The sequence below is a fragment of the Zea mays genome, chromosome 4, assembly GCF_902167145.1.
Source record: "Zea mays cultivar B73 chromosome 4, Zm-B73-REFERENCE-NAM-5.0, whole genome shotgun sequence".
Lineage (NCBI taxonomy): Eukaryota > Viridiplantae > Streptophyta > Magnoliopsida > Poales > Poaceae > Zea > Zea mays.
The window spans coordinates 179,769,907-179,841,995 of NC_050099.1; the positions used below are offsets into that span (position 1 = coordinate 179,769,907).

General features: G+C 46.1%; 2 protein-coding genes across 2 annotated transcripts; both read right to left on the reverse strand.

Moving 5' to 3' along the window:
- Window positions 1-39,362: 39,362 nt before the first annotated feature.
- Window positions 39,363-41,166, reverse strand: LOC100276751 (uncharacterized). The gene has a single exon (NM_001150466.2). It carries the CDS (start codon window positions 39,971-39,973, stop codon window positions 39,641-39,643), a length of 333 nt encoding a protein of 110 aa, NP_001143938.2. The 5' UTR covers window positions 39,974-41,166; the 3' UTR covers window positions 39,363-39,640.
- Window positions 41,167-41,663: 497 nt separating this feature from the next.
- LOC103654183 (uncharacterized) lies at window positions 41,664-43,803 on the reverse strand. The gene is made up of 2 exons (XM_008681011.4): window positions 43,262-43,803; window positions 41,664-42,834 (listed from the first exon to the last, which is right to left on the reverse strand). The coding sequence occupies exons 1-2, from the start codon at window positions 43,346-43,348 to the stop codon at window positions 42,550-42,552; spliced, it is 372 nt and encodes a 123-aa protein (XP_008679233.1). The 5' UTR covers window positions 43,349-43,803; the 3' UTR covers window positions 41,664-42,549.
- Window positions 43,804-72,089: the final 28,286 nt, after the last annotated feature.

Here is a 72,089-nt window from a genome sequence, read left to right on the forward strand (position 1 = left end):
GAGCGCCACGGCCGCGCCGAGCTGGACGGGGTCGCGCGTCGTGCCGGGGTGGGCCACGCCTAGACGGGCGCGAGGGGGAGGGAGGGAGTCGTGCCAAGGCAAGGAAGGAGAAGGGGGAGGCGGGGGGATGGAGAGGACGAGAGGAGAGAGGGGCTGCGCAAGGGCGGTTGGGGAAGACGTGGGCGGCGTGAGGAAGATGCCCCTGGCACGCGGGCCCCGCGAGTGATGGCGGCAGCGGTTGGGCAGGGGGAGCGGCTTGCGCGCTGCGCGCGCTAGGGCGCAGGGGAGTGGGCTGGCGCGCGCGCTGGGCCAAACAGCCGTGATGGGCCAGGGCGGGGGGAAGCGGCTGCGCAGGGTGGGGTGCTGGGCTTTTTTCTATTTCTTTCTTATTTCTTTATATTTTGTTCGTTTCTGTTTTCTCCACCATTTCAAATCAAACTCCTTATTAAACGCACGCTCCACAAAATCACCCATTCAAGAAAATAAAAGTATGCTACGACATGATGCAAAGGATTAGAGCACCTCTAAGGTTTTACTTTACTATGCTGACACACTTACATATCAATACAGAACAAAATACTTCTCCACTATTTAGCCAAAAGAAAAGAAAAGCAAGGAAAAGAGAGGGTAACACCTGAATTTGGTGGATGTTAGAGAATAAATTTTATACCCCCAAATTCAGGGTGTTACAACTTCCCTGCGAACTTTTCATTCTTGTCGAAGACTTTCTTTCTGAGTGCTTCCAGTATCATTCCATTAGCCCTTTCCACCTGACCGTTGGCTCTTGGATGTGCTACTGACGCATATTTGATCTAGATGCTCCGTTGTTCGCAGAAATCAAAGAATTCAGAGCTAGTGAAATTGGATCCCAGGTCGGTTATGATGCTATTCGGTATCCCAAACATGAATATTATATCTTGTATGAATTCCACTGCCTTGGCTGAAGTTAGAGAAGCGATGTGTTTGTATTCTATCCATTTAGTGAATTTGTCAATAGCGACCAACACATGACTGTAGCCTCCCTGAGCTTTCTTGAAGGTCCAATCATGTCCAGTTCCCAGCACACAAATGGCCATGTTACGGGTATGGTCTGAAGTTGCTGTGCTGGCAAATGCTGCTGCTTTAATAAGAATTGGCAAGCTTCACATCTCTGGACTAATTCAGCTGCATCACTCTTTGCCTTCGGCCAGTAGAAACCAGACCTGAAGACCTTACCGACCAGAGTTTTGGATGTTGCGTGTATCCTGCACTGTCCGACGTGAATCTCATCTAGCAGTTGCTTCCCAGTAACCGAAGGAATGCACTTCATGAGGACTCCTGTTGCACCCCTTCTGTATAGTGCATCCCCTATGAGGGTGTAGTGGGCTGACTGCCTTGCGATGTGTTCTGTTGCGGCTTTATCATCCAGTTCCTCTTCATTCTTTATATACCCGATGATAGGCTCCCTCCAGTCATTAGAGTCTGACTCTGGCTGGCTCAAAACATTGCATTCTTATGCTTGATCTGAGGAAATGCTCGGGCGTGGCACCTCCTGGACGAAAAGTCCAGGTGGGACCTGAGTTCGACTGGATCCTAGTTTTAACAATGTGTTTGCTGCCGCGTTGTGATCCCTTTCCACATGATGAAATTCCAGCCCTTCAAATTTGTCTTCCAGTTTTCAGACGGCTGTATAGTACTTGCCCATAAAATCATTCGAGAAATCCCATTCTTTATTTATCTGACTTATGACCACCAGTGAATCTTCGTATACCATCAACCTCTTAATACCCAGTGATATGGCAATGTTCAATCCATGGATCAGAGCTTCATATTCTGCTGCATTGTTGGATGCTGAAAATAATAACTGAAGAGCATATTTGAGTTGTTCACCTCTAGGGGCAATGAAGAGGATCCCTGCGCCTGCTCCCTGCAGTTTCAGCGAACCATCGAAGTACATCCGTCACACTTTTGCAGCCTCCAGGTTATCTGGTACTTGTTGTTCGGTCCACTCTGATACGAAGTCAACTAGCGCTTGAGTCTTTATCGCAATGCGAGGCCAAAACTCAATGTCGTGAGCTCCCAGCTCGCAGGCCCACTTGGCTATTCTTCCAATGGCTTCTTTGTTGTGGAGAATATCCCCTATTGGAAATCTGGTGACTACTATGACTTTGTGGTCATCAAAGTACTGATGGAGCTTGCGAGCAGTTAGAAGTATTGCATACAATAGTTTTTGAACTTGGGGATACTTCTTTTTAGAGGGTCCCAGGACTTCACTGAAGAAATAAACGGGATGCTGTACTGGATATGTGAGAGCACCTAGAAGGGAGGTGAATAGGTGATCCTGTAAAATTCAACACTAATAGCCACAAAACTTCGTTATTAAAGTTAGAACGGCTAAATAGCTTGAAACGAGCTCTTGTGAACACAGACAATCAAAGAGAAAGCACACAAGAGACATGTGATTTTTATCCCGTGGTTCGGCCAAGTAACACTTGCCTACTTCCATGTTGTGGCGTCCCAATGGACGAGGGTTGCACTCAACCCCTTTCAAGTGATCCAATGATCAACTTGAATACCACGATTTTTCCTTTCTTAGTCTTTCTCCCGTTTGCGAGGAATCTCCACAACTTGGAGCCTCTCGCCCTTACAATGATGATCACAAAAGAAGCACAGAAGTAAGGGAGGGGAGAGCAACACACACAAGACTCAAATCACAGCACAATCACGCACACAAGTCACAACTTGAGCTCAAAACACAACCCACGGAGTTTATAACTCAAATGGAGCTCAAGTCACTATCTCAAAGAATCAAATGCGCGAAGTTGGAGTCTTAGAATGTTTCTTGTAAGCTTGGGTAGCTCCTCCATGCGCCTAGGGGTCCCTTTTATAGCCCCAAGTCAACTAGGAGTCGTTGGAGGCCAACAAGGAAGGCTATCCTTCCCTTCTGTCGGGTGGCACACTGGACAGTCACTGTAGACGGTCTGGTGCCGATCTCCTTCCTATTCTGGCGCAGATGATCGTTGCATCTCCGGGCCAGATGGCGCACCGGACGCTGTCTGGTGCACACCGGACAGTCCGGTGCCCCCTGCCGACCGTTGGCGCGGGCCACGCGTCGCCCGCGGATTGCGCGGCCGACCTTTGGCTCACCGGACAGTTCGGTGCACCATCGGACAGTCCGGTGAATTATAGCCGTACGCCACCGGTTTTTCCCGAGAGTGGCCTGTTCAGCGGAAGCCAGCCTGGCGCACCGGACACTGTCCGGTGCACCACCGGACAATCCGGTGTGCCAGACCGAGCTGGACTTTGGCTGCACCAAGCCAAGTCATTTGCAATTCTCTTCTTCTTTTCTTCTCACTGTTTCTAGCACTTAGATAAAACATATTAGTACTTAAAAACTATGTACTAAGTCTAGAAACATACCTTCTCTTTGATTTGCACTTCTCTCTTCATTTAGCACATAAGAACTTATTTAAATGTGTTGGGCACTTAATCACCAAAACATAATAGAAATTGCCCAAGGGCACATTTCCCTTTCAATCTCCCCTTTTTGGTGATTTATGCCAACACATCCAAAAGCAACTAAAAGAAGTGCAACATCACTGCAATTGAGAACAAAATTGTATTTGCACAAATTTTGAAATATTCGGATCATTCTTTGCCACCACTTGGTTTGTTTTTGCAAATCAAATTCATTTTCCTATCTCTAAGTCAAACACACTTGTTTAGGCTCAAAGAGAGATATTCCAATGGAAAAATTGATCAAGTGCCAAAAACTCCCCCCTTTTCCCATAATCATAAATTCTCCCCCACAAGAGACCAAATTTTGCAATAAGAGTATTTTGGACAAATCAAAAGTTCTAACTCTACTATTTTCAAAATTCTCAAGTGGTAGCTAATCCATTTGCTTTGGCCTTAATTTCTCCCCCTTTGGCATCAAGCACCAAAACGGGATCATTTTTGGCCCTTTTAACCCCATTGCCTCACCAAAAATGTCAATTAAGAGCAAAAGGCATTAAGAGCATAAGAATGAACATGGAGGTGAGTACACTAATGCCGGAGTGCAGTGGAAGTCTTTGCATGGTCCAAGTTCACCTTTCCCTTTCAATGCACCTTTGAGACTACATTAAGTAACTCAAACACAAGGGTTAGTCTCAAAGGGTCATGTTGTAGCACTTCTCCCCCTAAATATGTGCATCATTCACACATGGACTTGTGAGGTCCGGGGATCCCTTGCACAACTTGAGCACCATAAATAAGCAATAAATTTCATAAATGCATAAAGTAACATGATCAAAAGCATAAAACACATGTATGTTATAGATCAATCCAGGTTACGCGAATCTAAGACATTTAGCTCACTACGCAACCTGCAAAAGGTTTTCTCATATAATGGCTTGGTAAAGATATCGGCTAGCTGGTTCTCGGTGCTAATATGGAAAACCTCTATATCTCCCTTTTGTTGTGGTCTCTCAGAAAGTGATGTCGGATGTCTATGTGCTTAGTGCGGCTGTGTTCAACAGGATTATCCGCCATGCAGATTGCACTCTCATTGTCACATAGGAGTGGGACTTTGCTCAGATTGTAGCCGAAGTCCCAGAGGGTTTGTCTCATCCAAAGTAGTTGCGTGCAACACTGTCCTGCGGCAACATACTCGGCCTCAGCGATGGATAGGGCAACTGAGGTTTGTTTCTTTAAACTCCAAGACACCAGGGACCTTCCTAGGAATTGGCACGTCCCTGATGTACTCTTCCTATCAACCTTGCATCCAGCATAATCAGAGTCTGAATATCCAATCAAGTCAAAGGTAGACCCCCTTTGGATACTAGATCCCGAAGCAAGGCGTAGAAACTAAATATCTAAGAATTCGCTTAACGACCACAAGGTGACATTCCCTTGGGTCAGATTGATATCTAGCACACATACATACACTAAGCATAATATCCGGTCTACTAGCACATAAATAAAGTAATGACCCTATCATAGACCGGTATGCCTTTTGATCAATGGACTTACCTCCTTTGTTGAGGTCGACATGCCCGACCCGTCGGTTCCCATAGGTGTCTTCACGGGCTTGGCATCCTTCATCCCAAACCGTTTGAGAAGATCTTGAGTGTACTTTGTTTGAGAGAGGAAGGTGCCATCCTTGAGTTGCTTCAATTGGAACCCAAGGAAGTAGTTCAACTTGCTTATCATCGACATCTCAAACTTTTGAGTCATCACCCTGCTAAACTCCTCACAAGACTTTTGGTTAGTAGAACCAAATATTATGTCATCGACATAAATTTGGCACACAAAAAGATCACTGTCACAAGTCTTAGTGAAAAGAGTGGGATCGGCTTTCCCAACCTTGAAGGAATTAGCAATTAAGAAATCTCTAAGGCATTCATACCATGCTCTTGGGGCTTGTTAAGTCCATAGAGCACCTTAGAGAGCTTACACACATGGTTGGGGTACCTGTCATCCTCAAAGCCAGGGGGTTGTTCTACATACACCTCCTCCTTGATTGGCCCGTTGAGGAAAGCGCTCTTCACATCCATTTGAAACAACCTAAAAGAGTGGTGAGCGACATAGGCTAATAATATTCTAATAGACTCTAGCCTAGCCATAGGAGCAAAAGTCTCCTCTAAATCCAAACCTGCGACTTGGGCATAACCTTTTGCCACAAGTCGAGCCTTGTTTCTTGTCACCACCCCGTGCTCGTCTTGTTTGTTGCAGAACACCCACTTGGTTCCCACAACATTTTGCTTTGGACATGGCATCAGGCTCCAAACTTCATTCCTCTTGAAGTTGTTGAGCTCTTCCTGCATGGACAACACCCAGTCCGGATCTTGCAAGGCCTCTTCTACCCTGAAAGGCTCAATAGAGGAGACAAACGAGTAATGCTCACAAAAATTAGCTAAACATGAGTGAGTTGTTACTCCCTTGCTTATGCCACCCAGAACATGATCGACGGGGTGATTTCTTTGAATCGTCGCTCGGACTTGAGTTGGAGGGGCCAGTGGTGCTTCTTCCTCCAAAACATTTTCTCCTTGTGCTCCCCCTTGATCACGCGCCTCTTCTTGATGAACCTGTCCATCATCTTGAGTTGGGGGATGCACCATTGTTGAGGAAGAAGGTTGATCTTGCTCTTGTTGTTCCTGTGGTCGCACATCTCCAATCGCCATGGTGTGTATTGCTGCTGTTGGAACATCATCTTCATCTATGTCATCAAGATCAACTTGCTCTCTTGGAGAGCCATTAGTCTCATCAAATACAACGTCGCTAGAGACTTCAACCAAACCCGATGATTTGTTGAAGACTCTATACACCTTTGTATTTGAGTCATATCCTAGTAAAAACCCTTCTACAGCTTTGGGAGCAAATTTAGAATGTCTACCTTTCTTCACCAAAATGTAGCATTTGCTCCCAAATACGCGAAAGTAAGAGACATTGGGTTTGTTACCGGTAAGGAGTTCGTAGGAGGTCTTCTTGAGGAGACAATGCAGATAGAGCCGGTTTATGGCGTGGCAAGCTGTGTTCACAACTTTCGACCAAAACCGCTCAAGCGTCTTGAACTCTCCAAGCATTGTCCTCGCCATGTCGATAAGTGTCATGTTCTTCCTCTCTACCACACTGCTTTGCTGTGGTGTGTAGGGAGCGGAGAACTCATGCTTGACACCTTCCTCCTCAAGATACTCCTCAACTTGTAAGTTCTTGAACTCAGACCCGTTGTCGCTCCTTATCTTTTTCACCTTGAGCTCAAATTCGTTTTGAGCCCTCCTTAGAAAGTGCTTTAGGGTCCCTTGGGTTTCTGATTTATCCTACAAAAAGAACACCCAAGTGAAGCGGGAAAAGTCATCTACAACTACAAGACCATACTTACATCCCCCGATGCTAAGGTAGGCGACGGGTCCGAAGAGGTCCATGTGAAGAAGCTCCAGTGGTCTTGATGTTGTCATCACATTCTTGCTGTGATGAGTGCTTCCCACCTGTTTCCCTGCCTAACAAGCTGCACAAGGTCTATCTTTTTCGAAGCAGACATTGGTTAGTCCTAACACATGTTCTCCCTTTAGAAGTTTATGAAGGTTCTTCATCCCAACATGTGCTAGACGGCGATGCCACAACCAGCCCATACTAGTCTTAGCTATTAAGGATGCATCTAGATCGGCCTCCTCTTTCGAAAAATCAACTAAGTAGAGTTTGCCGTCTAATACACCCTTAAATGCTAATGAACCATCACTCCTTCTAAAGACAGAAACATCAACATTTGTAAACAAAAAATTGTAGCCCATGTGGCACAATTGACTTACAGACAGGAGGTTGTAACCAAGCGACTCTACTAGAAATACGTTTGAAATGGAGTGCTCGTTGGTGATGGCTATCTTGCCCAAGCCTTTGACCTTGCCTAGGTTCCCATCTTCAAAGATGATCGTATCCTGGGAATCCTTGTTCTTGATGTAGGAGGTGAATATCTTATTCTCCCCCGTCATGTGGTTTGTGCATCCGCTGTCGATAATCCAGCTTGAGCCCACGGATGCATAAACATGCAAGACAATTTACGCTTGGGTTTTAGGTACCCAACTCTTGTTGGGTCCTACAAGGTTAGTTACAATAGCCTTTGTAATCCAAATACAAGTCTTGTCTCCCTTGCATTTGGATCCCAACTTTCTAGCAACTACTTCTTCATTCTTACATACAAGCGCAAATGAAGTATTGCAAACATGGTAAATAGTGGAAGGTTCATTCCTAGGCACATGATGCACAACGTGATTTCTCCTAGGCCTACCATGCACAAAAGTAGAGCTAGAGGCAAACATAGCATGTGAATTAAAGGCATCATGATCATAACTCCTATTATAATGAGCATTCCTAGAAAATTTTCTATCATTATAAATGAAAGCATGATTCCTTTGAGCACTATTAGCCATAGGGGCCTTCTCTTTCTCCTTGTTGGAAATGGGAGCCCTTTGGCTTATTAAGTTCTTGGCTTCCTTTCGAAAGCCAAGTCCATCCTTAATTGAGGGTGTCTACCAATGGTGTAGGCATCCCTAGCAAATTTTAACTTATCAAAATCAACCTTGCAAGTCTTAAGTTGAGCATTAAGACTTGCCATCTCATCATTTAATTTAGTAATGGACGCAAGATGTTCATCACAAGCATCAATATCAAAATCCTTGCATCTATTGCAAATTACAACATGTTCTACACATGAACTAGATTTATTAGATACCTCTAGCTTAGCATTTAAATCATCATTCAAAGTCTTTAAACTAGAGATAGATTCATGGCAAGCAGATAACTCAGAAGATAGCATTTCATTTCTCTTAGTTTCTAAAGCAAGATATTTTTGCACACTAACAAATTTATCATGCTCCTCACATAAAATATCCTCTTGTTTTCTAACAATCTATCCTTTGCATTTAGAGCATCAATTAATTCATTGATCTTTTCTACCTTAGCTCTATCTAAACCTTTGAATAAGCTAGAGTAATCTGCTTCATCATCACTAGAATCATCATGGCTAAAAGTAGTGTATTTAGGGGTATCACGAACACTTACCTTCTTTTCCTTGGCCATGAGACAAGTGTGTCGTTTGTTGGGGAAGAGAGAGGACTTGTTGAAGGCCGAGGCTGCCAGTCCTTCATCGTCGGAGTCGGATGAAGAGCAGTCCGAATCCCATTCTTTGCTAAGGTGAGCCTCGCCTTTCGCCTTCCTATAGCTTTTCTTCTTCTCCTTCTTCCCATGTCTTTCTTCCCCCTGGTCATTTTCATTATCGGGACATTGAGCAATAAAATGACCAGTCTTACCGCATTTGAAGCAGGAGCGCTTTCCCCTTGTCTTATTCTTGTTGGGGGTACTCCTTGCGTCCTTTTAATGCGGTCTTGAAGCCCTTGATGATAAGCGCCATTTCATCTTCGTTGAGGCCAGCGGTCTCCACTTGTGCCACCTTGCTTGGTAGCGTCTCCCTGCTGCTGGTTGCTTTGAGGGCAACGGTTTGAGGCTCGTGGACGGGTAGTGGACCGTTTAGAGCATCGTCCACATATCGAGCCTCCTTCACCATCATGCGCCCGCTCACAAACTTCCCAAAAATCTCCTCGGGCGTCATCTTGGTGTACCTGGGATTCTCACGAATAAGGTTGACAAGATGGGCTCCCCTGATCATCGCGAACCTTCCCAGCTTGCCTTCCACCAACTCCATTTTGGTGATCATGGTGGCATCGTTTCCCTCATGTGATATCTTGAGGGTATCCCAAATTTGCTTGGCGTTGTCCAAGCCGCTCACCTTGTTGTATTCATCCCTGCATAAAGATGCTAGCAAAACAGTGGTAGCTTGTGCATTCTTATGAATTTGCTCATTAATAAACACAGGGTTATCCGTACTGTCGAAATGCATTCCATTTTCAACAATCTCCCAAATACTAGGATGGAGAGAAAATAAGTGACTACACATTTTGTGACTCCAAAAAGAGTAGTCTTCTCCATCAAAGTGTGGAGGTTTACCAAGAGGAATTGAAAGCAAATGAGCATTGGAATTGAACGAAATACGAGAATAATCAAATGAATAGTTTTGATTAACCGGTTTCTTTTTAGATGAGTCATCGCCGTCGTCCCTTGGTGAAGAAGAGGAGGCGTTGCTGTCATAGTAAATGATCTTCTTGATCTACCTCTTCTTCTTCCCGTCCCTCTTCTTGTGACTCGATCCTGAGTCAGTGGGCTTGTCGTTCCTTGGCTCATTGAAGAGGGACTCCTTCTCCTTGTTGTTGACCACCATCCCCTTTCCCTTAGGATCCATCTCTTCGGGCGATTAGTCCCTTAGATGAAGAGAACGACTCTGATACCAAATGAGAGCACCTAGAGGGGGGTGAATAGGTGATCCTGTAAAATTCAACACTAATAGCCACAAAACTTTGTTATTAAAGTTAGAACGGCTAAGTAGCTTAAAACGAGCTCTTGTGAACACATACAATCAAAGAGAAAGCACACAAGAGACACGTGATTTTTATCCCGTGGTTCGGCCAAGTAACACTTTCCTACTTCCACGTTGTGGCGTCCCAATGAACGAGGGTTGCACTCAACCCCTTTCAAGTGATCCGATGATCAACTTGAATACCACGGTTTTTCCTTTCTTAGTCTTTCTCCCATTTGCGAGGAATCTCCACAACTTGGAGCCTCTCGCCCTTACAATGACGATCACAAAAGAAGCACCGAAGTAAGGGAGGGGAGAGCAACACACACAAGACTCAAATCACAGCACAATCACGCACACAAGTCACAACTTGAGCTCAAAACACAACCCACGGAGTTTATAACTCAAATGGAGCTCAAGTCACTATCTCAAAGAATCAAATGCGCGAAGTTGGAGTCTTGGAGTCTTAGAATGTTTCTTGTAAGCTTGGGTAGCTCCTCCATGCGCCTAGGGGTCCCTTTTATAGCCCCAAGGCAGCTAGGAGCTGTTGGAGGCCAACAAGGAAGGCTATCCTTGCCTTCTGTCGGGTGGCGCACCAGACAGTCCGGTGCGCCATCGGACAGTCATTGTAGACGGTCCGGTGCCGATCTCCTTCCTATTCTGGCGCAGACGACCGTTGCATCTCCGGGCCAGATGGCACACCGAACACTGTCCGGTGCACACTGGACAGTCCGGTGCCCCCTACCGACCGTTGGCACGGGCCACGTGTCGCCCGCGGATTGCACGACCAACCGTTGCGCTGGCGACCATTGGCTCACCGGACAGTCCGGTGCACCACCGGACAGTCCGATGAATTATAGCCGTACGCCGCCGATTTTTCCTGAGAGTGGCCTGTTCACTGGAAGCCAGCCTGGCGCACCGGACACTGTCCGGTGCACCACCGGACAGTCCGGCGTGCTAGACCGAGCTGGACTTTGGCTGCACCAAGCCAAGTCATTTGCAATTCTCTTCTTCTTTTCTTCTCACTGTTTCTAGCACTTAGATAAAACATATTAGTACTTAAAAACTATGTACTAAGTCTAGAAACATACCTTCTCTTTGATTTGCACTTCTCTCTTTATTTAGCACATAAGAACTTATTTAAATGTGTTGGGCACTTAATCACCAAAACATAATAGAAATTGCCCAGGGGCACATTTCCCTTTCAATATGCCTGTCCTTCCTCTGCTCGCTCGACTACTAACGCGGTGCTCACCACGTGAGTCGTGCAGGAGATGTATAACAACAGATCTTCTGCTGGCTGGTCTAGCATGGCTTGGCGTGGCGGCTTTAGCACTGGCGGTGTAGTCAAGAACTTCTTCAGTGCATCAAGAGCTTCTTGAGCCTCTGAGGTCCACTGGAACTTGTCCACCTTCTTGAGCAATTTATATAATGGTAGGCCTTTTCTCCTAACCTTGATATGAACCTGCTTAAAGCTGTCATGCATCCTGTAAGCCTCTGCACTTTCTTTTGTGATCGTGGTGCTTCCATTCTCATAATAGCTTCGATTTTTTCCGGGTTAGCTTCAATTCCTCAGTGGCTAACAATGAATCTGAGCAATTTCCCAACTGGCACTCCAAAGACATATTTTTCTGGATTGAGCTTCCACCGGTATCGCCTCAGGCTATTGAAGACCAGCTGCAGATCCTCGATGAAGTTTTCTGAGTTTTCTGTTTTAATCACCACATCATCGACATAAGCCTCTACCTGCTTGCCCCAGTGATCGGCTAAACATGTTTGAATGGCTCTCTGGTAAGTTGCTCCAGCGTTCTTGAGGCCAAACGACATGGAGGTATAGCAGAAAGCTCCAAACGGGGTAATGAATGCAGTTTTTTTCTCGTCTTCTTTTGCCAAGCTGATTTGATGGTATCCAGAGTAGCAATCCAGGAATGCCAACATAGAGCATACGGCAGTCAAATCTACCACCTGATCTATTCTCGAAAGTCCGAAGGGATCCTTCGGACAGTGTTTGTTGATATCTGTATAGTCGACGCACATGCGCCAATCCACTTTATTCTTTTTGAGTACAAGAACAGGATTTGCTAACCACTCAGGATGCAATACTTCTCTAATGAAACCAGCTGTGACTAATCGAGCTAGCTCGACACGAATAGTTTCTCTCTTATCGGGCGTGAAACGACGTAACTTTTGTCGGATCGGCCTCGCTTGGGGATAGACTTTCAGTTTGTGCTCGGCCAGTTCTCTCGGGACTCCCAGCATATCCGCAGGCTGCCATGCGAATACGTCTCGGTTATCTTGCAGAAACTGGACGAGCACGCCTTCCTATTTGTCATCCAGGCTGGAGCTGATGATGGCAGTCTTGCGTTCGTCAGCGAACCCGAGGTTGATTCTCTTTGTTTCCTCAGTCGGCCGCATTGAGGTCACGGCTTGAGCTTCATTCACGGGTATCGCGAGGTCTTCCTCAGGCTTTGAGTTCGCCTGCGCGGAGGAAGTCGTCGGTGAATTGGTGGTGAGGGCCGCCTGAATGGCCACTCGGAAGCATTCTGCGGCGCCTTGGAAGTCAGGGCGCACGGTGATGATTCCTTGTGGTCCTGACATCTTCAATATCATGTATGAATAGTGCGGAATGGCCATGAATTTCACCAATCCTGGCCTGCCGATGATGGCATTGTATCCGCAGTCGAAGCTTGCTACCTCGAACCTTAGGAACTCGGTTCTGTAGTTTTCCGGAGTCCCGAAGGTAACCGGCATGTAGATGTGTCCGAGTGGGTATTCTCCTTCAGTCGGCACAATACCGAAGAAAGGAGTGTCTGACTCGTGGAGCTCTTTGAGTGCAACTCCCAAGCCTAAGAGTGTCCGAAGGAAGGTGACGTTGATGCTGCTTCCCCCGTCTACTAACACCTTCTTCACCCTGCTCTCTTGGATTACCGGATCAACGAGGAGCGGGTACTTGCCCGAATGATCGAAGTCGAACCATTGATTCGCTCGAGTGAAGGTGATCGGGTGTTCGGACCATCGATACGGGGCGGGAGCACTGGTGGCCGCCACCAGTATCTGGCGATCGTTGAGCTTCTGCTGCCTCTTGCTTCTTGCGATCCGTGTCCACCGAAGATGACATTGACCTCTCTATCGACGCGCGGGAATGCTCCGCCTCCTCCCACTTCCTGTTGTGGAGGTTATCGAGGTTCTCCGGGTCCTCCTCGTGGTGGGGGGAGGTGGTAGAGGTTGGAAGGGTCGGCCATTCCTGACGGAGTGCTTGAAATCTCTGCAGTTTCGAAGAGTATGACGCATGTCCTTGTGGTACGGGCATTGGGCGTCGAGGATGTCGTCCAATGTTCGTTCGCCTCTGCGGGGTGCCCCTCGAGCACGAGAGATGGGTGGTCCAGCGTCATGAACTTCTTCGCGAGGCCTCTTCTCCCAGCGCTTGTCGGTTTGCTGGTTCGTGTCGCGCCGTGGCGCGGACGGAGCCGGCTTCGTTTCTCCGATGAGGTCCTGGGCACGTTCATCGGCAGTGATGTAGAGGCCCGCCTCCCTGAATAGCCGTTCGGAGGTGGTCGACGCTTTTTGTAGTATAGCCCGGACGAAGGCAGAGTCATTAGATCCTCGGTAGAAGTCCTCGATCACTGCAACTTCTGCAACTTCAGGAATACGATTTCTCATGGTCTGAAATCTTTTGAGGTACGACCGAAGAGTCTCATCTCCTCAGCGCCTGATGGATTTGAGGTCCCATGGCTGCACCGGCTTGTCGGAGAGAGATTGTAAGTTGGCGATAAAACATCGACTGAAGTCACTCCAGTCGTCGATGCAGTGTCGGGGTAGGTGTCGTAGCTACTGCAGCGCATCTTGCTCGAGGACGATGGGCGAGTACGCAGTCATCACATCTTCAGTTGCCCCGGCGGCCCAGGCAGCGATGGTATAGACAGCCAACCAGCCTCCCGGGTCCTGCTTAGGCTCGTACTTGTCGACATTGGAGACTTTGAAGTTAGGGGGCACTGAATGGCCCTGAGACACGGAGTGAGTGCTGATACTCCACATGTGTCCTCCTGTCGACGATTGCGATGTCGGTCCTGGGGAGGGGAGTTACCGATGTGCTGCCTCGACCGTCCCCGGGTCGTGGCGCCAGTCGAAGCCGTTGCCGACTCAACCCTGGTGGCTTGACTTCATGCAGGGATGCCATGATCTCGGTCATACTCCTCTCGGCGCCGGATCTCGTTTTCGTGTCGTCGTTCACGCAAAGCATTGATGGAGCTCCACGCGTCCCATCGACTATTGATGGCGTGTCGTAGATCGCTCAGAGGATGAGCGAGAGGCAGGAGATGATTAGCTGCCCGAGTGAGCAGCCGCCGATAGCCCTCGGCATCTAGAGTCCAGGGGAGGCCATCGGCTATCTGAGCCAATACTCCACCGACCTCGCTTGGTGTGTTCATGGCTCGGGTGAAGTCGGGGTTCAGGTTTTGTCCGAAGAGAGGGTTCTCTCGACGCTGTCTTGCTTCCTGCTCGGCTTGCTCTTGAGCTTGCCGACGATCACGTCGGCGGGAGTTCCTCCTTTCCCTGAAGACTCATTCATCAGGAGTTTCTCCCACCTCCGAGATCTCGTCTCGCGATACAGGCTGCACAAGATCTCGTTCTCCGGCTTCATGATGTCGTCGGGCGTTACGGCGTTGGTTCCTTCGTCGGCGAGCTTCCCGCTGAGGTGGTTCTTCCCCAGGCATAGTTGATTCGTCGTCAGAGATGGGGGACGATTCCACTCTCCCCCCGATGAAGAGGACGTCGGGGTAGAATGGAGTTGTCATGACGACAAGCTTCTTTCTGTTCTCCTTTGAGGGTGGAGGTACCAGAAGGCCAGCTTGATGGGTCTTTGTTTCTTTTTTTCCTTGTAATCCGTGTCCATTTTTCCGTGGATGAGGTGGACAACGGGGTTCTCCGGGTGAATGAACTCTCTGCTCTTGGTTTGCAGGAGGCAGTCTTCGCTCGGAGCGCTGGAGATTGCGCTATTTCCTGCTTCGTTCCGGCTTTCCCAGAGATTTTCAAGGAAGGCTTTTTCTCTGGCGGATCTGAAAGTCGCCTAGAGGGGGGGTGAATAGGGCGAAACTGAAATTCTCAAGAATAATCACAACTATAAGCCGGGTTAGCGTTAGAAATATAATAGAGTCCACGAGAGAGGGTGCAAAACAAATCGCAAACGAATAATGAAGTGAGACACGCGGATTTGTTTTACCGAGGTTCGGTTCTCTCAAACCTACTCCCCGTTGAGGAGGCCACAAAGGCCGGGTCTCTTTCAACCCTTCCCTCTCTCAAACGATCCCTTGGACCGAATGAGCTTTCTCTTCTCAATCACTTGGAACACAAAGTTCCCACAAGGACCACCACAAGTTTGGTCTCTCTTGCCTCAATTACAAGTGAGTTTGATCACAATGAAAGAATCAAGAAGGAAGAAAGCAATCCAAGCGCAAGAGCTCGAAAGAAACACAAGCAAATCACTCTCTCTAATCACTAGGGCGTTGTGTGGAATTTGGAGAGGATTTGATCTCTTTGGTGTGTCTAGAATTGAATGCTAGAGCTCTTGTAAGTAGTTGGGAAGTGGAAAACTTGGATCCAATGAATGGTGGGGTGGTTGGGGTATTTATAGCCCCAACCACCAAAATTGACCGTTGGTGGAGGCTGTCTATTCGATGGCGCACCGGACAGTCCGGTGCACACCGGACATGTCCGGTGCGACAACCACGTCACCAAAAGCCGTTGGGTTCGACCGTTGGAGTTCTGACTTCTGGGCCCGCCTCGATGTCCGGTGGCGCACCGGACATGAACTGTTCAGTGTCCGGTGCGCCGGTATGGGCGCTCTTGCCTTCTGCGCGCGCATTTAATGCGTTGCAGGTAGCCGTTGGCGCGAAGTAGTCGTTGCTCCGAGGATGCACCGGACAGTCCGGTGCACACCGGACATGTCCGGTGAATTATAGCGGAGCAGCCTTCGTGAAATCCCGAGGCTGGCGAGTTCCGGAGCAGCGTCTTCGTTGGAGCACCGGACACTGTCCGGTGTACACCGGACAGTCCGGTGAATTATAGCGCGCCGGTTCTGGATTTTCCCGAAGGTGACGAGTTGGAGTTGGAGTCCTCTGGTGCACTGGACACTGTCCGGTGGTGCACCGGACACTGTCCGGTGGCACACCGGACAGTCCGGTGCGCCAGACCAGAGGAGCCTTTGGTTGCTCCTTTGCTCTTTTGTTGAACTCAATACTTGGTCTTTTTATTGGCTAAGTGTGAACCTTTTGCACCTGTATAACTTATACACTAGAATAAACTAGTTAGTCCAAAGATTTGTGTTGGACAATTCAACCACCAAAATTATATAGGAACTAGGTGTAAGCCTAATTCCCTTTCAATCTCCCCCTTTTTGGTGATGGATGCCAACACAAACCAAAGCAAATATAGAAGTGCATAATTGAACTAGTTTGCATAATATAAGTGCAAAGGTTGCTTGGAATTGAGCCAATATAAATACTTACAAGATATGCATAGATTGTTTCTTCATTTTTAACATTTTGGACCACGCTTGCACCATAAGTTTTGTTTTTGCAAATTCTTTTGTAAATTCTTTTCAAGGTCCTTTTGCAAGATAGTCAAAGGTAAATGAATAAGATTTTGAGAAGCATTTTCAAGATTTGAAATTCTCTCCCCTTGTTCCAAATGATTTTCCTTTGACTAAACAAAACTCCCCCTAAATGAGATCCTCCTCTTAGTGTTCAAGAGGTTTTTGATTTATCATTTTTGAAATACTACTTTCTCCCCCTTTAGAACATAATAAGATACCAATTTGAAATTGACCAATTGAAAATCTCCAAAAATTTTAAAATTAGGTGGTGGTGCGGTCCATTTGCTTTGGGCTCATATTTTCTCCCCCTTTGGCATGAATCGCCAAAAACGGAATCATTAGAGCCCAACGAAGTACTTTCTCCTCCTTTGGTCATAAAATAAATGAGTGAAGATTATACCAAAGTTGGAGAGATGCTTGGAGTGACGGCGAAGGATGAGTAGTAGAGTGGAGTGGAAGCCTTTGTCTTCGCCGAAGACTCCAATTTCCTTTCAATATACCTATGACTTGGTTTGAAATACACTTGAAAACACATTAGTCATAGCATATATAAAAGAGATATGATCAAAGGTATACTTGTGTGCTATGTGTGCAAATTAGCAAAAGAAATTCCTAGAATCAAGAATATTGAGCTCATGCCTAAGTCTGGTAAAAGATTGTTCATCAAGTGGCTTGGTAAAAATATCGGCTAATTGATCTTTAGTGTTAATGTATGAAATCTCGATATCCCCCTTTTGTTGGTGATCCCTAAGAAAATGATACCGAATGGCTATGTGTTTAGTGCGGCTATGCTCAACGGGATTATCCGCCATGCGGATTGCACTCTCATTATCACATAGAAGAGGAACTTTGGTTAGTTTGTAACCGTAGTCCCGCAGGGTTTGCCTCATCCAAAGCAATTGCGCGCAACAATGGCCTGCGGCAATATACTCGGCTTCGGCGGTAGAAAGAGCAACCGAATTTTGCTTCTTTGAAGCCCAAGACACCAAGGATCTTCCCAAGAACTGGCAAGTCCCCGATGTGCTCTTCCTATTAATCTTACACCCCGCCCAATCGGCATCCGAATAACCAATCAAATCAAATGTGGATCCCCGAGGGTACCAAAGCCCAAACTTAGGTGTATAAGCCAAATATCTCAAGATTCGTTTTACGGCCGTAAGGTGTGATTCCTTAGGGTCGGCCTGGAATCTTGCACACATGCATACGGAAAGCATAATATCCGGTCGAGATGCACATAAATAGAGTAAAGAACCTATCATCGACCGGTATACCTTTTGATCCACGGACTTACCTCCCGTGTCGAGGTCGAGATGCCCATTAGTTCCCATGGGTGTCTTGATGGGCTTGGCATCCTTCATTCCAAACTTGTTTAGAATGTCTTGAGTATACTTTGTTTGGCTAATGAAGGAGCCCTCTTGGAGTTGCTTCACTTGAAATCCTAAGAAGTACTTCAACTCCCCCATCATAGACATCTCGAACTTTTGTGTCATGATCCTACTAAACTCTTTACATGTAGATTCGTTAGTAGACCCAAATATAATATCATCAACATAAATTTGGCATACAAACAAATCATTCTCAAGTGTTTTGGTAAATAGCGTAGGATCGGCCTTTCCGACTTTGAAGCCATTAGCAATAAGGAAATCTCTAAGGCATTCATACCATGCTCTTGGGGCTTGCTTGAGCCCATAAAGCTCCTTAGAGAGCTTATAGACATGGTTAGGGTACTCACTATCTTCAAAGCCGGGAGGTTGCTCAACATAGACCTCTTCCTTGATTGGTCCATTGAGGAAGGCACTTTTCACGTCCATTTGATAAAGCTTAAAGCCATGGTAAGTAGCATAGGCCAATAATATGCGAATTGACTCAAGCCTAGCTACGGGTGAATAGGTTTCACCGAAATCCAAACCTTCGACTTGGGAGTATCCCTTGGCCACAAGTCGTGCTTTGTTCCTTGTCACCACACCATGCTCATCTTGCTTGTTGCGGAAAACCCATTTGGTTCCTACAACATTTTGATTAGGACGTGGAACTAAATGCCATACCTCATTCCTTGTGAAGTTGTTGAGCTCCTCTTGCATCGCCATCACCCAATCCGAATCTTGGAGTGCTTCCTCTACCCTGTGTGGCTCAATAGAGGAAACAAAAGAGTAATGCTCACAAAAATCTGCAACCCGAGATCGAGTGGTTACCCCCTTATGAATGTCGCCGAGGATGGTGTTGACGGGGTGATCTCGTTGGATTGCTTGGTGGACTCTTGGGTGTGGCGGCTTTGGTTCTTCATCCTCCTTGTCCTCAACATTTGTATCTCCCCCTTGATCATTGCCATCATCTTGAGGTAGCTCATCTCTTTGATCTTCTTCTTCATCAACTTGAGCCTCGTCCTCATTTTGAGTTGGTGGAGATGCTTGCGTGGAGGAGGATGGTTGATCTTGTGCATGTGGAGGCTCTTCGGATTCCTTAGGACACACATCCCCAATGGACATGTTCCTTAGCGTGATGCACGGAGCCTGTTCTTCACCTATCTCATCAAGATCAACTTGCTCTACTTGAGAGCCGTTAGTTTCATCAAACACAACGTCACAAGAAACTTCAACTAGTCCTGAGGACTTGTTAAAGACTCTATATGCCCTTGTGTTTGAGTCATATCCCAGTAAAAAGCCTTCTACAGTTTTAGGAGCAAATTTAGATTTTCTACCTCTCTTAACAAGAATAAAGCATTTGCTACCAAAAACTCTAAAATATGAAATATTGGGCTTTTTACCAGTAAGGAGTTCATAGGATGTCTTCTTGAGGATTTGGTGTAGATATAACCGGTTGATGGCATAGCAAGCGGTGTTGACCGCCTCGGCCCAAAACCGATCCGGTGTCTTGTACTCATCAAGCATGGTTCTTGCCATGTCCAATAGAGTTCGATTCTTCCTCTCCACTACACCATTTTGTTGTGGAGTGTAGGGAGAAGAGAACTCATGCTTGATGCCCTCCTCCTCAAGAAAGCCTTCTGAAAGGGAATTAGGCTTACACCTATTTCCTAATTGATTTTGGTGGTTGAATTGCACAACACAAATAATTGGACTAACTAGTTTGCTCTAGATTATATGTTCTACAGGTGTCAAAGGTTCATCTACAACTATACTAAATCGACTGTCCGGAATACCGTAGATTATTCCGGACAGGAGAAGCTTTTTGGAAAAACAGACCAAGCGCGGACCGTCCGGGCCCTTGCGGCGGACCGTCCGCGACACCAGGATACCCTTCGAACAGAACCAATGCAAAAATACAAGTGTCCATTACGGACCGTCCGGAGGAAAAGCAAGGACCGTTCGAGCCCTCGCGCGGACCGTCCGGCCTCAGGCGCGGACCGTCCGGTAGGTGAGAAACCGAAAAACCCGAAGGTGACGGGTTCAGAAAAATGAATTATAGCGGCCTCGCGGACCATCCGGGCCAGGCGGGCGGACCGTCCGCGACTGGCTTTCTCTGACATCTGACGTCGCATTAAATGCGATATAGCCGTTGATATAGCCGTTACTGCTGACCGTTGCGTTTTCAGCCGTTGATCTACAGGGGCGGACCGTCCGGACCAGGCGGGCGGACCGTCCGCGCTCAGCAGAATGGAGCAACGGCTAGGAAGTGGTTGGTGGCTATAAATACAACCCCAACCACCTCCATTCACGACACCCAAGCATTCCAACCTTCAACATTCAATACAAGAGCTAGCAATCCATTCCAAGACACATTTAAAGCCTCCATCTCTCCAAGTTTCACAATTGAGAGAAGAGATCATTAGTGATTAGTGACTTGAGAGAGAAAGTGATCTGTGTGTTATTTGTCGCTCTTGTCGCTTGGCTTTTGCAATCGTGCTTTCTTTCAATCTTCATTGCGATCAAACTCACTTGTAATTGAGGCAAGAGACACCAATCTTGTGGTGGTCCTTGTGGGAACTTTGTGTTCCAAGTGATTAAGAAGAGAAAGCTCACTCGGTCTGAGGGACCGTTTGAGAGAGGGAAAGGGTTGAAAGAGATCCGGCCTTTGTGGCCTCCTCAACGGGGAGTAGGTTTGAGAGAACCGAACCTCGGTAAAACAAATCCACGTGTCTCACTTCATTATTCGCTTGCGATTTGTTTTGCACCCTCTCTCGCGGACTTTATTATATTTCTAACGCTAACCCGGCTTGTAGTTGTGATTATTTTTGAGAATTTCAGTTTTGCCCTATTCACCCCCCCTCTAGGCGACTATCAATTGGTATCAGAGCCCGGTGCTTCATTAGAGCCTAACCGCTCGAAGTGATGTCGGGAGATCACGCCAAGAAGGAGATGGAGACCGGCGAAAAGCCCACTACAAGCCACGGGAGCACCTCATCGGAAGAGTCCCGCACCAAGAGGAAGGAGAAGAAGAAGAGCTCCTCCAACAAAGGAAAGGAGAAGAAATCTTCTTCTCACCACAAAGAGAAGAAGGAAAAATCTTCTTCCCACAAGCCGCATCGGAGTGGAGACAAGCACAAGAGAATGAGGAAAGTGGTCTACTACGAGACCGACACTTCATCAACATCGACCTCCGACTCCGATGCGCCCTCCGTAACTTCTAAACGCCAAGAGCGTAAGAAGTTTAGTAAGATCCCCTTACTATCCTCGTACATCTAGACATACTCCATTACTTTCCGTTCCATTAGGCAAACCGCCAACCTTTAATGGCGAAGACTATGCTAGGTGGAGTGATTTAATGAAATTTCATCTAACCTCACTCCACAAAAGTATATGGAATGTTGTTGAGTTTGGAGCACAGGTACCATCCATAGGGGATGAGGATTATGATACGGACGAAGTGGCCCAAATTGAGCACTTCAACTCCCAAGCTACAACCATACTCCTCGCCTCTTTAAGCAAGGAGGAATACAACAAAGTGCAAGGGTTGAAGAATGCAAAGGAGATTTGGGACCTACTCAAGACCGCGCACGAGGGTGATGAACTCACCAAGCGGGAAACGATCGAGGGGGAGCTCGGTCGCTTCCGTCTTCGCCAAGGGGAGGAGCCACAAGATATGTACAACCGGCTCAAAACCTTGGTGAACCAAGTGCGCAACCTCGGGAGCAAAAAGTGGGACGACCACGAGGTGGTTAAAGTTATTCTAAGAGCTCTCATCTTCCTTAACCCCACTCAAGTTCAATTAATTCGTGGTAATCCGAGATACCCACTAATGACACCCGAGGAAGTTATCGGGAATTTTGTGAGCTTTGAATGTATGATTAAAGGTTCAAAGAAGATCAACGAGCTTGACGAACCCTCCACGTCCGAGGCGCAACCGGTAGCATTCAAGGCGTCGGAGGAGAAGAAGGAGGAGTCTACACCAAGTAGACAACCAGTTGACGCCTCCAAGCTCGACAATGAAGAGATGGCCTTAATCATCAAAAGCTTTCGGCAAATCCTTAAGCAACGGAAGGGAAAGGATTACAAATCCCGTTCCAAGAAGGTTTGCTACAAGTGTGGTAAGCCCGGTCACTTTATCGCTAAATGTCCTTTATCAAGTGACAGTGACAGGGACAACGACAAGAAGGGCAAGAGAAGAGAGAAGAAGAGGTACCACAAGAAGAAGGGCGGCGATGCCCACGTGTGCCGCGCGTGGGACTCCGACGAGAGCTCCACCGAGTCCTCCTCCGACAAGGACGCCGTCAACATCGCCGTCACCAAGGGGCTTCTCTTCCCCAACGTCGGCCACAAGTGCCTCATGGCAAAGGACGGCAAAAGGAAAAAGGTTAAATCTAAATCCTCCACAAAATATGAGTCCTCTAGTGATGATAATGCTAGTGATGAGGAGGATAACTTGCTTACCCTTTTTGCAAATCTTAACATGGAACAAAAGGAAAAATTAAATGAATTGATTAGTGCTATTCATGAAAAAGATGACCTTTTGGATTCCCAAGAGGATTTTCTAATTAAAGAAAACAAGAAACATGTTAAGGTTAAAAAAGCTTATGCTCTAGAAGTAGAAAAATGTCAAAAACTATCTAGTGAGCTAAGTACTTGCCATGACACCATTGTCAACCTTAGAAATGAAAATGCTAGTTTAATTGCTAAGGTTGAGTCTCATGTTTGTGATGCTTCAATTCCCAATCTTAGAAATGATAATGATGACTTGCTTGCTAAGATTAAGGAATTGAATGATTCTCTTGCTAGCCTTAGAGTAGAAAATGAAAATTTGATTGCTAAGGCTAAAGATTTTGATGTTTGCAATTCTATTATTTCCGACCTTAGAACTAAGAATGATATGTTACATGCTAAGGTGATTGAATTAAAATCTTGCAAACCCTCTACATCTAATGTTGAGCATGTTTCTATTTGTACTAGATGTAGAGATGTTGATATCAATGCTATTCATGATCACATGTCTTTAATTAAACAACAAAATGATCATATAGCATTATTAGATGCAAAAATTGCCGAGCATAACTTGGAAAATGAAAAGTTTAAATTTGCTAGAAGTATGCTCTATAATGAGAGACGCCCGGGCATCAAGGATGGCATTGGCTTCCAAAGGGGAGACAATGTCAAACTTAATGCCCCTCCTAAAAATTTGTCTAACTTTGTTAAGGGCAAAGCTCCCATGCCTCAGGATAACGAGGGTTACATTTTGTACCCTGCCGATTATCCCGAGAGCAAAATTAGGAGAATTCACTCTAGGAAGTCTCACTCTGGCCCTAATCATGCTTTTATGTATAAGGGTGAGACATCTAGTTCCAGGCAACCAGCCCATGCTAAGTTGCCTAAGAAGAAGACTCCTAATGCATCAAATGATCATGACATTTCATTTAAAACTTTTGATGCATCTTATGTTTTGACTAATAAATCCGGCAAGGTAGTTGCCAAATTTGTTGGGGGCAAACACAAGGGCTCCAAGACTTGTGTTTGGGTACCCAAAGTTCTTGTTTCTAATGCCAAAGGACCCAAAACTGTTTGGGTACCTAAAGTCAAGAACTAAAATTGTTTTGTAGGTTTATGCATCCGGGGGCTCAAGTTGGATACTCGACAGCGGGTGCACAAACCACATGACAGGGGAGAAAAGGATGTTCTCCTCATATGAGAAAAACCAAGATCCCCAACGAGCTATCACATTCGGGGATGGAAATCAAGGTTTGGTCAAAGGATTGGGTAAAATTGCTATATCACCTGACCATACTATTTCCAATGTTTTTCTTGTAGATTATTTAGATTACAATTTGCTTTCCGTATCCCAATTATGTCAAATGGGCTACAACTGTCTATTCACTGATGTAGGTGTCACTGTCTTTAGAAGAAGTGATGATTCAATAGCATTTAAGGGAGTGTTAGAGGGTCAGCTATACTTGGTAGATTTTGATAGAGCTGAACTCGACACTTGCTTAATTGCTAAGACTAACATGGGTTGGCTCTGGCACCGCCGACTAGCCCATGTTGGGATGAAGAATCTTCATAAGCTTCTAAAGGGAGAACACATTTTAGGATTAACAAATGTTCATTTTGAGAAAGACAGGATTTGTAGCGCATGTCAAGCCGGGAAGCAAGTTGGAACCCAACATCCACACAAGAACATCATGACGACCGACAGGCCGCTTGAGCTACTCCACATGGATCTATTCGGCCCGATTGCTTACATAAGCATCGGCGGGAGTAAGTATTGTCTTGTAATAGTGGATGATTATTCTCGCTTCACTTGGGTGTTCTTTTTGCAGGAAAAATCTCAAACCCAAGAGACCTTAAAGGGATTCTTGAGACGGGCTCAAAATGAGTTCGGCTTAAGGATCAAGAAAATTAGAAGCGACAACGGGACGGAGTTCAAGAACTCTCAAATTGAAGGCTTCCTTGAGGAGGAGGGCATCAAGCATGAGTTCTCTTCTCCCTACACTCCACAACAAAATGGAGTAGTGGAGAGGAAGAATCGAACTCTATTGGACATGGCAAGAACCATGCTTGATGAGTACAAGACTTCGGATCGGTTTTGGGCCGAGGCGGTCAACACCGCTTGCTACGCTATCAACCGATTGTATCTACACCGAATCCTCAAGAAGACATCCTATGAACTCCTAACCGGTAAAAAGCCAAATATTTCATATTTTAGAGTTTTTGGTAGCAAATGCTTTATTCTTGTTAAGAGAGGTAGAAAATCTAAATTTGCTCCTAAAACTGTAGAAGGCTTTTTACTAGGATATGACTCAAACACAAGGGCATATAGAGTCTTTAACAAGTCCTCAGGACTTGTTGAAGTTTCTTGTGACGTTGTGTTTGACGAGACTAACGGCTCTCAAGTAGAGCAAGTTGATCCTGATGAGATAGGTGAAGAACAGGCTCCATGCATAGCGCTAAGGAACATGTCCATTGGGGATGTGTGTCCTAAGGAATCCGAAGAGCCTCCACATGCACAAGATCAACCATCCTCCTCCACGCTAGCATCTCCACCGACTCAAAATGAGGATGAAGCTCAAGTTGATGAAGTAGAAGATCAAGCAAATGAGCCACCTCAAGATGACGGCAATGATCAAGGGGGAGATGCAAATGATCAAGACAAGGAGGATGAAGAGCAAAGGCCGCCACACCCAAGAGTCCACCAAGCAATCCAACGAGATCACCCCGTCGACACCATCCTCGGTGACATTCATAAGGGGGTAACTACTAGATCTCGTATTGCACATTTTTGTGAACATTACTCGTTTGTTTCCTCTATTGAGCCACACAGGGTAGAGGAAGCACTACAAGATTCGGATTGGGTGGTGGCAATGCAAGAGGAGCTCAACAACTTCACTAGGAATGAGGTATGGCATTTGGTTCCACGTCCTAATCAAAATGTTGTAGGAACCAAATGGGTCTTCCGCAACAAGCAAGATGAGCATGGCGTGGTGACAAGGAACAAAGCTCGACTTGTGGCCAAGGGATACTCCCAAGTCGAAGGTTTGGATTTCGGTGAAACCTATGCACCCGTAGCTAGGCTTGAGTCAATTCGCATATTATTAGCCTATGCTACTTACCATGGCTTTAAGCTTTATCAAATGGACGTGAAAAGTGCCTTCCTCAACGGACCAATCAAGGAAGAGGTCTATGTTGAGCAACCTCCCGGCTTTGAAGATAGTGAGTACCCTAACCATGTGTATAAACTCTCTAAGGCGCTTTATGGGCTCAAGCAAGCCCCAAGAGCATGGTATGAATGCCTTAGAGATTTCCTTATTGCAAATGGATTCAAAGTCGGAAAAGCCGATCCTACACTCTTTACCAAAACACTTGAAAATGATTTGTTTGTATGCCAAATTTATGTTGATGATATCATATTTGGGTCTACTAACAAATCTACATGTGAAGAGTTTAGTAGGATCATGACACAGAAATTTGAGATGTCTATGATGGGGGAGTTGAAGTACTTCTTAGGATTTCAAGTGAAGCAACTCCAAGAGGGCACCTTCATCAGCCAAACGAAGTATACTCAAGACATTCTAAACAAATTTGGTATGAAGGACGCCAAACCCATCAAGACACCCATGGGAACCAATGGGCATCTCGACCTCGACACGGGAGGTAAATCCGTCGATCAAAAGGTATACCGGTCGATGATAGGCTCATTACTCTATTTATGTGCATCTCGACCGGACATTATGCTTTCCGTATGCATGTGTGCAAGATTCCAAGCCGACCCTAAGGAAGCTCACCTTACGGCCGTAAAATGAATCTTGAGATATTTGGCTTACACTCCTAAGTTTGGGCTTTGGTATCCTAAGGGATCCACATTTGATTTGATTGGTTATTCGGATGCCGATTGGGCGGGGTGTAAGATTAATAGAAAGAGCACATCGGGGACTTGCCAGTTCTTGGGGAGATCCTTGGTGTCTTGGGCTTCAAAGAAGCAAAATTCGGTAGCTCTTTCTACCGCCGAAGCCGAGTATATTGCCGCAGGCCACTGTTGCGCGCAATTACTTTGGATGAGGCAAACCCTGCGGGACTACGGTTACAAATTAACCAAAGTTCCTTTGCTATGTGATAATGAGAGTGCAATCAAAATGGCGGATAATCCCGTCGAGCATAGTCGCACTAAACACATAGCCATTCGGTATCATTTTCTTAGGGATCACCAACAAAAGGGAGATATCGAGATTTCATACATTAATACTAAAGATCAATTAGCCGATATCTTTACCAAGCCACTAGATGAACAAACTTTTAACAAACTTAGGCATGAGCTAAATATTCTTGATTCTAGGAACTTCTTTTGTTGATTTGCACACATAGCTCTTTTATATACCTTTGATCACGTATCCTTTATATGCTATGACTAATGTGTTTTCAAGTGTATTCCAAACCAAGTCATATGTATATTAAAAGGGAATTGGAGTCTTCGGCGAAGTCAAAGGCTTCCACTCCACTCTATTACCCATCCTTCGCCGTCGCTCTGCTTCACTCTCCAACTTTGGTATAATCTTCACTCATTTATTTTATGACCAAAGGAGGAGAAAGTACTTCGTTGGGCTCTAATGATTCCGTTTTTGGCGATTCATGCCAAAGGGGGAGAAAATATGAGCCCAAAGCAAAAGGACCGCACCACCACCCTAATTTTAAAATTAATGATTTTCAATTGGTAAATTTCAAATTGGTATCTCTTCGTGTTCTAAAGGGGGAGCAAGTAGTATTTTCAAAACTTGATATCTCAAAACCCTCTTGAACACTAAGAGGAGGATTTCATTTAGGGGGAGTTTTGTTTAAGTCAAAGGAAAAGCATTTGAAACAGGGGGAGAATTTCAAATCCTGAAAATGCTTCTCGAAATCTTATTCATCTATCTTTGACTAATTGCAAAAAGACTTTGAAAAAGGTTTACAAAAGAATTTGCAAAAACAAAACGTGTGGTGCATGCGTGGTCCAAAATGTTAAAAATAAAGAAACAATCCATGCAAGAATTCTTATTGGCTCAATTCCAAGCAACCTTTGCACTTACATTATGCAAACTAGTTTGAATATGCACTTCTATACTTGCTTTGGTTTGTGTTGGCATCAATCACCAAAAAGGGGGAGATTGAAAGGGAATTAGGCTTACACCTATTTCCTAATTGATTTTGGTGGTTGAATTGCACAACACAAATAATTGGACTAACTAGTTTGCTCTAGATTATATGTTCTACAGGTGTCAAAGGTTCATCTACAACTATACTAAATCGACTGTCCGGAATACCGTAGATTATTCCGGACAGGAGAAGCTTTTTGGAAAAACAGACCAAGCGCGGACCGTCCGGGCCCTTGCGGCGGACCGTCCGCGACACCAGGATACCCTTCGAACAGAACCAATGCAAAAATACAAGTGTCCATTACGGACCGTCCGGAGGAAAAGCAAGGACCGTTCGAGCCCTCGCGCGGACCGTCCGGCCTCAGGCGCGGACCGTCCGGTAGGTGAGAAACCGAAAAACCCGAAGGTGACGGGTTCGGAAAAATGAATTATAGCGGCCTCGCGGACCGTCCGGGCCAGGCGGGCGGACCGTCCGCGATTGGCTTTCTCTGACATCTGACGTCGCATTAAATGCGATATAGCCGTTGATATAGCCGTTACTGCTGACCGTTGCGTTTTCAGCCGTTGATCTACAGGGGCGGACCGTCCGGACCAGGCGGGCGGACCGTCCGCGCTCAGCAGAATGGAGCAACGGCTAGGAAGTGGTTGGTGGCTATAAATACAACCCCAACCACCTCCATTCACGACACCCAAGCATTCCAACCTTCAACATTCAATATAAGAGCTAGCAATCCATTCCAAGACACATTTAAAGCCTCCATCTCTCCAAGTTTCACAATTGAGAGAAGAGATCATTAGTGATTAGTGACTTGAGAGAGAAAGTGATCCGTGTGTTATTTGTCGCTCTTGTCGCTTGGCTTTTGCAATCGTGCTTTCTTTCAATCTTCATTGCGATCAAACTCACTTGTAATTGAGGCAAGAGACACCAATCTTGTGGTGGTCCTTGTGGGAACTTTGTGTTCCAAGTGATTAAGAAGAGAAAGCTCACTCGGTCTGAGGGACCGTTTGAGAGAGGGAAAGGGTTGAAAGAGACCCGGCCTTTGTGGCCTCCTCAACGGGGAGTAGGTTTGAGAGAACCGAACCTCGGTAAAACAAATCCACGTGTCTCACTTCATTATTCGCTTGCGATTTGTTTTGCACCCTCTCTCGCGGACTTTATTATATTTCTAACGCTAACCCGGCTTGTAGTTGTGATTATTTTTGAGAATTTCAGTTTCGCCCTATTCACCCCCCCTCTAGGCGACTATCACCTTCTATTTGTGAGTTCTTGAACTCCGTCCCGTTGTCGCTTCTAATTTTCTTGATCCTTAAGCCGAACTCATTTTGAGCCCGTCTCAAGAATCCCTTTAAGGTCTCTTGGGTATGAGATTTTTCCTGCAAAAAGAATACCCAAGTGAAGCGAGAATAATCATCCACAATAACTAGACAGTACTTACTCCCGCCGATGCTTATGTAAGCGATCGGGTCGAATAAATCCATGTGTAGGAGCTCCAGTGGCCTGTCGCTTGTCATAATGTTCTTGTGTGGATGATGAGACCTAACTTGCTTTCCTGCTTGGCATGCGCTACAAATCCTGTCTTTCTCAAAATGAACATTTGTTAGTCCCAAAATGTGCTCTCCCTTTAGAAGCTTATGAAGATTCTTCATCCCAACATGGGCTAGTCGGCGGTGCCAGAGCCAACCCAAGTTAGTCTTAGCAATTAAGCAAGTGTCGAGTTCAGCTCTATCAAAATCTACCAAGTATAGCTGACCCTCCAACACTCCCTTAAATGCTATTGAATCATCACTTCTTCTAAAGACAGTGACACTTACATCAGTAAATAGACAGTTGTAGCCCATTTGACATAGTTGCGAAACGGAAAGCAAATTGTAATCTAAAGAATCTACAAGAAAAACATTGGAAATAGTATGGTCAGGTGATATAGCAATTTTACCCAATCCTTTGACCAAACCTTGATTTCCATCCCCGAATGTGATAGCTCGTTGGGGATCTTGGTTTTTCTCATATGAGGAGAACATCTTCTTCTCCCCTGTCATGTGGTTTGTGCATCCGCTGTCGAGTATCCAACTTGAGCCCCCGGATGCATAAACCTACAAAACAATTTTAGTTCTTGACTTTAGGTACCCAAACGGTTTTGGGTCCTTTGGCATTAGAAACAAGAACTTTGGGTACCCAAACACAAGTCTTGGAGCCCTTGTGTTTGCCCCCAACAAACTTGGCAACTATCTTGCCGGATTTGTTAGTAAGCACATATGATGCATCAAAAGTTTTAAATGAAATACTATGATCATTTGATGCGCTAGGAGTTTTCTTCTTAGGCAACTTAGCACGGGTTGGTTGCCTAGAGCTAGATGTCTCACCCTTATACATAAAAGCATGGTTAGGGCCAGAGTGAGACTTCCTAGAGTGAATTTTCCTAATTTTGCTCTCAGGATAACCGGCAGGGTATAAAATGTAACCCTCGTTATCCTGAGGCATGGGAGCCTTGCCCTTAACAAAATTTGACAATCTTTTAGGAGGGGCACTAAGTTTGACATTGTCTCCCCTTTGGTAGCCAATGCCATCCTTAATGCCAGGGTGTCTCCCATTATAGAGCATACTTCTAGCAAATATAAACTTTTCATTTTCTAAGTTATGCTCGGCAATTTTTGCATCTAATATTGCTATATGATCATTTTGTTGTTTAATCAAAGTCATGTGATCATGAATAGCATTAATATCAACATCTCTACATCTAGTACAAATGGAAACATGCTCAACACTAGATGTAGAGGGTTTGCATGAATTAAGTTCAACGATCTTAGCACGCAAGATATCATTATTATCTCTAAGATCGGAATTTGTAACATTGCAAACATCTAGTTCTTTAGCCTTAGCAATTAAATTTTCATTTTCTACCCTAAGGCTAGCAAGAGAAATGCTTAATTCTTCAATCTTAGCAAGCAAATCATCATTATCATTTCTAAGATTGGGAATTGAAACATTACAAACATGTGAGTCAACCTTAGCATTTAAACTAGCATTTTCATTTTTAAGGTTGGTAATAGTATCATGGCAAGTACTTAGCTCACTAGATAATTTCTCACATTTTTCTACCTCTAGAGCATAAGCATTTTTAACCTTAACATGCTTTTTATTTTCCTTGATTAGGAAGTCCTCTTGGGAGTCCAAGAGGTCATCCTTTTCATGGATGGCACTAATTAGCTCATTTAGTTTTTCCTTTTGTTCCATGTTAAGGTTGGCAAAAAGAACGCGCAAGTTATCCTCCTCATTGCTAGCATCATCCTCATCACTAGAGGTTTCATATTTAGTGGAGGATCTTGATTTTACCTTCTTCCTTTTGCCGTCCTTTGCCATGAGGCACTTGTGGCCGACGTTTGGGAAGAGGAGTCCCTTGGTGACAGCGATGTTGGCGGCGTCCTCGTCGGAGGAGGAGTCGGTGGAGCTCTCGTCGGAGTCCCACTCGCGGCACACGTGGGCATCGCCGCCCCTCTTCTTGTGGTACCTCTTCTTTTCTTTCCTCTTTCCCTTCTTGTCGTTATCCCTGTCATTGTCACTTGATAATGGACATTTAGCGATAAAGTGATCGTGCTTACCACACTTGTAGCAAACCTTCTTGGAACGGGATTTGTAATCCTTCCCCTTCTGTTGCTTGAGGATTTGGCGAAAGCTTTTGATGATTAAAGCCATCTCCTCATTGTCGAGCTTGGAGGCGTCAATTGGTTGTCTACTCGGTGTAGACTCCTCCTTCTTCTCCTCCGTCGCCTTAAATGCCACCGGTTGTGCTTCGGACGTGGAGGGTTCATCAAGCTCGTTGATCTTCTTGGAGCCCTTGATCATACATTCAAAGCTCACAAAATTCCCGATAACTTCCTCGGGGGTCATTTGAGTATATCTAGGATTACCACGAATTAATTGAACTTGAGTGGGGTTAAGGAAAATGAGTGATCTAAGAATAACCTTAACCACCTCGTGGTCATCCCATTTCTTGTTCCCGAGGTTGCACACTTGGTTCACCAAAGTCTTGAGCCGGTTGTACATGTCTTGTGGCTCTTCCCCTTGGCGAAGTCGAAAGTGACCGAGCTCCCCCTCGATCGTTTCCCGCTTGGTGATCTTTGTTAGTTCATCACCCTCGTGCGCGGTCTTGAGGAGGTCCCAAATTTCCTTTGCATTCTTCAATCCTTGCACCTTGTTGTATTCCTCTCTATTTAGAGAGGCCAAGAGTATGGTTGTGGCTTGGGAGTTGAAGTGCTCGATTTGGGCCACCTCGTCCTCATCATAATCCTCATCCCCTACGGATGGTACCTGTGCTCCAAACTCAACAACATTCCATATACTTTTGTGGAGTGAGGTTAGATGAAATTTCATTAAATCACTCCACATAGCATAATCTTCGCCATTAAAGGTTGGCGGTTTGCCTAATGGAACGAAAAGTAATGGAGTATGTCTAGATGTACGAGGATAGTGTAAGGGGATCTTACTAAACTTCTTGCGCTCTTGGCGCTTAGAAGTTACGGACGGTGCATCGGAGTCGGAGGTCGATGTTGATGAAGTGTCGGTCTCGTAGTAGACCACTTTCCTCACCCTCTTGTGCTTGTCGCCTTTCCGATGCGACTTGTGAGAAGATCTTTCCTTCTTCTCTTTGTGGTGAGAAGAGGAAGATCTTTTCTCCTTCCGTTTGGAGGAGTCCTTCTTCTTCTCCTTCCTCTTGGTGCGGGATTCTTCCGATGAAGTGCTCCCTTGGCTTGTAGTGGGCTTGTCGCCGGTCTCCATCTCCCTCTTGGTGTGATCTCCCGACATCACTTCGAGCGGTTAGGCTCTAATGAAGCACCGGGCTCTGATACCAATTGAAAGTCGCCTAGAGGGGGGTGAATAGGGCGAAACTGAAATTCTCAAGAATAATCACAACTATAAGCCGGGTTAGCGTTAGAAATATAATAGAGTCCGCGAGAGAGGGTGCAAAACAAATCGCAAACGAATAATGAAGTGAGACACGCGGATTTGTTTTACCGAGGTTCGGTTCTCTCAAACCTATTCCCCGTTGAGGAGGCCACAAAGGTCGGGTCTCTTTCAACCCTTCCATCTCTCAAACGGTCCCTCGGACCGAATGAGCTTTCTCTTCTCAATCACTTGGAACACAAAGTTCCCACAAGGACCACCACAAGTTTGGTGTCTCTTGCCTCAATTACAAGTGAGTTTGATCGCAATGAAAGAATCAAGAAGGAAGAAAGCAATCCAAGCGCAAGAGCTCGAAAGAAACACAAGCAAATCACTCTCTCTAATCACTAGGGCGTTGTGTGGAATTTGGAGAGGATTTGATCTCTTTGGTGTGTCTAGAATTGAATGCTAGAGCTCTTGTAAGTAGTTGGGAAGTGGAAAACTTGGATCCAATGAATGGTGGGGTGGTTGGGGTATTTATAGCCCCAACCACCAAACTTGACCGTTGGTGGAGGCTGTCTGTTCGATGGCGCACCGGACAGTCCGGTGCACACCGGACATGTCCGGTGCGACAGCCACGTCACCAAAAGCCGTTGGAGTTCTGACTTCTGGGCCCGCCTCGATGTCCGGTGGCGCACCGGACATGAACTGTTCAGTGTCCGGTGCGCCGGTATGGGCGCTCCTGCCTTCTGCGCGCGCATTTAATGCGTTGCAGGTAGTCGTTGGCACGAAGTAGCCGTTGCTCCGAGGATGCACCGGACAGTCCGGTGCACACCGGACATGTCCGGTGAATTATAGCGGAGCAGCCTTCATGAAATCCTGCGGCTGGCGAGTTCCGGAGCAGCGTCTTCGTTGGAGCACCAGACACTGTCCGGTGTACACCGGACAGTCCGGTGAATTATAGCGCGCCGGTTCTGGATTTTCCCGAAGGTGACGAGTTGGAGTTGGAGTCCTCTGGTGCACCGGACACTGTCCGGTGGTGCACCGGACACTGTCCGGTGGCACACCGGACAGTCCGGTGCGCCAGACCAGAGGAGCCTTCGGTTGCTCCTTTGCTCTTTTGTTGAACTCAATACTTGGTCTTTTTATTGGCTAAGTGTGAACCTTTTGCACCTGTATAACTTATACACTAGAATAAACTAGTTAGTCCAAAGATTTGTGTTGGACAATTCAACCACCAAAATTATATAGGAACTAGGTGTAAGCCTAATTCCCTTTCAGGATCCGCTATACGATGTAGAGTCCCTTCTTCGTCTACCACGAACGAGATGGTTCCGAAGCAGAACATGGATCCGGGGCGGAGAGCAATCTTGTGCTGAAGAGTGATGGCCATTGAGCTAACTTGGATCGGTGACACACCCCCTACCTGGTGCGCCAGCTGTCAGTGTTTGGGACCCGACTGCGCACCCGGGGTTACCCCTCGAGGTGCTTTTGGGTAGGACGGTGTAACCGACTATAGCTCGATGGTTCGTGCTGAGCGCACGAGAGATAGTAGACAATTTTCTACAGGTTCGGGCCGCTTAGAGAGGCGTAATACCCTACTTCCTGGTGTGGATCTTTATGTGGTGGGTTACAGGGGGATTCTCTAGTATGAAGGATGCTAGAGAATTGAGTAGATGGCTAATGAGTGACCTGTCTTTTGATGGGGTGCCTCCTAGGCCCTATATACTCGACCGTGGGACGTTACATGCGGGTATGATAACTATGTGCTCCTAAGTAATAGTGAACCGACTGAACTTATCTCCCTATTATCCTGTCGACTTATACTCGTTCAGTTCCGACGTCTGAGGGCGCTGCGCGGGAAAATCGGATCAAAGCTGCGGATAACGTTTAAATCCACTCGAGTCGCCTGGGCTCGAGTTGATCCAATCTTGCGTCGATCCATTCTGCCAGTGATTCCTCCCCTGGCCCACGAAGGGGTGGCCTTGCGAAATAATGGGCCTGGAGTCTTTCGCGAGGCCTTCCAACCTTCTAGTGGACCCGGGGGATATCTGTCCCCCACACTCAACCTGCTGCGAAACGACGTGCGGGAGCGCGCACGGTGTGAACCTCGCGAACCCCGACCTACCTCGCCTACTCTCGAGGAAGCACAAGAGGCAACTTCCCTTCTCGTTGCCAACGCCCTAGGTCGACGCAACCGAGGCGGATGTCGTGCCAAGCCCTTGTGCGCGTCTCGCGGGGGTTGTTGGACAGTGGGTACAGTGCGTGGACTGGAGTGTGAATTGATTTTAAAAAGATGGCAAGGGGTTTTCTGCAAAAATACGACGCATGATGATCATCGAAATTGGTGATTTAATATAGTAAAGACAATATATTTTTAAGAAGACTTTGATTATTTAGGACTCGAAATAAATGGTTCGATAAAATAGCTTAGCTAACGTTGACTTCGTCAAAAACAACGCAACTAACACGGTGTTGTTTGATTTGTTTTTAGACTTAGCATGTTTAAAACTTAAGTTTGGCTTTTGGCTTTGGCTTTTGACCCCCTAAAAGCCAAAAAGCCAACCAAAGGGCTGGATCCAGGAAGCAACTTTTTTAAAAAAACCGACTTTCTTGCAGTGCAAAACTAAAAACACCACTGGACCTGCTTTTAGTGGGTTTTGGATGAAACTGTGAAAACATATATTGAAGAACTTTTAATGGCTTTTAGTGGTTTCCACCAAACGGTTTTTAGCTTTTTAACAACTCACAGTAGGGCTGGGCATTTTAAACCCGTTAACCGAACCCGAACCGGACCCGAACTCGAATAGACCGAATTGGTCGGTTTTCGGGTTTCAGTTTTCGGGTTCGGTCTACAGATTGTATCAATTCGGTTCTCGGGTTCGGATTCGGTTTTTATAGCGTGTAACCCGAATAGACAAAAAAAACCGAAATACAGTCGATCCTCCTCTGTCCATCCACATCAGTCAGCCCAACTGCCCAAAGTTTCCCACGTCCCGCGAGGCCGCGCAGGCCGTTAGGCGATAGCCAGCCACGGCCCAGCAGCCCAATGTCTGGCGATTCCTCCATGTCTCAGCGTAGCGAGCAAAGTGCCAAGGCAGCCACTTGCCAATCCTAGAGCTACTCGCAAGCGCCGCCGCCCGCCGCCCACGCTCGCCACGCCTGCAGGAACGTCGCCCACGGCCCCACGCCGCTGCCCGCCGCCAGCAGGAAGGCCAATCCACCCGCAGGCTCCCGGTGTCCGGCGTTCGGCTCCACTGCCCCTGACGTCCGATGTTCTGCTCCTGCGCGGGCGCGGCTGCGCTGCAGCTCCAACTCCGGCGTCCGCTCCGCTGCTCCAGCTCCCAACTTCCCCCCGCCCAGGTCCAGTGGCCAGCTGGCCAACGAACGAGCGTCCGCTCTAACTTCGTCCTGTGAGTTAGTGTGTGACCGTGTGTTTGCAGTTTGGTTATTGGATTGGATGCAAGGCTGCTGGCAGGCTGGCAGCATGTAGGCGTGTAGGAACGCCGGGGTTTGCTTGTTGGATTGGAAGTAGGTTTGCTTGTTGGACATGTAGGGCTCCAGGTTTGCTTGTTGGATTAGATGCAGGTTTGCAGTTTGCTTGTTGGATTGAACGGAGGTGCAGTGGCAGTGCCTAGACCCTAGTGCAGTTTGCTCAAGAGTCAAGTTATTCGGGTTCTGGAGGACCCGAATAGACCGAACCGAATTTTTCGGTCTATTTAGGTTCGGTTCCTGTAAATTTGGGTTTGAGTTCGGTTCCTATAATTCAGAACCCGAATTTTGTAGAACCCGAATAGACCGAACCGAATAGCCCGTATTACCCGAATGCTCAGCCCTAGCTCACAGCATACATCAGATTTTTCCACAGTTCACAGCACACAACAACTTTTTTCACAGCCACGACCCAACCAAACAGATCATTACCATGTCTCATGTGTTGCCAGCTTCACATGTTCATCTAGGTGAGCGAGATGCAGTCACGCAGATGCTCGCTCTCCTGTTCGCCCATGTCTCATGTGTTGCCAGCTTCACATGTTCATCTAGGTGAGCGAGATGCAGTCACGCAGATGCTCGCTCTCCTGTTCGCCCGCCGTCAGATTTATTGCCACTGTTGACTCCCCTGCACTAGCCGCCGACTGTCGACTCTCAATGCCATTGCCGACCGAGTTGATCTCTGACGCCTATTTCTGAAACGTTGGCTACCATTGGCCTCTAAATGACAAGAAAAACAATTGGGTCATGCTAACCAATCTAGCAATGAATTTTGTACGGTCCCATGGCGCCGCAAAAAATCTCAATGGGATAGATGTGTGTGTGGTGCGGGGCGTCTCATCAGAACTTGTTCGGTTATTTTCAATCTTAAATTGGAGATGATTGATACGAATTAGAAAAGATTTTAACTTATTAGAGATTGAAACCTCTATATGGATTGAGCCTAAATCTATATGGATTAAGGTAGAACCGAATAAGCCTTAAGAGCTACTTTGGGAACTTTAAATTCACTTCGGGATTGAAGAAGATTGAGGTATAAATGAACTAATTTCCTCTTCAATCCGGAAGGGGATTTGAGATTCCAAACAAGCTCTAAAGGAATCAGGGAATTTGATGGCCAGCTCCATGGACGGCAAAAATAACATATGCGTGTGGTGTGGGGCGTCCATCAGGGCATGCTCGGTTACACCAATATAGAGGGGGATTGGAGGGGATTAAATCCCCTTCTAGTCAAAAATGACTAGGCGGGAATTTAAACCTCTCCAATTCCCCCTCTGGATTGGTGTAACCGAACAAGCCCTCATGGAGATCGGCGCGGTGGGCAATGACGTCGATGACTGGCGCAGCGTGCAGGGGATTCTGCGGGCGCCTCATGGGCAGCAAAAAAACCGACATCTCTCGAGCAGCAAGGGAGAACGGACACATGTAAAAGCTAAATAAAGGGCGAGGGACATTTTGGTCTTATTGTCCTGGCTAATGAGTATGACTAAACCTATGAGATTTGTAAAAGACACTCAAATTTAAGTTTTAAACATGCTAAATCTAAAAAATCAAAGAACATAGTGTTAATTGCATCGTTTTGACAAAGCCAATGTTATTTGCATTATTTTATCGAAGCCATTTGTTTCAAGTCATGAATAATCACAAATCTCATTTTTTTAAAAAAGTCAATCTCTCTTCGAGTCTCTATTGCGTCCTAACGAACTGTTGTGTCTCACATGTGAGTTGCCATTGTATGTTGGACCTTGTCCACTCATATCTATCCTTCTTCGACGACTAATATGTGAGCCACAGTAACCTGTTAGAACGTAATAGAGACCTGAATAGATATTGAGCCTTTAAAAGACATACTTTAAAAGTTTATGGACTGGATTGACACAGCTAAACATGTTTAAGGACCAAAAACATATTTTACTCAGATTTTTGCCATTGGAAGACTAGGTTGTGCTGAAATAGCATCATAGTCGTGCATGCGCGAAAGGGGACGTAACTTGTGGCCAATCTAGGTTTTTTATATAGGATGTGTCATAACACATTTTTGTATACAACTCTCTCTTTATATATATATATATATATATATATATATATATATATATATATATATAATTCAACAATAAAATATCTATCTATATTGTAGTATAGGTTAATATTGTGTGTTTACATTAAAAGCTAGCAGGTAGGGTTTACAAATCAATCACAATAAAAACCCAAAAAATAAAGATTAGAAATCGTTGTGGCCAATGGGAGAGCCCGAGCAAAGACCGGGGTGCTATTGCTTGGTGGTCGGGCGCTCCGACTTCTGGCTAGGGGCGGTGGTTGGCGTTTTTGCGAGGGGCTGACCGAGGCGTTGCGAGACTGAGAACTGAAGATAAATGGACAAAGAGGCACATGAATTTAGATAGGTATAGAGTCTCAATATGAGATAATACTTATGTCTTTGTGATGGTGACTAGTGTTTATGATCTGATGACCCGCCCTCTTGAGGCTAAGGAGAGGGGGATAGTTCATGTTCGAATCAAGGTCAGTCGTTAAATTAATATGGATAGACGCTCAACCTAACCTAAGCGCTCAACCTAGCCGAGCCTATCTCCAACTAGGTTGCCTAATCTGACCAGGTTTTTACCATCTTGATTTCCTTGAGGTCTTCCTTGTATTAGGTGAACGCGTGTTGCTTGTATTGGGGATATTGAACGCAGGTTGCTTGTATTGGGTGTATATATTGGAGTTGTGCAATTGTGTTGCATATCCTAGATTGAACTATAAGAATGCACCACGTGAGCGTGTTGCATATCGATTGGCAGGTCATAAATTTACGTTTTGTTGGTTGTGGATGCATATCTGAAATATTTGAAATTCGTGCAGTTGTGCACAGAAGGCTCACTATCTTGTAACGACCAAACTGGTAACAACTTTGACCAAATCGATCATTGGATGTAGGATAGAATCGTCGAAGGATCACTCCTGTGATGAGGGTTGTGATGAGAGTTGGACTACGGATGATAACGAGAAAGTCCTCGAGGAATGGCTCCCCATCCCCGTCCTCGCGGGAGAAGATTTTTCCATCCTTATTCCCGCGAGCACTCATGAGAAGGCTTTTTCTTCCATCCCAGCTCCCGTCTGGGAATTTATCCTTGCGGAAAATATACCTCTATTAGAAAATACTATATTTTAAGGAAATTTAAACTGATTATATTGAATCAATATAAATTAAAAATGATTTAAAATTAAAAGAGACATCTACTTTAGAGTTTAGTTGCTATTTTATAATATGCTATGTATCGAATTTTAGTATAACTTTAACATATTAATGAACTAATTTAAAAAAAAATCAAGTTCGTGAGACGAGTATGCGGGGTGGTTCTCCATCCCCGTCCCTCGAACGGTCGAACCCGATGGGGACAAAACTTTCCCCATTTCATCCTCCGCGAAGACTAAATTATCCTCATCCCCATTCCTTAATAGAGAAATTCCTACGGGAATTTGAGGATTAGGTCCTCATTGCCATCTCTAAGTTGGACTAATAAAAATATAAAAAATCTGATAATATTATAGTATGTAATAAAGGGAAATACATTTCTTTATAATAGAACCATATTAAGAGATACATCATACATGTCCATGACAGGTGGAATGGAAACTAGTATTTAGTGCGCGTACATGTGCGCGTACACAGTGTCACCGTGTTATATATTGTTTCGTTAACAGAAAAATATGTTGATGATTATTCTTATCATTAGGTGTAAAACAAACAGATATGTTTCCACCAGTACTGCATGATTAAGAGATGGAAATTGATACTGCAATGTACTATACAAAAGATAATGTCATCGTCTCAAGCTTGACAAGGTAACAAAGTATAATATCTATGCTAAGGCTGATAAGGCAAGAAAGTATAATATCTATGGTACTTTTCCTGACAGCTTGACATAGGCATTTCTTAGGTACCATAAGTTCGTAATGAAGAACATGTTTAGAAGTTTTTCTTGTGCTGTTCAGTACGGCACAACCAATAACTCTCCACAACTTTTTTAGTAGCTTTACATGTCCATACAACATATAAATCAGTCGCATCGCACCGTGTATTTTACATGCAAAAGTTGTCAGCATATACCCTCCTGACCTGTAAGCTAATAATTTCATCGCTTAGAAAATCACAGTAACTTTTGCAACAGACCACTCATGCTCATGCTGCCGCAGGCAACAAAAAGAAAGGTTAGATTAGGTTCTGAACCACAATAATCCTGAAGGCCTATGAGCTAGAAGGGCATGTGAAGAAAATGCCTAAATACAGGACTTGAATGGCTTCAGATTCACAATTACAAACAACCCATCAAAGAGATTATTTTCATGCATCAGAGTATCTAATCATGTAAAGAAAAGCCTGCAAGCTCGTAATGGTAGTACTCAGAAAAAAGGTAAGTCTCCACTGCATAAATAAATTGTCTGTGTGTCGCAACAGGGGAAGTTATATGGATTCATTGGAATCAGTAAATTAGAATGGGGACTTCATTTCCCTCACCTGTGCCATGCATCTGGTATCCAATATCATAACAAGCTTGTTCAAACATGAGTCATTGTTGTGCATGTTATGTAGTAATAAAGAGTCAGCATAAGAGTATATTATCATCTATAATGAAGTATCAAAAAAGCAAAATAATACACAAACAATATAACCTTTGGTTTATCAAGTGATTCACCTAATAATGCCTTTGAGGATGACACATTCAGAATTAGGCCACCGGAAGAGGCGATATGGAGGCCCCCTTTAGCAGGGCTCTCTCGGTGGCTCTTTTTCTGGCTCTTCGTGAAGCCGTACCAAACGGTATTAAAAAAACGGCTCCTCACGGAGAGCCATCAAAGAGCCAGGGCCGTTTTGCTATTAGGAGCCGAAGCACGAGAAAACAAACTTCTACCGGCTCCTTCTATCCGGCACACAATAATGTTTCACGAAATTACAGTCTCTGCCACCGTCTCCTCGTGAGAAGCTGTTTTACCAAATGAATTACAAAACGGCTCTGGCTTCTCTAGAGAAACCAAGAAGCTAGAGAAGCCAGAGCCGAAGCCGTTAGGAGCCCTGCGGCCCTGCCAAAGGGGGCCGGAGTAATGGCTCAAGCATATCTTTTGTTGGGCTAGGATGACGCCTTTTACAAAAAATGAAAAATTGCAGGCTTAATAAAGACCAGGAAGTAAAGATGACAATGGTCCATGAGAACGCAGTTATTAAGGGCCCGTTTGGCAAAGCTCCAACTCCTGCTTCTTTAGCTCCAGATCCTGATCCTCATGAGGAGCTGATCCTCCTGATTCTCCTAGAAAATCAGAATCATTTTTAAAACCGTTTGGCAAGTAAATTGATTCTTGTCTTCTGAGAGTTGGTGGTCTGTGGCGATTGTCTGTTTTACCCTTTGCAGTTCAACTTTGTTACAAACCAATAAGTAGGATGCATATACGGAAAAAAATATGAAACAATAACATATAAAATATTTCCATTATAGTAGTGCATAAAATGGTCTCAAATGTTTAATCCATAAATTGGCTCGTTATGTTTTTGTCCAATGGCAATTGCGGGTAATTTCGATCAAACTTTAAGGGGAGGTCCATATTTGGTTGGTTGAGGAGCTGTTTTAAGGGAGGGTGGAGCAGGTTTTTTTAGATCCCACCTTTCTTCACAAAAACGACTCCCGATCTTTCGGCTGCACACAAGAATCAGTTTAAAAAAATACCCGTTTGGCACGGCTCCTCCAGATCCTCGCTTAGAATCAGGAGCTGGAGCTGTGCCAAACGGGCCCTAAAGATTGATTTGCATGATAACAGACATTGATAGATTAGCAGAAGAAACGTTCAGATAACTGGCAATAATCAGACCGGAATGATGTTATTACAATGGTGTGTTCTCAGGCAGCACCATCTAGTCTGGTAGAACGCCTACTATGCAAAGTAGGATATTGTAAACTGTTTGCAATACATGAGCAGAAAAGGGAAATATACGGCCTTAGAAGTGAAAATAAAATGTTTTTTTCTGCTAAACGAAGTAAATTTAGATTTCAAATCATGAACATCCTTCTTCCTAGACATGGTGTCTTGGACCTAATCACCTAGCTCAGAACCTTTTTTTTTGTCCACAAGGCTTCTAACTTATAATCCCTGACATATAAGTGTAGATTTTCACATATCCTTAGGCTTTGGACATATATTGTCTGTGTTTCCTTCAGAGGAACATTGATTTAATATGACACGGCCATATAACATTGGGACACCATCGGCTTGTTCGGCTGCTAGTTTCTACAGTGGCGGCTTGTTCGGCTGCTAGTTTCTACAGTGGCAGCTGCTGCAGCCGCCTGCTGCTTGCTGCTGTAGGAACAGTGTTTGTTTGCAGCTGCAGCTGGATGAAAATGGCAGCCGAACAAGCTCCATATGTGAAAGTCACATGTTGTATGAGTAGTTATAAAATAAGTTATTTTAATACTATTAGCATGCATCTATCTATACGCAGGCACGCAGACATCCAATCAGACTGGATATGATTTGATCCGTCCAACGAAATCATGCTACTCCAGGGTGCAGGTCGACAGCCCCGGCCCATCATGGCAGGCCACGGTTTGAACCTGGCCCAGCCCCTCATTCAAGTCACCATTGCTCCTGCTCTCCGCACTCCGCAAAGTGCGTAAAAGAAAGAACAAAACAAAAACAAAATCCCCTCTGCGTTCGTCCCAGAGTGATCACCAGCGTGGGCGTGGCTGCCAGGGCCACCCGAGACGACGTGGAGGTGGAGCTAGCCCGGCGTCGGCGTCCGCCGTCACGCCACCGCACGCAGCTAGGGCGGGTCGAGGCGGTTGGGTGGGAATGGCAAGGGAAGCTGAGCAAACAAGCGGCCCACCGATGATCTCTCCCCGCGCCGAGGGAGCGCGCGGCATGGAAGAAGAAGGAAACGGCTGGGAGCACGCGGTCGGCCGCTTTCTCCGTTTGCTCCATCCCCCCGTCTCCTTGCGCTTGGAGCTTTGCATCTGCCCATGGGCGATCGACAGGGGGTCAGAGTCAGACAGAGGGCCTGGAACGCCCATCATGGGGCGATCGACAGCAAAGTGCACCGCGATCTCAACCAGAGCAGGGGAGACGGAGACGATGAGGTTTCCGTTGTCCTTCCGTTCTAGTAATTCCAAACCGGGCAAATCACCAAGAACAGAACATCGACATGGAACGAATTTTCACGGGGGAGTAGTGATGAATTAGACTCATCGATTTATAGGAACAAAAGTGGTTAAAAAATCAAGCACAGCAACGTAGAAGCAGGAAAGAAAATGAAGAGACAGAGAGGGGGAAAAAGGTGATTGAGCCTATTGCGCCAATATCTTACTGCTACACCGCCACAAGCGGACAGGACGCCTCGGGACAAGCGTCAAGAGAAGATCAGATCAGTTGCCCCCACCCTACCCCATCATCCTCTGACTCCTCGTCGTCGTCTTTCCCGCCCTCGCCCTCGTCGCGGTCCTCCTCCTGCTGCTCTTGCAATGCCGCCATCGCCACCTCCAACGCTAGCTCTCACAACGGCGGGCTGTGGTGGCAAGAGCACCTGATGCTCTCCCTCGGCTTCAAGCCGCCGCTATTTATCGCGAGCCCACAGGCACGCTCACTGGATGCCTTGCTCTCCCTCTCCGTCAGAAGACCGAAGCTTTCTTCTTTCTGAAGCCTCTTCCTTTGTGCGGCTGGAAAGCCCTGCGCCTTCCCCCTTCTCTTCTCCTCCTGCCTTTAATTTATGCTTTCCCTGCTCTCTTTTTGACGTGAGAGAAGATCCTCCTCCACCGCCTCCCTCGCCGATGCCTTCCCTGCTCAGCTGGAGGGCGGCGGGCCCACGGCGCCGAATGTCCTTTTGGCCGGCCTCGCTGCGCAGCCCTGCTGCTCCTCCACCCTCGCCCCTCGTCCTGCAGCGAGGCGAAAAGGCAGGCGTAAGCGCAAGCGACTCCAGCGAGCAGCAGCCGGATGAAGCAAAAGCGGGCTGGCAAGCTTTTGAACGGAACAGTGCGGAGAGCCGAGAGCACATCACGGTTTACAAAACCGTTTTCTATACTAAAACCGCTACCCACCGGTAACGGTTTACCGACGGTAAACCGGTAAAAACCGGTAAAAACCGACCGGTTTGACCAATTCAAATCAATTTGAATTCGAACCGATTTACCGGTGAAAAACCGACGAAGAACCGCTCTAAACCGCTGGTTAACCGCGAAACGAACCGGTTTTTGCTATTTTTTACAGAAAAATGGAAAATATTGACAAGATTTATTTGTAGTTTGTTCAATTCACATTACATAGTAAATATAATTGATCCACACGACATGTGTTCACCAAAATAACATATAACATGCATATGCAACCACAAACTCCAGTTTTCATGCAATAAACAACCAGCGAACTTCGCAATACTCAAATACAAGTTCTTTTACAACTCTCAAACGAGGCAACGACACATAGGTCGACTTATTTCACAATACTCACATGTTTATCTCGAGTCATAGTGATAGTATTCAGGCATGTTGGAGGGATCGTGATATTGTTTCAATCTGTTATAGTGATAGGTCTATACAAAATATAATGATAGTGACATGTATTTACTCCATTAGGGTATGTATATGAGCTAAATATTCTACCCGTGGGTCTGTTATTGGGCAAAAATCTTTATCCAATAGGTAAACGGGTATTAGAACGTTCTACCTTCACATGGGTATGGGTATGAGAGTAAATCCATACCCACCAGTGTATATGGGTGATCCAATGGGGTTATTTTTTTATCGTGGGTATGGATATGGGGTACTAATACCCGGTGGGTACTTACCCATTGCCATCTCTATGTATGTTTGGTGTTTGTGTATTGCATGTGCACCTCACCAAGTGTTAGATTTTTCTCCTGATGAGCAAATCTTAAATACACATATAGAAGAACTAGAGCTAAGGGTTCTAGATTGAGTCTTGTCTAGACGGATAGTTATTGGAAGAAATGAAGCTACTTGATCTATAGATTCCATCTTGGACAGGAAATGAAAACGAAATTAACCACTAAATGCCTAAACTGGACTTGAGCTACAGGTTTATCTTCACATATAACATATAACATCTTCACATATAGCATATAATAGTAAACAAGACTAATATGACTAAATTGACCACTAAATATTCAGTTTTGGTATTAAATCCGGTTTTCCGGTAAAAATTGGCGGTTTATCGGTCTCAAATAACGGTTTACCGGTCCCAGAAAATGGTTTATCAGCGGTTTTCGGGTTTTATGAATTTTTTCAAATTTTTTAAATTTAGAACAAATTTTGAAAAAAACCGGTGGTTTACCGAAACCGCACCCCGCCGGTTTCGGTAAACCGACCGGTTTACCGCCGGTTTTTACCGGTTTCGTAAACCATGGAGCACATGCACGCACCGATAGACAGGCAGGGTCAGAGAAAAAGACAGGCTTGTGGCGCGGCACCGCGCAGCGCAGTAAACAAATCCGTGCCGCAATGCGGCAGCAGAGTTAACGATGCAGGAGGCTGCCGAGCTCCTGCATGCGGCATGCCTGATGCGACGCAATTCAATGCAAGGACGGCCGGCATGGTGGCATGCGTCGCTTTATACGGAGAAGAGACCGTACGCATGCAAGCGAAGCGATGCAGCGTTCAGCAAGCAGGAGGAGGTGGGAGACGACGAGGCGACAGCGAGGAAGTGGGAGCATGCAGCAGCTGCAAACTCACCAACTTTTCCTCTCTCTCTCTCCCGCTCGTTCGTTCCTTCCTTGCTTCCTTCCTCTGCAACCGCAGCAATGGCTTCTCTTGCTCACTCTCTCTCTATCTCTCCCCTCCCCGCACAGACAGACAGGGAGCCGAGCCTTTGTTTTCTCTCTCTGCTTGAGTTTTTGTTCTCTTCTCCCAAACCCTATTTTCCTTCTCTTTCTCAACACCCAGCGGCAGCGCCGGGGTCTTTCTCTGAAGTGTCCAATCCACACGAACTGGCTTTCCCCTGGCTATAGATGTCCAAACGGGCCACCCAGCACGGACCCGGCCCGAAACCGTTTCGGCCCGGTACGAATAGGGCCGGGCCAGGCACGGCCCGTTGATGCTTCGGGCCGGGTCGGGCTGGCCCACGTGCCTAGGGACATGCCCAAACCCGGCACGCACAGGGGAAAATCGTGCCGGGCCGGCCCGTTGGCCCGGTGGGCCTCAACGGACCGAGCCGGGCACTGGCCCGAACCAACAGTAGAACGGTATATAAATACATATATTTAATAAAATTAATTATATATAATAACATATTATTTATATATATTAAGACAACAAAATATTTATGTATGCATTTTATATTTATGTATGCATTTTATATATGTTTGGTTGTGTATTTAGTATTTATATACTATGAGAGAATTAAATGTATTTACATATTTAGTATTTACATAAATATGCGGGCCGCCGTCGGGCCGACCCATTTATCGGGCCGGGCCGGGCCAAAGCACGTGGGCCGCTGTATCTGCTCATACCCGGCCCGCTTAACGGGCCGTGCCGGCCCAGGCCCGTAACCGACCGTGCCGGGCCGTGTTTGGACCGGACTAAATTCGTGCCGGGCCACGGGCCAAACGGGCGGCCCGCACTGTTTGGACATCTATACCCCTGGCCTCTGAAATAGCGTGCCTAGATCTGCGGCAAGGCCAGCGCGCGGGAGACCGTCCTGCCCCCGCGCCCACGCCGCGCCGAGGCCAGGTCGCCAGGGGCAGAACCGGCCGCCGCATCGAAAGGCGCACTCCCCCGGATTTTACGTATCCGCGGAGCTCGAGCGCAGCGCCGGCAGACCGGGCAGGCAGCCGTCCCCTCGCCTCCGCAGTCGCGCTGGGTAAATATATATACGCACCCGGGGTGGGGGCCTGGTGTCAGTCGCAGCAAGCAAGACTGCTGACCGAGACCGACCGCCCACCAGTAGGCAGCGATACTAGGAAGCAGTTTATTCTGTCACATCTGACGTTTAACTAGGTTTATAATTTTTTCCATGGTTCGTTTAGGTAATACAGGTGAGGAATCAAAGAGATGAATTACTTAAACCTAATTAGTACATGATTCGTTTATAATGCTACAATAAACAGTTGCTTGTCATGGATTTACTAAGCTAAGTAAATTTGTCCCACCCTTTAATATTTAACTATGTGATTAGTTTTATAGATAGGTTAGCTTTAATATTTATAATAGACATTTAAACAATTAATATGACACAAGCTAAATTTTAGCTACTAAACCTAAGGCTAGCTCGTTTACCGCGCCAGCTGTGGCCGATGGTAATCGTAAAAAAAGTCTTTTGGGCACTCTTTACGGCTTCCCGCTGCAACAGTAGTATCTCCGTTCTTTTTTATGTGTCATGCTAGTTCCGTGTCTTAAGGGCACGTACAATATGCGTCTATAAGCCATCTATGAGCTGACATTTTAGCAAAAAAGACCTCCGCTCAGCTTGTCGACGAGCGTGTCGTCGCTTCGCGAGAGGACGACAGCGTCCCGTGCTCCTAGGCAGAAGCGACGCCGCAACACCGTTGTACGGGTCGACCACCGCACGCAGCACCGTTGCGTATTAAATAAAAACAGTTTGCAGACGGTATATAGACAACCCTATAATCTCAGCACCGTTGTATAACCTGTCTTTTTGTTTGTCTGTGTGTGACGTGGTAAATACTTGTAGACAGCAGCCGTCTGAACTGTTGCACATGCCCTAAGTCGATCTTTTTTTTTCTTTGGCCACCAATTCAAAAAGAATTATGTATCCTTTTGTCGGCGTTTCGACCCCGGGGTCCCTGGACCGACGAGTAAATTTGTCGCTGCGTGCCCCTGCCCAGATGGGTTGGCGCAAGATGGAACACAAGACGAAAGCGTGGCTTGTGTTATCTCGCACCAGGGGGTGTGCTCGTAGTAGGGGATACAAGCGTTCGCGCACGAGAGAGAGACTGTTCGTCAGCTCGTTCTCCCCGCGCGACCCTCCCGCATGAAGGCCCTGGACCTCCCTTTTATAGATGCAAGAAGAGGGTCTAGGTGTACAATGGGGGTGTAGCTAGGCGCTATCGTGTCTGGCAAAGAGGTGCCTGAGCCCTGTGTACATGCCAACGTGGCTGTCGGAGAGGTGCTAGAGCCCTGTGTACGCGGTAACGTGGCCGTCGGAGAAGTGCCTGAGCCCTGTAGAAGCACAGCTGTCGGTGCTGCTGGAATCTTGCTAACGTCTCCTTGCTTCCGTAGGGGGCTGAGAACCACCGTCGTCATGGACGCACGCGGAGAGCCATCATTACTTATTACCGGGGCGAGCCAGATGGGACGTCGGTCTTGTTCCCCCATAGCCTGAGCTAGCTAGGGGTAGGGCAATGATGTACCCCCCGTGGCACGGTCGGTCCGAGCCCAAGGTCGGGCGATGCGGAGACTTCTCCTGAGGCCGAGGCTGGGGTCGGGCGAGGACGTGATTCCGCCCGAGGTCGAGGTCGAGGCTGAGCCCTGGGGTCGGGCGAGGCGGAGACCTCCTTCCGAAGCCGAGGTTGAGGCTGAGCCCTGGGGTCGGGCGAGGCGGAGACCTCCTTCCGAGGCCGAGGCCTAAGGTCGGGCGAGGCGGAGCTTCCTGTTGCGCCCGAGGCTGAACTTGGCTGCTGTCAGCCCCGCCCTGTTGGGTGGCACAGCAGTCGGAGCGGGGCGGGCGGCGCTGTTTTCCTGTCAGGTCGGTCAGTGAAAGGGTGAAGTGACTGCGGTCGCTTCGACCTTGCCGACTGAGGCACGTGTGTCTGGATAAGGTGTCAGGCGATCCTCGCATTGAATGCGCCTGCGAAACGGTCGGTTGGTGAGGCGATTTGGCCAAGGTTGCTTCACAACGAAGCCTGCCCGAGCTGGGCTTCGGGCGAGTCGAGGGTGCGTCCGTCGCTTGAGGAGGCCCTCGCGCGAGGCATGAATTCGTCCAGGACTACTGTTCCCGCCTGAGGCCGGGCTCGGGCGAGGCGAGATCACGTCCCTTGGTAGACGAGGCCTTGACCTGAGCCGCGCCCATCAGTCTTTGCGGTTTGTGCTGATGGTGGTTACCAGCCGTGTTTAGGAGTGTTGGGGGTACCCCTAATTACGGTACCCGACAGTAGCCCCCGAGCCTCAAAGGGAGTGTTGGTACTCGCTTGGAGGCTTTGCCGCACTTCTTTGCGAGGGGATCGACCTTTCTCGGTTTTACTTTGTTCCGGTGGGTGCGCGCGAGCGCACCCGCCGGTGTAGCCCCCGAGGCCTCGGAGGAGTGGTTTGACTCCTCTGAGGTCTTAATTCTTTTTGTGATGCCTCGGCCGGTCTGGTCGTTGTGAGCACCTATAGGGGGGGTGAATAGGTGATCCTATGAAACTTAAACTTATAGCCACAAAAACTTGTTAAGTGTTAGCACAATTGTCGCCAAGTGACTAGAAAGGAGTTCTTGCACAATACGATAACCACAAGGAGTTCAACACAGAGAAGACACAGTGATTTATCCCGTGGTTCGGCCAAGTACAAAACTTGCCTACTCCACGTTGTGGCGTCCCAACGGACGAGAGTTGCACTCAACTCCTCTCAAGTGATCCAATGATCAACTTGAATACCACAGTGTTATGCTTTTCCTTTCTTATCTCGTTCGCGAGGAATCTCCACAACTTGGAGTCTCTCACCCTTACACTTGAAGTTCACAAAGAAGCACGGAGTAAGGGAGAGAAGCAACACACACAAATCCACAGCAAAATGCGCACACACACGGCCAAGAATCGAGCTCAAAAGACTATCTCAAAGTTCTCACTAGAACGGAGCTCGAATCACTGAGAATGACAAACGAATGCGCAAAGACTGAGTGTGGATGATCAAGAATGCTCTAAGGTTGCTTGGTGTACTTCTCCATGCGCCTAGGGGTCCCTTTTATAGCCCCAAGGCAGCTAGGAGCCGTTGAGAGCAAATCTGGAAGGCCAATCTTGCCTTCTGTCGTCGGGTGCACCGGACAGTCCGGTGCACACCGGACACTGTCCGGTGCCCGATTTCTTTCCTTAAATGGCGCAGCCGACCGTTGCAGATCTGGGAGCCATTGGCGCACCGGACATGTCCGGTGCACACCGGACAGTCCGGTGCCCCCTTCCGACCGTTGGCCATGCCACGTGTCGCGCGCAGATTCCGCGGCCGACCGTTGGCCTGGCCGACTGTTGGCTCACCGGACAGTCCGGTGCACACCGGACAGTCCGGTGAATTATAGCCGTACGCCGTCGGCGGATTCCCGAGAGTGGCCACTTCACGCTGAGTCAGCCTGGCGCACCGGACACTGTCCGGTGCACCACCGGACAGTCCAGTGTGCCAGACTGAGCTGAATCTTGGCTGTAGACAGCCAAGCCTTTTTCACTTCTTTTCTTTTCTTCTTCTTTCTGTTTCTAACACTTAGACAAGTATATTAGTACACAAAACCAATGTACTAAAGGCTTAGAAACGTACCTTTACTCTTGATTTGCACTTTGTTCATCCATGAGCATAAATTCACATTTAAGCACTTGTGTTGGCACTCAATCACCAAAATACTTAGAAATGGCCCAAGGGCACATTTCCCTTTCAATCTCCCCCTTTTTGGTGATTTATGCCAACACAACATAAAGCAACTAGAACAGTGCAAAAACACTTCAAATAAAACTCAAATTTATTTTGATTCAATTTTGGCATATATGGATCATCCTTTGCCACCACTTGGTTTGTTTTTGCAAATCAAACTCAAATCTCTATCTCTAAGTCAAACACACATGTTGAAGCATAAAGAGAGTCATTTCAAAAGAGATTGATCAAAGATTTCAAAAACTCCCCCTATTTCCCATAATCGACACTTCTCCCCACAAAAGGCCAACTTTTGACAATAGAGACAATGCAAGAGTTTTGACAAACCAAACAATGCAAGAGTTTTGACAAACCAAAAGCTCTATTCTACTATTTTCAAAGTTTCTCAAGTGGTAGCTGATCCATCTATTGCTTTGGCCTTTATTTTCTCCCCCTTTGGCATCAAGCACCAAAACGGGATCAATCTTGGCCCAATAACCCCATTGCCTCACCAAAATCTTCAATTAAGAGCAAATGGCAATAAGAGTTCATGAGGTGAACTTGGAATAAGTTACCCTCTCATCGGAGTGCAGTGGAAGTCTTTCATGGTCCAAGTCCACCTTTTCCCTTTCAATTCTCCTTCGAGACTAAATCAAGCAAACTCAAGCATATGGTTAGTCTCAAAGGGTCAAGTTGTAACACATCTCCCCCTATACATGTGCATCACTTTGCAACGGACTTGTGAGGTCCAGGGAGTGTTTGTACAACTTGAGCACCATAACTAAGCAACAAAATGCATAAGGAACATGATCAAAGGCATAAACACATGTATGCTACAATTCAATCCAAGTTCCGTGAATCTAAGACATTTAGCTCACTACGCAGCCTGCAAAAGGTCTTCTCATCTAGAGGCTTGGTAAAGATATCGGCTAGCTGGTTCTCGGTGCTAACATGAAACACTTCGATATCTCCCTTTTGCTGGTGGTCTCTCAAAAAGTGATGCCGGATGTCAATGTGCTTTGTGCGGCTGTGTTTAACAGGATTTTCCGCCATGCGGATAGCACTCTCATTGTCACATAGGAGTGGGACTTTGCTCAGATTGTAGCCAAAGTCCCGGAGGGTTTGCCTCATCCAAAGTAGTTGCGCGCAACACTGTCCTGCTGCAACATACTCGGCCTCAGCGGTGGATAGGGCAACGGAAGTTTGTTTCTTAGAGTTCCACGATACCAGGGACCTTCCTAAGAATTGGCACGTCCCCGATGTACTCTTCCTATCGACCTTACATCCAGCATAGTCGGAGTCTGAGTATCCAACCAAGTCAAAGGTAGACCCCTTTGGATACCAGAGCCCGAAGCAAGGCGTAGCAACCAAATATCTAAGAATTCGCTTCACTGCCACTAAGTGACATTCCTTAGGATCGGATTGAAATCTAGCACACATGCATACGCTAAGCATAATATCCGGTCTACTAGCACATAAATAAAGTAAAGACCCTATCATTGATCGGTATGCTTTTTGATCAACGGACTTACCTCCTTTGTTGAGATCGGTGTGTCCGTCGGTTCCCATCGGAGTCTTTGCGGGCTTGGCGTCCTTCATCCCAAACCGCTTTAGCAGATCTTGCGTGTACTTCGTTTGGGAGATGAAGGTGCCGTCCTTGAGTTGCTTCACTTGGAACCCAAGGAAGTAGTTCAACTCGCCCATCATCGACATCTCGAATTTCTGCGTCATTACCCTGCTAAACTCTTCACAAGACTTTTGGTTAGTAGAACCAAATATTATGTCATCGACATAAATTTGGCACACAAACAAATCACCATCACATGTCTTTGTAAAAAGAGTTAGATCGGCTTTCCCAACCTTGAAAGCATTAGCAATTAAGAAGTCTCTAAGGCATTCATACCATGCTCTTGGGGCTTGCTTAAGTCCATAGATCGCCTTAGAGAGCTTACACACGTGGTCGGGGTACCGTTCATCCTCGAAGCCAGGGGGTTGCTCCACGTACACTTCCTCCTTGATTGGCCCGTTGAGGAAAGCGCTCTTCACATCCATTTGGAACAACCTGAAAGAATGGTGAGCGGCATATGCTAGCAAGATACGAATGGACTCTAGCCTAGCCACAGGAGCAAAAGTCTCCTCAAAGTCCAAACCTGCGACTTGGGCATAACCTTTTGCCACAAGTCGAGCCTTGTTCCTTGTCACCACTCCGTGCTCGTCTTGTTTGTTGCGGAACACCCACTTGGTTCCCACAACATTTTGCTTAGGACGAGGCACCAGCGTCCAAACTTCATTCCTCTTGAAGTTGTTGAGCTCCTCTTGCATGGCCAACACCCAGTCCGGATCTAGCAAGGCCTCTTCTACTCTGAAAGGCTCAATAGAAGAGACAAAGGAGTAATGTTCACAAAAATTAACTAATCGAGACCGAGTAGTTACTCCCTTGCTAATGTCACCCAGAATTTGGTCGACGGGATGATCCCTTTGAATCATCGCTCGAACTTGGGTTGGAGGTGCCGGTTCCGCTTCTTCCTCCATCACATGATCATCTTGTGCTCCCCCTTGATCACACGCCTCCTGTTGATGAACCTGTTCATCGTCTTGAGTTGGGGGATGCACCGTTGTTGAGGAAGAAGGTTGATCTCGTTCATCTTGTTCCTGTGGCCGAACTTCTCCAATCGCCATGGTTCGTATAGCGGCCGTCGGAACATCTTCTTCATCTACATCATCACAATCAACAACTTGCTCTCTTGGAGAGCCATTAGTCTCATCAAATACAACGTCGCTAGAGACTTCAACCAAACACGATGATTTGTTGAAGACTCTATACGCCTTTGTATTTGAGTCATAACCTAACAAAAATCCTTCTACAGCTTTGGGAGCAAACTTAGAATTTCTACCCTTCTTCACTAGAATGTAGCACTTGCTCCCAAATACACGAAAGTAAGATACATTGGGTTTGTTACCGGTTAGTAGCTCATACGACGTCTTCTTGAGGAGTCGATGAAGGTAGACCGTATTGATGGCGTGGCAAGCCGTGTTCACGGCTTCCGTCCAGAAGCACTCGGGGGTCTTGAACTCTCCTAGCATCGTCCTCGCCATATCGATGAGCGTCCTGTTCTTCCTCTCTACCACACCATTTTGCTGTGGTGTGTAGGGAGCGGAGAATTCGTGCTTGATCCCTTCCTCTTCAAGGAACTTCTCCACTTGAAGGTTCTTGAACTCGGACCCGTTGTCGCTCCTTATCTTCTTCACCTTGAGCTCAAACTCGTTTTGAGCTCTCCTGAGGAAGCGCTTGAGGGTCCCTTGGGTTTTAGACTTATCCAGCAAAAAGAACACCCAAGTGAAGCGGGAAAAGTCATCAACAATAACTAGACCATACTTACTTCCTCCTTTGCTCAGATAGGCTACGGGTCCGAAGAGATCCATATGCAGCAGCTCCAGGGGTCTTGAAGTGGTCATCACATTCTTGCTGTGATGCGCTCCTCCCACTTGTTTACCTGCTTGACAAGCTGCACAAGGTCTATCCTTTTCGAATTGCACATTAGTTAAACCTATCACGTGTTCTCCCTTTAGAAGCTTGTGAAGGTTCTTCATCCCCACATGTGCTAAGCGGCGATGCCACAGCCAGCCCATGCTAGTCTTAGCTATTAAGCATGCATCTAGACCGGCTTCTTCTTTTGCAAAATCAACTAAATAAAGTTTGCCGTCTAGTACACCCTTAAATGCTAGTGAACCATCACTTCTTCTAAAGACAGACACATCTATATTTGTAAATAGACAGTTATATCCCATATTGCATAATTGACTAACCGATAGCAAATTATATCCAAGAGACTCTACTAAAAACACATTAGAGATAGAGTGCTCATTTGAAATTGCAATTTTACCTAACCCTTTTACCTTGCCTTGATTCCCGTCACCGAATATAATTGAATCTTGGGAGTCCTTATTCTTGACGTAGGAGGTGAACATTTTCTTCTCCCCCGTCATATGGTTTGTGCATCCGCTGTCGATAATCCAGCTTGAACCCCCGGATGCATAAACCTGCAAGGCAAATTTAGGCTTGGGTCTTAGGTACCCAACTCATGTTGGGTCCTACAAGGTTAGTGCAAATATCCTTAGGGACCCAAATGCAAGTTTTGTCTCCCTTGCATTTTGCCCCTAACTTCCTAGCAACTATTTTCTTATCCTTTCTACAAATAGCAAAGGAAGCATTTAAAGCACAATAAATTGTAGAAGGTTCATTCACTACTTTCCTAGGAGCATGAATAATGTTCTTTCTAGGCACATGATGAATAGCATTTCTCCTAGACATATTTCTACCATGCATATAGGAAGAACTAGAAACAAACATGGCATGGGAGTCAAAATCATCATAAGCATTATAACTCCTATAAGCATTTCTAGTTTGTCTCCTATCATGATACATAAATGCATGGTTTCTTTTAGTACTACTTGCCATAGGGGCCTTCCCTTTCTCCTTGGCAGAGATGGGAGCCTTATGGCTTGTTAAGTTCTTGGCTTCTCTCTTGAAGCCAAGTCCATCCTTAATTGAGGGGTGTCTACCAATCGTGTAGGCATCCCTTGCAAATTTTAGCTTATCAAACTCACTTTTGCTAGTCTTAAGTTGGGCATTAAGACTAGCCAATTCATCTTTTAATTTGGAAATTGAAACTAGATGTTCACTACAAGCATCAATATCAAAATCTTTACACCTAGTGCAAATCATAACATGTTCTACACAAGAATTAGATTTATTTGCTATTTCTAACTTAGCATTCATATCATCATTAATGCTCCTTAATTTAGAAATTGTCTCATGGCAAGAAGATAATTCACAAGAAAGCATTTCATTTCTTTTAACTTCTAGAGCATGAAATCTTTGAGCTTCTACAAATTTATCATGCTCTTCATACAATAAATCCTCTTGTTTCTCTAAGAGTTTATCCTTCTCATTCAATGCATCAATGAGTTCATTTATCTTATCTATCTTAGATCTATCTAAGCCCTTGAATAAGCATGAATAGTCTATGTCATCATCATCACTAGACTCATTATCACTAGAGGAAGCATAAGTGGAGTCTCGAGTACTCACCTTCTTCTCTCTTGCCATCAGGCATGTGTGACGCTCGTTGGGGAAGAGAGATGACTTGTTGAAGGCGGTGGCGGCGAGTCCTTCATTGTCGGAGTCGGAGGAGGAGCAATCCGAATCCCACTCCTTTCCGATATGTGCCTCGCCCTTGGCCTTCTTGTAATGCTTCTTCTTCTCCCTTTTATTCCCTTGGTCCTGATCACTATCATTGTCGGGACAGTTAGCAATAAAATGACCAAGCTTACCGCATTTGAAGCATGAGCGCTTCCCCTTGGCTTTGGTCTTGCTTGACTGTCCCTTGCGACCCTTAAGCGCCGTCTTGAATCTTTTGATGATGAGGGCCATCTCTTCATCATTAAGTCCGGCCGCTTCAATTTGTGCCACCTTGCTAGGTAGCGCCTCCTTGCTTCTTGTGGCTTTGAGAGCAAGAGGTTGCGGCTCGTTGATTGGTCCATTCAAGGCGTCGTCCACGTACCTCGCCTCCTTGATCATCATTCGCCCGCTGACAAATTTTCCTAGGACTTCTTCGGGCGACATTTTGGTGTACCTGGGATTCTCACGAATATTATTCACCAAATGAGGATCAAGAACGGTAAAGGACCTTAGCATTAGTCGGACGACATCGTGGTCCGTCCATCGCGTGCTTCCGTAGCTCCTTATTTTGTTAATAAGGGTCTTGAGCCGGTTGTATGTTTGAGTTGGCTCCTCGCCCCTTATCATCGCGAACCGTCCAAGCTCGCCCTCCACCAACTCCGTTTTGGTAAGCAAGGTAACGTCATTTCCCTCATGAGAAATCTTGAGGGTGTCCCAGATCTGCTTGGCGTTGTCCAAGCCGCTCACCTTGTTGTACTCGTCCCTGCACAAAGAGGCTAGCAGCACAGTAGTAGCTTGTGCATTTTTATGAATCTGTTCATTAATAAACATAGGGCTATCCGAGCTATCAAATTTCATTCCATTCTCTACAATCTCCCATATGCTTGGATGGAGAGAGAATAAATGACTACGCATTTTGTGACTCCAAAATCTGTAGTCCTCCCCATCAAAGTGTGGAGGTTTGCCAAGAGGAATGGAAAGCAAATGCGAATTCGAACTATGTGGAATACGAGAATAATCAAATGAAAAGTTCGAATTGACCGTCTTCCTGTAGTCGTTGTCGTCGTCCCTTTGGGAAGAAGAGGATTCGTCGCTGTCGTAGTAGACGATCTCCTTGATGCGCCTTGTCTTCTTCTTCTTCCCATCTTTGCGCTTGTGGCTTGAGCCCAAGTCGGTAGACTTGTCATTCTTCGGCTCGTTGAAGATAGACTCCTTCTCGTTGTTGTCGACCACCATCCCCTTTCCCTTAGGATCCATCTCTTCGGGCGATTAGTCCCTTCTTGAAGAGAACGGCTCTGATACCAATTGTGAGCACCCATAGGGGGGGTGAATAGGTGATCCTGTGAAACTTAAACTTATAGCCACAAAAACTTGTTAAGTGTTAGCACAATTGTCGCCAAGTGACTAGAAAGGAGGTCTTGCACAATACGATAACCACAAGGAGTTCAACACAGAGAAGACACAGTGATTTATCCCGTGGTTCGGCCAAGTACAAAACTTGCCTACTCCACGTTGTGGCGTCCCAATGGACGAGAGTTGCACTCAACTCCTCTCAAGTGATCCAATGATCAACTTGAATACCACAGTGTTATGCTTTTCCTTTCTTATCTCGTTCGCGAAAAATCTCCACAACTTGGAGTCTCTCACCCTTACACTTGAAGTTCACAAAGAAGCACGGAGTAAGGGAGAGAAGCAACACACACAAATCCACAGCAAAATGCACACACACACGGCCAAGAATCGAGCTCAAAAGACTATCTCAAAGTTCTCACTAGAACGGAGCTCGAATCATTGAGAATGACAAACGAATGCGCAAAGACTGAGTGTGGATGATCAAGAATGCTCTAAGGTTGCTTGGTGTACTTCTCCATGCGCCTAGGGGTCCCTTTTATAGCCCCAAGGCAGCTAGGAGCCGTTGAGAGCAAATCTGGAAGGCCAATCTTGCGTTCTGTCGTCGGGTGCACCGGACAGTCCGGTGCACACCGGACACTGTCCGGTGCCCGATTTCTTTCCTTAAATGGCGCAGCCGACCGTTGCAGATCTGGGAGCCATTGGCGCACCGGACATGTCCGGTGCACACCGGACAGTCCGGTGCCCCCTTCCGACCGTTGGCCATGCCACTTGTCGCGCGTAGATTCCGCGGCCGACCGTTGGCCTGGCCGACTGTTGGCTCACCGGACAGTCCGGTGCACACCGGACAGTCCGGTGAATTATAGCCGTACGCCGTCGGCGGATTCCCGAGAGTGGCCACTTCACGCTGAGTCAGCCTGGCGCACCGGACACTGTCCGGTGCACCACCGGATAGTCCGGTGTGCCAGACTGAGCTGAATCTTGGCTGTACACAGCCAAGCCTTTTTCACTTCTTTTCTTTTCTTCTTCTTTCTGTTTCTAACACTTAGACAAGTATATTAGTACACAAAACCAATGTACTAAAGGCTTAGAAACATACCTTTACTCTTGATTTGCACTTTGTTCATCCATGAGCATAAATTCACATTTAAGCACTTGTGTTGGCACTCAATCACCAAAATACTTAGAAATGGCCCAAGGACACATTTCCCTTTCAGTCGTTCCCTCTTTGAGAGCACCTAGAGTGGGGGTGAATAGGTGATCCTGTAAAACCTTGAAACTTAATCCACAAAACTTGATTAGGGGTTAGCACAATTAAGCCAAGTGGCTAGAGAGAAGAACTTGCACAACACGATAACCACAAAGAGATCAACACAGAGATGACATAGTGGTTTATCCTGTGGTTCGGCCAAGTCCAACACTTGCCTACTCCACGTTGTGGCGTCCCAACGGACGAGGGTTGCAATCAACCCCTTTCAAGCGGTCCAAAGACCCACTTGAATACCACGGTGTTTTGCTTTCACTTTACTATATCCCGCTTGCGAGGAATCTCCACAACTTGGAGCCTCTCGCCCTTACACTTTGATGATCACAAAGAAGCACGGAGTAAGGGAGGGATGAGCAACGCACACAAGACACGAAATCAGTGTATCCACACGCACACAAGTCACAACAAGAGCTCACAACACAACCCGGCGAGTTCACAACTCAAATGAAGCTCTAATTACTATCACAAAGAATCAAATGCGCGGAATCGAAGTATTGGTGCTTAGGAATGCTTAGAGAATGCTTGGTGTGCTCCTCCATGCGCCTAGGGGTCTCTTTTATAGCCCCAAGGCAGCTAGGAGCCGTTGAGAGCATTCCAGGAAGGCAATTCTTGCCTTCTGTCGCCTGGCGCACCGGACAGTCCGGTGCACCACCGGACACTGTCCGGTGCGGATTTCTTTCCTTCTTTGGCGAAGCCGACCGTTGGCGCTTTGGAGCCGTTGGCGCACCGGACACTGTCCGGTGCCCCCTTCCGACCGTTGGCTCGGCCACGTGTCTCGCGCGGATCGTGCGGCCGACCGTTGGCCCAGCCGACCGTTGGCTCACCGGACAGTCCGGTGAATTATAGTCGTACGCCGTTAATCACTTCCCGAGAGCAGCAAGTTCGCCTGAGTCAGCCTGGCGCACCGGACACTGTCCGGTGCACCATCGGACAGTCCGGTGCACCCAGACAGAGTTGACTTTGGCTGAACAAAGCCATCTTTAATTTCAACTTGATTTTTCCTGTTTCCAGCACTTAGACACAATACATTAGTCTAAAACAATGCACTAAGTCTGAGAAACATACTTTTATACTTGATTTGTACTTTGTCCACCATTTAACACTTAGGCGCTTGTGTTGGACACTAAATCACCAAAATACTTAGAAATGGTCCAAGGGCACATTGTAGCACCTAAAATTCTATTTTGGGAAATGACTTCCAATAACAATTTCATTCCCTTATAGAATATATTTTTCTAAACTAAACACATAATGATAACTAAGAATTTGGTATTCAATGTTTATATCCAAAACTTAAAACTAAAATGTTGGAGCAACAAATAAAAAGAGAGACTTTCAAACTACTTACTATTACCTTTATAAACTATACAAATAATACGCCCCTTAAAAATATAGTTGAACTAAAATAATTCATGGGAGATTATGTATTAACTTCTCCTAAGTAGATATGTAATGAAGATTATCTTTTCTAAGTGTGCATTCAAAGTAATGTTTTCTAAGTAAATAAATAAATACCATGTGTATATTTCATTATTGAAGTATTCATCTAAATAATATATATATATATATATATATATATATATATATATATAAAGAAAGAAGGAATGCATCATGCTAAAATTTTGGATTTGCATTTACAACAAGGATTTGAATTCAACTTTGAAAACTAGAATTTTAAAAAAAAGGGAAACAGAAAATATAAAAGAGAAATAACTTCCCCTTACGCTTGGGCCAGCTTTACCCGGCCCACCTCAGTTTCCCCTTCGCGCGGCCCACCAGTGCGCCCGCACTCGCGCCTGGCGTCCGCTGACGAGTGGGACCCGCAAGCCAGTCACTGCCCCTTTTCCTGGGAGCCGCGGACTCACGTTTCTCTGTTGTGGACCCCCTTCATCAGGAGTATCTTCTCCACCGTAACAGACACGACGATTTCTCTGCGGTCCGCTTCAATGGGGTCCTCTGCAGCCTTCGGATCTCGCCAACTCTCTCGTATTCTTCGCATGGTCAGCACTTTCGTCTCTCGCGCTTGGGCGACTGGCGCGTGAACCACCTCGGTCAAAGACTTCCTCAAACCGTCCGCGAGCTTCGCGCCGCACGCCGCGCCATGTGCGCCACCAGCTGATTCCGAGTCCTAGCCTCCGACTAAATTGCCGTTCCCACCGAAGCGGGGTTTAAGAACCGAAGTATCGTGGCCTTTCCTCTGCATCCCATCCAAGCGCCGCCCCATAGCTCACTTTTCCCTTGCCCGACCGTGCCAGCGTCGTTAAGGGCGGATATTGCCGCCGCCATAGAATCTCGGGTCGTGACTAGCCAAAGCTTTAGGCGGGAGTTCAATGGGATTCGCCTGGTCGCGGTGAAGGTTGCCAGCGTTTCTGGGGCGAATCGGGGCCCAGCACCTTGGATTTCTCACCGTCGACTTGCAGTCCGCCGCGTGCCGCACTGCTCTGGAGCCAGGGCGCGACTCGACATAAACCTAAGTATAAACGCTTATCCCATGCTCGCGTTGTCCTTCTGCTCTCGTTGCGCGCTTCGGCAGGGTGGTTGGGGGATTGTTATCGGGTTGGGTTTGCTCACCGGCGTGGTCTCCACCGTGAACGGAGGTGAGCGCCGCCGTGCCCAATGTCAGATTAGGGGAAGGAATGTGCACCGTTAGATCTCAATGGACATCCCAGATTAGATGTCTGCGTACCCTTTCGCGCTGTTGTATGCAGGCCGTGGATCTGTGATCGTGCGGTTAGGCTGCTGGGGCTAGTCATAATAGATCTGGACCGTCGGATCCGTATCCGACGACTGCGATTATGTTCTGGTTCGCGCGGAGATAAGATTTAATTGTGGCCGTTCGCTCAATCCGATGGCCCAAATCGTGCGATACCCCTTCGGCTAGCTCAATTGCAAAAGAGACCCTAACCTCTCTGTAAATCAACCCGCAGTCCACTCTGTGGGGAATCCTGATTCTAGTAAAACTTGTGATCTAGCCCCTGCACTTTCCAGAAATTGGCGCGCAGTCCAGAGAGTAGTAAAATTAGAGAATTAAATATGGAAATTGATTTTTAATACATAAATAATTCCAGAAACTTGTATAATTGATATTAAATTCATTTTAACTCCAAATTAATTAATTCTAGTGGAATTAATTTTGTTTTAATATTGTTTATCACTTAGTAAATTTGTTTAGTCATGAAACTTGAACTAAAATTATTCACTTGAGTTATGCTATTTCAAGTACTTGATAACTTCAGAAATTCATAACTTAAAATCTATAACTCCAAAATTAATGATTCATGTTCCTATGATCGTATTTAAATATGTAGATTATTAATATGTATTTTGCATATATGTTTGGTGTAATGTTAATTTTGCCTATACCATGTTTGTTTGTATTGCTACGACTAGTGTGAGGTCACGAGTCATCTGAAGATCATCCTGGTACCTGGAATCTCAAGTCCCAGGCAAGTTGTGCCCTTGACCACTTTTTACCCAATAATGTTCTTAATGTCACTTATTCATGTATAGGTTAATTTTGATGGGACCCAATAGGTCACCCTAGATTGTTTATCTCATTACCTTGTTTACCCCTGAATCACTTGGGTAGTTTGCTATTGCTTTACGTGGTTTTGGGATAATCATTTATTACATCTATGTTCCAGTTATTTTGTTATTCTATTTATGTTCATGTCAAGATCATTAATGTTAATTGGAACATAGAGCTTAACTTGAGAAACATGTGCCACCACAAGGGTTTATGGACGCCCTTGGCTGATTAATTAGGAAAGCTAGTGGAGGACTACCTTACCCGAAAGGGGCAAGGGCAGTAGGGGAGTGGTCAGTGTAGGGAGGTCCTTGGTTGATTTTGCTGCGATGGCGGTCAGGCAAGAACCCTACATTGGAGCTTCCTATAAACTGTAGCGGGTTTTCTAAAGCTAGTGGAACTTTGTAAAGGCCTCGTAGTGTTACCCTGCCTCGCCTCCTCGGTAGAGGTGTATGGGAAGTCGCGATCCCTTGGCAGATGGGTAACATGACTTGTGGGTAAAGGGTACCACCTCTGCAGAGTGTAAAACTGGTATACTAGCCGAGCTCACGGTCATGAGCAGCCCAGGACTCTCTGATGATTAATTTATGGAACTAAATTCAATTTGTCATATGCATTGCATCGCAGGTGATGATGTTACTTTTGTTCTACTACTTAATCGGGTTGGGTTTGCCTCATCCAAAGTAGTTGCGCGCAACACTGTCCTGCGGCAACGTACTCGGCCTCAGCGGTGGATAGAGCAACGAAGGTTTGTTTCTTAGAACTCCATGACACCAGGGACCTTCCTAAGAATTGGCACGTCCCCGATGTACTCTTCCTATCGACCTTACATCCAGCATAGTCGGAGTTTGAGTATCCAATCAAGTCAAAGATAGACCCCTTTGGATACCAGATCCCGAAGCAAGGCGTAGTGACTAAGTATCTAAGAATTCGCTTCACAGCCACTAAGTGACACTCCCTTGGATCAGATTGAAATCTAGCACACATGCATACGCTAAGCATAATATCTGGTCTACTAGCACATAAATAAAGTAAAGACCCTATCATAGACCGGTATGCCTTTTGATCAACGGACTTACCTCCTTTGTTGAGGTCGGTGTGTCCGTCGGTTCCCATTGGAGTATTTGCGGGCTTGGCGTCCTTCATCCCAAACCTCTTGATCAAGTCTTGCGTGTACTTCGTTTGGGAGATGAAGGTCCCATCCTTGAGTTGCTTCACTTGGAACCCAAGGAAGTAGCTTAACTCGCCCATCATCGACATCTCAAACTTTTGAGTCATCACCCTGCTAAACTCTTCACAAGACGTTTGGTTAGTATAACCAAATATTATGTCATCGACATAAATTTGGCACACAAAAAGATCACCATCACATGTCTTAGTAAAAAGAGTTGGATCGGCTTTCCCAACCTTGAAAGCATTAGCAATTAAAAAGTCTCTAAGGCATTCATACCATGCTCTTGGGGCTTGCTTAAGTCCATAGAGCGCCTTAGAGAGCTTACACACGTGGTCGGGGTACCATTCATCCTCGAAGCCAGGGGGTTGCTCCACGTACACCTCCTCCTTGATTGGCCCGTTGAGGAAAGCGCTCTTCACATCCATTTGGAACAACCTGAAAGAATGGTGAGCGGCATATGCTAGCAAAATACGAATGGACTCTAGCCTAGCCACAGGAGCAAAAGTCTCCTCAAAGTCCAAACCTGCGACTTGGGCATAACCTTTTGCCACAAGTCGTGCCTTGTTCCTTGTCACCACCCCGTGCTCGTCTTGTTTGTTGCGGAACACCCACTTGGTTCCCACAACATTTTGCTTGGGACGAGGCACCAGTGTCCAAACTTCATTTCTCTTGAAGTTGTTGAGCTCCTCCTGCATGGCCAACACCCAGTTTGGATCTAGCAAGGCCTCCTCTACCCTGAAAGGCTCAATAGAAGAGACAAAAGAGTAATGCTCACAAAAATTAACTAAACGAGACCAAGTAGTTAATCCCTTGCTAATGTCACCCAAAATCTGGTCGACGGGATGATCCCTTTGAATCATCGCTCGAACTTGGGTTGGAGGTGCCGATTGCGCTTCTTCCTCCATTACATGATCATCTTGTGCTCCCCCTTGATCACACGCCTCCTCTTGATGAACCTGTTCATCGTCTTGAGTTGGGGGATGCACCATTGTTGATGAAGAAGGTTGATCTCGCTCATTTTGTTCCTGTGGCCGCACATCTCCAATCGCCATGGTACGTATTGCGGCCGTTGGAACGTCTTCTTCATCTACATCATCAAGAGCACAAACTTGCTCTCTTGGAGAGCCATTAGTCTCATCAAATACAACGTCGCTAGAGACTTCAACCAAACCCGATGATTTGTTGAAGACCCTATACGCCTTTGTATCTGAGTCATAACCTAACAAAAACCCTTCTACAGCTTTGGGAGCAAACTTAGAATTTCTACCCTTCTTTACTAGAATATAACATTTGCTCCCAAATACACGAAAGTATGATACATTGGGTTTCTTACCGGTTAGAAGCTCATACGAAGTCTTCTTGAGGAGGCGATGAAGGTAGACCCAGTTGATGGCGTGGCAAGCCGTGTTCACGGCTTCCGATCAAAAGCGCTCGGGGGTCTTGAACTCTCTAAGCATCGTCCTCGCCATGTCTATAAGCGTCCTGTTCTTCCTCTCTACCACACCATTTTGCTGTGGTGTGTAGGGAGCGGAGAACTCGTGCTTGATTCCTTCCTCCTCAAGATACTCCTCCACTTGAAGGTTCTTGAACTCGGACCCATTGTCGCTCCTTATCTTCTTCACCTTGAGCTCAAACTCGTTTTGAGCTCTGTAATACTCAAAGTTGTATACAAAGAGTAACAGAGAGAGCTCCTCATTTTGTGTCTCATTTTGCATCATAAAAAAAAGAGCATACATGTTGAGAGTGATCAATTAAAACCAAAGACACTAAAATAAAAGAAAATGCATCATATTGGAGTTTTGTGTGTGCATTTAATAAAATAATAACATGGTTAAAATATATATATATAAATGATGAGTTGGAGATTGGATTAAAACATAAATTTGAGTTGGGATTTAAAAGGGTAAAGGAGAAATAAATATTATAACCTACAAAATAAATTCATAAATAAGTAAATCTTGTCTTGGTATGTTCAAATTGAAAATGTGATCTGAGAATAAACTTGTCAACCAGCCAGGAATTTAAACTTGGGAAGAATTTGAAATTTGAATAGAAAGAAAGCAGAAAAATAAAAAGAAAAAGAATAAAGGGGTTACTTGGGCCGGAAGGAACCAATTCGGCCCACACGCACACGAGCGGCCCGCTCACCAGCCCTTACGCGCGCGCTCGCCCTCCCTCACTGCCGCACGGGACCCACCGTCCAGTCGTATCTCGCGCGCGCTCGGTCTCTCTGATCCGCGGGACCCACTGTCAGCCGCTCAATCACTCACGTACACCCGCCTTCTTTCCGCGCTGCGCGCGTGTTCAGTCAATGGCTCATGGGCCCCACATTGTCAGCTCTATCCCCTCTATCTCCATCTCCGTCTTCCTCGCGCTGGCGTGAGTAAATGAAGTCGTGATGCCGCGCAGACTCCGCATGTGCCGAGATTCCTGGACGGGTCCGCGTCTCCAGGGGAGGTAGTTAGGTTTCGGTCACTAGGCGGTGGTCCCCACATGGCGGACTCGCCTGCAAGCTGGGCTTCTCCGCGCTGTAACAGAAGCCGATTTCGCCGAACGCGTCGGGCGGACCGCGCGGACTCCGTGGATCTCGGTCGTGAAGGTACTCGGCTCCGCCCTGCGACCGCGGGCACGTACCGGGTATAAAGCTCACCGGGTTCGCCTCCGCTCTCCTCTCAACCACCAACGACCCGAGCCTCCATTACTGCCATCGTCGAGAACCGAGCGAACAAAATCCGCCGCCGTGGTTTCACGATTACGACGCTGGCGCGGTCGGTTGTTGGCCTGTGTGCTTCTACGCGACCCCCGGTGTGTTCCCTCGGCCTCTGTTGGCGCGATTGAAGCTCTGCGCGCCGGTGATTGCTCGCTGTCGTCCGCTCGCCGCCGTGGGGACGAACCGCACCGTGTGCCGTGAGCTTCGTGCCGCACCAGACGGTAATACTCCCCCCATCGTCTCGCTTTTCATCTGGCATCGTGTAGAAGGGCATTAATTGGATTTTAGAGTATTGGGGGCCGGGTTTCGCTGTGCTCCAGCGATGGTCCGCCGTGTGCCCTGGGCGGCGCCACCGTAGCTCGACAAGGGTATTGGGGGAGACACCTGGGCCGTTGATGCGGAGACGGACGGCTAGGATTAGAATCCCGAATCCCCTTTCGCGTGAGTAAACCGTAGCCGTCGGATTCGATCGGGTGGATCTCAGTGACTCTGGCTTAATAAAATCTGAACCGTTCCTTTCAAATCGTGTGGCCCGTGTTGCTTACCGGTTCATATGGCTGCCGATCTAATCCAGACGCTCGGTTCGTGATCCAGCGGCTGAAAACACAGGATACCCCTTCGCCGTGTCGCATTTGTTAAAAAGACCATGTGTTTTATAGAAACCAACCTGCAGTCCACCTTGTATAGTGCACTGAGTCTTAGAAAGTCTTTTACGAAAGCCCTTGCGTTTTCCAGAAAATGAGGCCCCGTCCAGAGAGTTATAAAATCAAGAAAATGAATTGAAAAATGAGTTTTTAATATAAAAACAATTCATATAATTTGTATAATTCATAGAAAATGCATATGAACTCCAAATTGGTCCATTCCGGTTCCTAAATTTTTGTAATACTATTGTCTACCCATTAGTGCCTCTGTTTTAACATGAAAGTCAATTTAAAATTTATCTATCACATAATCTTGTATTAAGCACATAAAACATTAGAAAATCCATAACTTAAAATATATAACTCCAAATTTAATGATTCCAGTTCCTGTGATCTTATTTCAATATGTAGATTATTAATATGTATTTTGCATATATGTTTGGTGTAATGTTAATTTTGCCTATACCATGTATGTTTGTATTACTACGACTAGCAGTGAGGTCACGAGAATCTGAAGATCATCCTGGTACCTGGAATCTCAAGTCCCAGGCAAGTTGTGCCCTTGATCACTTCTTTTACCCACTCATGTTCTAATTAATCATAATGATCTGCATAGGTTAATTTTGATGGGACCCAATAGGTCACCCTAGTTTGTTTATCCTGAATACCTTGTTTACCCCTGAATCACTTGGGTAGTTCTGCTACTGCTTTATATGGTTTTGGGTTAATATTTCATTATATCTATGTTCCAATTATGTTGTTATTTCATTTATGTTCATGACAAGATCATTAAATGTTAATTGGAACATAGAGCTTAACTTGAGAAACACGTGCCACCACAAGGGTTTATGGACGCCCTTGGCTGATTATTTAGGAAATCTAGTGGAGGACTACCTTACCCGAAAGGGGCAAGGGCGGTAGGGGAGTGGTCAGTGTAGGGAGGCCCTCGGGAGGATTTTGCTGCGATGGCAGTCCTGCAAGGGATTCCTGCATTGGAGCTTCCTATAAACTGTAGCGGGTTTTCTGAAGCTAGTGGAACTTTGTAAAGGTCTCGTAGTGTTACCCTGCCTCGCCTCCTCGGTAGAGGTGTATGGGAAGTCGCGATCCCTTGGCAGATGGGTAACATGACTTGTGGGTAAAGGGTACCACCTCTGCAGAGTGTAAAACTGGTATACTAGCCGAGCTCGCGGTCATGAGCAGCTCAGGACTCTCTGATGATTAACTTATGGAACTAAATTCAATTTGTCATATGCATTGCATCGCAGGTGATGTTGTTACTTTTGTTCTACTACTTAATTGGGTTGGTATTTACTTATACTTAGTAATTGCTAATAAAATTTTGACCAACTTTAAAAGCAATGCTCAGCTCTAACCATCCTCTTTGGTAAGCCTTACACTTCACGTGAGCTCCCACCTTTGGCGAGTTCATGCACATTATTCCACACAACTTGTTGAGCGATGAACGTATGTGAGCTCACTCTTGCTGTCTCACACCCCCCACAGGTCAAGAGCAGGTACCACAGGATGAGGCGCGTGGGGGATGCTGTGGCGAGTTCGTGAGAGGTCTAGGCCGTCGTCTCCCAGTCAACTTTGGGTTGCTGGACCGTTGTCTCCTTATGATGTAAATATTTATTTATTTTGTATAAAACTCCTGTTATGTAGTAAAGATGTGACATTCGATCCTGTGCCATGATTCATCATATGTGTGAGACTTGGTCCCAGCACACCTGGTGATTATGTTCGCGCCCGGGTCTTGGTGCCCCTGAAACCCGGGTGTGACAGAAGTGGTATCAGAGGAATGTTGACTGTAGGACGAAACCTAGATAGAACTAGAAAATCCTTACCTACTTACCTTACTCCGATTCTTTCTATACTTATCTTGATCCTGTCTCACCTCCTACTGTTCTACTCTGATTAACCTTATCTTTGCTACTCTGATCTTTTCTAAACTTATCTTAATCTTTTCTCATCTATTTCCGCTTTACTCTGATTATTCTTACCTTTTCTTTCTAAAGACAAACTTGGATTTCACACTTTGAAATCTTGTGCTTAAAGTGACTTTTAGGAATAGGAGACCTACTCTTAGGAAAAAAAAACAAAACTATTATTTTTTTATATATGCTTGAATGCTTGTTCTTATGATATTTGTCTGATTTGGATCTTTGATTGAGTGTGATGAGTTGTGGAGTAATGTCCACAATTGCATCTGCATATACACCTAAAAAAATATATTTATAAAATAACTAGACAACCTAGGTTATCCCCATTGGAATATATCTAGCTTAAGAGATTTATCTTATCCTAAAAGATCCCATTCTAACCAATTCATCTTATCTTAAAAGATCCTCATTTATCTTAATAGATTCATCTTATCTTAAAAATATTTTATCTCATCTTAATAGATCTAACTAATCTTAAAAGATTCTATTCATCTTGTCCTAATAAGCATACCTATCCCAACCAATTTGTTTATCTCATTATAGTGCAACGACCAGGATCTAATCCAAAATAATGGGGTCTTATCTAGTCAAACTAGTCACACCAATCTAACCTAGATCTGATCTAATCTAAAGTGACTTATCAAACATGTTAGATAATACTGATGAAATAGATTAGACTCTACTCCTATAGAACATGTCTTAACTTAGTTCACCTCGCACTAAATTAAGAATGACAGATCGACTTGGCCATATGCAACTACCTTAACCACCAATAGTTGCATAACCCCTCAATTTTAAACTAGCAAGAGATTCTAACCTACCTACACCATACAATCCATCCTACTCACATATATCATAACCATATCCCTAATTCAGATAACAACTTCAAGAACGAAGACCGAAGAGGATCAACATCATCAATAAAGGATAAGCACCAACTAAAGTCTTCAAAGATCAAGTTGAATCGCCAGCGGAATCAAGATCCACAGTTCTGGATGAAGTCTTTCCTTATTATACTCTACCTTGCCACAACCTATACTTGCCATAACCGTACCTCATCTGACATAATAAATGGCTAGACATACATATCCATATAAAAAAAACTTTAAACAAAACTTTGATTCCCAAAACCAAATGAGAAACTAAAATTTTAGACCAAACTTATTGTATCCCTTTTCTTACAAATCTCGAGGACGAGATTATTTTTAAGGGGGTAGGATTTGTAATACTCAAAGTTGTATACAAAGAGTAACAGAGAGAGCTCCTCATTTTGTGTCTCATTTTGCATCATAAAAAAAAGAGCATACATGTTGAGAGTGATCAATTAAAACCAAAGACACTAAAATAAAAGAAAATGCATCATATTGGAGTTTTGTGTGTGCATTTAATAAAATAATAACATGGTTAAAATATATATATATAAATGATGAGTTGGAGATTGGATTAAAACATAAATTTGAGTTGGGATTTAAAAGGGTAAAGGAGAAATAAATATTATAACCTACAAAATAAATTCATAAATAAGTAAATCTTGTCTTGGTATGTTCAAATTGAAAATGTGATCTGAGAATAAACTTGTCAACCAGCCAGGAATTTAAACTTGGGAAGAATTTGAAATTTGAATAGAAAGAAAGCAGAAAAATAAAAAGAAAAAGAATAAAGGGGTTACTTGGGCCGGAAGGAACCAATTCGGCCCACACGCACACGCGCGGCCCGCTCACCAGCCCTTACGCGCGCGCTCGCCCTCCCTCACTGCCGCGCGGGACCCACCGTCCAGTCGTATCTCGCGCGCGCTCGGTCTCTCTGATCCGCGGGACCCACTGTCAGCCGCTCAATCACTCACGTACACCCGCCTTCTTTCCGCGCTGCGCGCGCGTTCAGTCAATGGCTCATGGGCCCCACATTGTCAGCTCTATCCCCTCTGTCTCCATCTCCGTCTTCCTCGCGCTGGCGTGAGTAAATGAAGTCGTGATGCCGCGCAGACTCCGCATGTGCCGAGATTCCCGGACGGGTCCGTGTCTCCAGGGGAGGTAGTTAGGTTTCGGTCACTAGGCGGTGGTCCCCACATGGCGGACTCGCCTGCAAGCTGGGCTTCTCCGCGCTGTAACAGAAGCCGATTTCGCCGAACGCGTCGTGCGGACCGCGCGGACTCCGTGGATCTCGGCCGTGAAGGTACTCGGCTCCGCCCTGCGACCGCGGGCACGTACCGGGTATAAAGCTCACCGGGTTCGCCTCCGCTCTCCTCTCAACCACCAACGACCCGAGCCTCCATTACTGCCATCGTCGAGAACCGAGCGAACAAAATCCGCCGCCGTGGTTTCGCGATTACGACGCTGGCGCGGTCGGTTGTTGACCTGTGTGCTTCTACGCGACCCTCGGTGTGTTCCCTCGGCCTCTGTTGGCGCGATTGAAGCTCTGCGCGCCGGTGATTGCTCGCTGTCGTCCGCTCGCCGCCGTGGGGACGAACCGCACCGTGTGCCGTGAGCTTCGTGCCGCACCAGACGGTAATACTCCCCCCATCGTCTCGCTTTTCATCTGGCATCGTGTAGAAGGGCATTAATTGGATTTTAGAGTATTGGGGGCCGGGTTTCGCTGTGCTCCAGCGATGGTCCGCCGTGTGCCCTGGGCGGCGCCACCGTAGCTCGACAAGGGTATTGGGGGAGACACCTGGGCCGTTGATGCGGAGACGGACGGCTAGGATTAGAACCCCGAATCCCCTTTCGCGTGAGTAAACCGTAGCCGTCGGATTCGATCGGGTGGATCTCAGTGACTCTGGCTTAATAAAATCTGAACCGTTCCTTTCAAATCGTGTGGCCCGTGTTGCTTACCGGTTCATATGGCTGCCGATCTAATCCAGGCGCTCGGTTCGTGATCCAGCGGCTGAAAACACAGGATACCCCTTCGTCGTGTCGCATTTGTTAAAAAGACCCTGTGTTTTATAGAAACCAACCCGCAGTCCACCTTGTATAGTGCACTGAGTCTTAGAAAGTCTTTTACGAAAGCCCTTGCGTTTTCCAGAAAATGAGACCCCGTCCAGAGAGTTATAAAATCAAGAAAATGAATTGAAAAATGAGTTTTTAATATAAAAACAATTCATATAATTTGTATAATTCATAGAAAATGCATATGAACTCCAAATTGGTCCATTCCGGTTCCTAAATTTTTGTAATAATATTGTCTACCCATTAGTGTCTCTGTTTTAACATGAAAGTCAATTTAAAATTTATCTATCACATAATCTTGTATTAAGCACATAAAACATTAGAAAATCCATAACTTAAAATATATAACTCCAAATTTAATGATTCCAGTTCCTGTGATCTTATTTCAATATGTAGATTATTAATATGTATTTTGCATACATGTTTGGTGTAATGTTAATTTTGCCTATACCATGTATGTTTGTATTACTACGACTAGCAGTGAGGTCACGAGAATCTGAAGATCATCCTGGTACCTGGAATCTCAAGTCCCAGGCAAGTTGTGCCCTTGATCACTTCTTTTACCCACTCATGTTCTAATTAATCATAATGATCTGCATAGGTTAATTTTGATGGGACCCAATAGGTCACCCTAGTTTGTTTATCCTGAATACCTTGTTTACCCCTGAATCACTTGGGTAGTTCTGCTACTGCTTTATATGGTTTTGGGTTAATATTTCATTATATCTATGTTCCAATTATGTTGTTATTTCATTTATGTTCATGACAAGATCATTAAATGTTAATTGGAACATAGAGCTTAACTTGAGAAACACGTGCCACCACAAGGGTTTATGGACGCCCTTGGCTGATTAATTAGGAAAGCTAGTGGAGGACTACCTTACCCGAAAGGGGCAAGGGCAGTAGGGGAGTGGTCAGTGTAGGGAGGCCCTCGGGAGGATTTTGCTGCGATGGCGGTCCTGCAAGGGATTC

Excerpts from the sequence above, each read along its gene's own strand:
- LOC100276751 (NM_001150466.2), bottom strand. The coding sequence starts at position 39,973 with ATGAAATTATTAGCTTACAGGTCAGGAGGGTATATGCTGACAACTTTT.
- LOC103654183 (XM_008681011.4), bottom strand. The coding sequence starts at position 43,348 with ATGGCGGCATTGCAAGAGCAGCAGGAGGAGGACCGCGACGAGGGCGAG. Across the intron at positions 42,835-43,261 it reads AGGAGTCAGAGGATGATGGG|ATGCAAAGCTCCAAGCGCAA; the intron begins GTAGGGTGGGGG and ends GCCCATGGGCAG.